Consider the following 72089-nt stretch of genomic DNA (forward strand, 5'->3'; position numbering starts at 1 on the left):
TGGTCACATATAAATATTACCATGAGACTGGCTTCCTTCATCAGGAGAAAGAATTGGTGATAACAATTCACATAGTAGCATATGAGTCAAACAGAATTCATTGAGACAGATTTTCTGTGGCCAGAAAATATAAACATGTACACATACTCCTACTTTACCCTTATTTCATTACAGCTATTACCAACACTTGCAAAATGTGTGGATGTGTGTGAATATATGTCAGTTTATTGTCATCATTGTAATCTTCAATGTCCACTTTCTTCTGCTTACATTTGTCAAACAAAACCTGTTGAGACATATTGGAGGCTCTCCCATCACTTATTTGTGCCTGCTTTTCATAGAAAGGATTTTCATCCTATAGATCTTTGAAAGTGCATAGTGACTGATTGCACTGTCAGGAGGCATTCTTTTCCATTTTCACAAAGACATTCAAGCGAGATCGTTGCCAGTGCCGCTGGACTGGCTCCTGTGCAGGTGGCATATAAAATACACCATTTTGAGCGTGGCCATTGCCAGTACTGCCTGACTGGCCTTCGTGTCGGTGGCATGTAAAAGCACCCACTACACTCTCGGAGTGATTGGCGTTAGGAAGGGCATCCAGCTGTAGAAACTCTACCAAATCAGATTGGAGCCTGGTGTAGCCATCTGGTTCACCAGTCCTCAGTAAAATCGTCCAACCCATGCTAGCATGGAAAGCGGGCATTGATGATGATGATGATGATATCAGTTGTACATGCTAGCTTGCTTTAGTGGAATATATTACTGAGGTATTCTTCTACAGCCATATGCACTTTTTGTCGCTAATCTTTAGTTTTTCAAGTAAGGGGTATCTTAGTACACATCTTCAATGGTGCGAAGCTAGCAGATGACCTGTTGATGGGAAATAACGGCAACATCACTGCTTGTAGCTGATGTATTTAGGAAGTGTGAATCTAAATAAATGTACACTTACATATACATATGTAAATGCATGCACACACACACACACACACACACACACACACACACACACACACACACACACACACACACACACACACACACACACACACACACACACACACACACACACACACACACACACACACACACACACACACACACACACACACACACACACAGGTTTCTGTCTTCCAAATACACTCGAAGCTTTGATTGATCCTTGGGTTAAAGTAGAAGACTATATCTATACTCAAGGTACCAAACAGTGAGACTGAACCCAAAACCTGATAAGAAAATTTCTTAACTCCACAGATTAATGAAATTGTGGAATATCAACATTCATGCACATATTAACATTTGCACATATTAATCTAATTATGTGCATGTGTGTATCTGTATGTACTTATGCACTGTAGTTTCCATCATCCAGATCCACTTACAAGTTATTGGACACTTGACTAAGATGCCACACAATGGGACTGAACCCAAAACCATGTAGTTGCTGAGAGAACTTCTTAACCACAGTCATGACTTAGTGTTTGTATGCACATAGAACTGTATACATCCACTCATATCTTTTTATGTCTGTTATTCAATTCTAGTGTGAGTGTCCCTTGTTTTCTGATGCAAGGATACAGTCTGACTATTCTAAGACTGTGGTGCTTGTTAAAATATTTAAATCATATCTGCAGGTAATTTTTTTTTTTATTGTCAACAATATCTTTAGACTGATTTGATTTCATTGATAGCAATTGTAAAAAATATTTGCAGGATGTTTACCATTCAGAAGATCAGAGGTGGCCTTTACCATTTGAAAATGATGAAGAATATCGAGAATTAATGATAAGGTATGTGATAGTGAACTTTGCAATATGTTTTATTTTAATCATAATTTATAACTTTCAAAGGTCATAACATAGAGGTTGTAATATTTTTAATTGTCTTTATTATTATTCAAGTGAAATTTGCAAATAAAGTTTTAAAAATGAAAATAAATTAAAATTTCAGTTCCCTCTGTATATATTTTTAAAAGATTGCCTTTTAAAGTTCATAGTTGTAACTTCATATTAGCTTTACACGAGTTTCACAAGTTTGTTTTGTTTGCTTTATTAACCAGTATATTAAAAGCATAAAACAAATATCAGGTTTGATGAAATTATTCTTGAATAAATTTTTTGAATTTCATATCCCTCATTAGTTTATATGTATTTTCTTCATAATACTTAGGGCTAAATGCATGTTTCTTTTTCTGGTGTAAGCTTACATTTTCAAAATACTTGTGGAACATATACTCCTTCCTGGTAAAAGTCAGAAAATATTATTCCACCATAACTGGAAATCATAATGAAAAGGTTTTTTAAAAATATATATCTATTAAAATCTTTATATTGTCATTATTATTTAAGTGGATTGGCTGAAATATTTGAGGTATTTAGTTTCATCTCTTTACATTGAATTCCCTAGGGTTGGTTTTTACTTTTCATCCATCTGAGATCTAAAACAAGTCCTAGTAGTATTTTTTGTTTGATTTTTAACTATTACAAATATTTAACCTTTACAAATATTTAACCATTTGTCACTGTTAGAACTCCTCATTTAGGATACTTGGAGCTATTCCTAACTCTTTTTAAAAATCATTAGCTTTTACTTCATTTTTACTCTTATTCAATTGCCATTGTACCGGTATTGAGAAAAATCTAGAAATTTCATGACTCCTAAAATTATTAAAGTATCAAAACGAAACAAACTTGTGAAACTCATAGGAGTATGAGAAATATGCTTTATTTTTATGAACTCTGCTTTTTTTTGGTTTCTCAGTATTGGTTTATTTCTGTTTCTTAATCCTTGTTCTGTCCATTGAATTTGTCTTGACAATGTGAATAAACATGTGGTTAGTCCTAAATAAATACTTTTTAAGTTGAGAAAGTTTGAAGTCCCTGGTATTTGTACTATTTCACCCATGTTTTCTGTAATATGCTCAATAAATTAAGAGTAGGTTGAATTTCATACTGTTTTTTTTTTCCATATGTATATTGCAAACCCTGAAATATTCAGTTTCAAATATATTGATATTAATTACTTTCATAGGAAAAAGTTGTTTAATTCCATTAATGCAAAATGTGAACTGAAATTTTAAAATCTCACAATGCCAAATCTAAAAGAGCTATGAAGAATTCTTATCAGACAAGAAGCTGTCTGAAGATGGTAATATTTAGGGCAAAAAATTACTAAGATCGGATATAAGGAAATGTCTTTTTTCAGATGTGGGAAAATGAAATAATGATGAAAATGTTTGTTTTAAAATTTTGAAAACTAAATAAAAATCATTACTTGATTCTTTAATATGCAATATTTTTTTTATATATTAGACTAGCTTTCTTTTGAAAAATTTATTTTTCACGTGTATCATTAATATTTCTTGACTGACTGACTGCAGATTTCTGTTGCAATACAGATAACTGTGTAAAAGAAAATAATTGTTTAATTGTTTGCATAAATGATTAATTATAGAATATTTTTATAATTTCAGGCAAAAAACAGAATTAGCTGAAATGCAATTAAGGCATAAAAATGAGATTGAACTTTTCCTACGTAAACATGGAATCCATGTTGAAGATTTTATTAAACATGTGAATAATGGACCAATGTTGAGCCCAATTCCAGTTACTTTGCAATCTGTCCCAGGCTCTTTAGTATCACCTTTACCAGTTGGAAGTAGTAGTATTCCTCAAATGGCTGTGAATGTACCAAAGAATGAGGAGCTGTTTTCAGCTAGTATCTTGAAATGTATGGAAAACTTTACAAAACAATCTAGAAATCTTTCACCTGATGTGCAAGGACCTTATAGGTCCATCTCACCATATTCTACTTTCAGGTCCCCTGTTCAATCACATTCTGATATGGATCCCACCCCTTCTCAGTGGGAAGCATCCTCAAAGGGACAGCAGTCTTTACATCATAAAGGTGATGTAAGTTCTAAATCTTCACAAGGAGACTATTTTTCTGAATTGCCATCAGAACATATGGGATCTGGTACTCCAGTCCATCATTCAACTTCTGGGCACAGGGTTTCTGACTATCAGCAACAGAGAGATCAGAGTCACTCTTATCAAATAACTGATGAACAAAACCAGGCACAGTATGGCCAGCCAGTATTAAATAGGGTTCCATTTCTCCGCCAGCCATCATTGTTACAGGGTTGGCAGTATCCAACAACAAATCTTGTCTCACAAGGAGCCACAGCTCCTACTAAAACTAGTTATTCAGAACCAATGTCAAAGAAAGACATGTTGCAATCTTCTAAAGAGCACCACCCCAAAACTCACCCTTCTCAGACAGAGGCTTTTGAAACAGTAATTAGTAAGTCAACAGACCCAAAGACTGACAATCCAAGTAATATGTGATGCTACCACCACGTCTTTCCATTTTCTTCTTGAATAATTGTAAATAAAATTTACTAAGATTACCATGTGATATTTACAGCGAGAACTATAAAAAAAAATTCTGAATTCCATTTTCACATAGCTCTGTTTAACAATTTTCTGAATTCTTTCAGAAGAAAAAAATGTTTGCTTTGTGCAGTATTTTCTTTTGCATTTCTCAAACTACTTAAAAATGAAAAGGTAAAATTGTCTATTTTCCTTTTATTGATCTTTAGAATTTTGCATGTGGTGCTGATAGGTGTCTTATGATCTGGCTGCCTTCTTCAATCAATTAAAATTCTGGTTAGACTTTCATAAAACTAGTTTTACCTAAGAAACTTAGGTTCTTCTTTGACATAGCTCTCTATTTCAGCTTAGCTCATACTTCTTACTGTATTCCATTTTAGTCTTTCCTGTACATCTTCTTTTTAACTATAAGTGGTTAGCTTTAAATTTTAGAAACATCTTCTCCTATCTGTATATGTGAAAGTATGAGTATGTGTGTGTGTGTGTGTGTGTGTGTGTGTGTGAGAGAGAGAGAGATGCAATTTTTTTCTGCTTAATTAAAAAACAAAATCTGTTTTCTTCCTCGACACTAAAACCATTATGTTTGAAGAAATGTATTTAATTCTCATCAGTTTCAATTTTACTTCTCAGCTTTGTAGTTTGTCAGTGCATAGGTTTGAGTTTGAAGAATTTTTTTCCAACACATAGTGATTCTTAGAAGAAAAATATGTTGACTTCATTTGGGTTTGAACATATATTTATATACATGTATGTACCTATGTTTACATGCATACTAATGTGTGTGTGTATGTATAGATTTGTAAAAACTCATATGTGCATATATGTATACACATGCACACATACATGCTTATGTATGTTTTTTAAAATACATGTGCATATATACATGCATACATAGTGTATGTGTGTGTGTGTGTGAGAGAGAGTGTGTGTGTGTGTGTGTGTGTGTGTGCCTTTATTCTTTTGAGTTGCTTGCTTAGAATGATAAACTGAGCATACTTTACCTGTATAAGATTTGCTTTTTCCTCATTCAATGTCTTTCAAAGCCAAGTGTATATATATATATATATATATATATATATGTATGTATGTATATGTATGTATGTATGTATGTATGTATGTATATATATATATGTATGTATATAGATATGTATGTATATATATGTATGTATATAGATATGTATGTATATAGATATGTATGTATGTATATATATATGTATATATATGTATATATATATATGTATATATAAGGTTTGTTGCACACAATCAAAATTCTGATTATTTTTAAGTGTGTTTTGTTTCTCTTTCTTCTCCTATGTTTGGCTTTTTTGCCAGAAAGATTGCTATAAAAATTGCAGTTTTTGGTTGTAGTGTTGGAGGTGTGAAGTTATTGAGCACAAGACTACTCTTCATAAATCATATTTAGTATCATAACTGCTGGCATTTAGTTTAGGGTTTTTTTTTAATATATATATAATTCATCTCTTCTTTTGATATTTAGTCATAGTAAATTTGTTAGACATCATCATCCTCCTGAATCCTAAGAAGTTTGTTAGCTTTAAATCCATCTATCTTGATACAATCTGGAAGTATTTTCAATTTGTATAGTAAATTACATTATTTAAATTTAGAACTCCTTTAGTAATTAAAGTTTGAGTTATTACAAATGAAGTTAATATTACCAGAAGATTTCTTCATTGATATGTAACAGAAGGGAAAGAAAATTTTATCTCTACTGTAAAATATTATTTTTAAGAATAAGGTACATTCTCTTCATATTATCATCATCATCATTGTTATTGTTTTGGTTAGTTTGCAATTTTATGTTACACTTGATTACAATTTTGTTAGATTTTACTGTCTCTGTAATTTTAGAGTCAAATTTTGCTTGCTTTTCTGAAATATTTCAGGATGATTATTTTTCTTTTAGTAATAATGCTAAGATTTTGAAAAGCAAAGCTTTATATATATTTAAAATTTATTAATTTAATGATTTTTGGGAGAATAATAATCAAATAGCCTTAAGTTCTAAATCCAAGTTATTATTCCTATTGAAAGATTATTTTCGTGTGTATTTAATGTTTTTCATTTGAACTCAATAGTTTTCAAGTATTTCTGTCAGTAAATGTTTGATGGAATACATTCTGAAAGCTGCCCTTACCTAAAACCACACCAGATTTGGTCTGAAAGTTACTCCAATTAATTTATGAAATTTTCATTTGGGTGCTAACTTTTTATTGATTTTTCTCTGATTAAATGATAAAATAATATGACTGCTGTGCTGTCAATTTTTTAAGTAGATATTGACAATATTTTTTCCTATGTAATTTTTAAGATAAATATATTTTTCAATTTTCTTTTTTGATGACTATAGCACATTCCTTGAAGTAGACTTTGTCTTATGACTGATATCATTTGTATTATCTGTCTGGGTCATTCAAAGAAAAAAATACCAATTGAAAGAAAGATTTGAAATAATTTATTTATAAGAAATAAATTGCAACACGAATAATAAATATAAAGTACACATCCATAGGGAAAGCAGTGCAGCATCTATTTCGAAATTAAAAGTTAGCAACATATTGGTTAACTTTGTTCTGGTCTGTCTGGCAAACTTCATCCTAAACATCAATAAATGGATCTCCTACTCCACCTTCACTAGAGGATGCAAGATTCTTTGTTAGTTGGTCCTTGATAAGATGTGGAATAATACTATTTCAATCAGGAAAGATTTTAATTTCTTATAATTAATTAGTTTATAATTTCAGCCTTTAACACCTTATGTTATTTACAATTTATTAATGGTTATTATTTGAATGGAGTTTTAACGTTCAACTTGGTTTTTATTAAGCTAAAGCTTTGCTGTTCTCTTATAGTTTTAATTTTTTATTAAATTTTTGAAGACTAGGCTTTTTTTTTCCACAGATTTAATATATTTGTTTTATTGTTATGGATAACTTTAATTATTTTGAACATTGCTTTTATCAATTAGAAATGCAAGGTTATTGCCTTATTGTTAAAGTTGTTTACATCTCGCTAATTCTATAGTTTGATAGGAGGAACTCTATAAAAAAATTTGATTATTTCAATAATGCTATTTGGATTATCTTCCTGATATTTACTGACTTCACGAGGCTTCAAATTATCCAAGTCACTTTACTCATTCCAACTGCAATATAAACTACAGTTGAATGTACTCTGCTCAACATATTGCTGTGTAATATGCTTTGCCTTGGCAGCATTGAAAATAGATGTTTTGTTTTATGAAAAGCAAAAGCCCTTTAATGCTAATATTTCACTAAAATATTTGTCTACATAAATGTTACCAACAAAACAACCTTTATCATCAGCAATCTTGTTAAAATAGGAAAGTATACTAATGAAATTTCAAAGAATTATTTTTGGGCCTATAACTTTTTGTTTTTAAAAACTTAGGAAAAAAAATATTTACAAACTAGTTATCTTAAATTTTTTGTCTAAAACATTTAGTATCTGGAAATAAACTTAGAAAAATATTTTTGTAATTAAATATTACAATTTTTCAGTCACATATTTATTTATTTTTTTATTCCAAAACAATTATTTGCAAAATCAAAATATTGCTGATAGTTTTTCTTTTTAATAATGTTACTTACTGTAAAGAATTACTAAGATGGAGAAGGTAAAATTTATCAGAGACTTGTTTCTGTGACACAGTCTTCAGGTTTTGTCAATATCTAGTTATTACTTTTTTACTTTTTATATTAGACAGTTACGTTATGGGCTAAGAAACATAATTTACAGTAAGCTTTAATTCTCACTCTCTTTTCTCATCATTTTCCTGTTTCACACCTTTTGATTATTTTTTTTTTTTAACTTATTTTGTTTTCTGTTTCAATCCATTCTTATCACCCCTCTCAACTGTTTCAGTTTTCTAATTCTGAAAATTAATTTAATGCAAATTAAAATAGCAAAAATGTTGTTTTTAATACAAGCACCACTTTCACTTTATTCTCTCTCTCTCATTTTCTTTGAATTTTTTTTTTTTTATTTATTTAATTTTTTTCTGTTCTTGTCATCTCCTTGAATGTGTACTCTTCAAATTGGATGCTACTTTGAACTTAAAGCTGATGTGATGATTGCCTCTCTTGTTTGCAAAGTTATTTGCAAATCCTAAATCCTTCCCTTTTTCTTCTCGTCCATGTAAATAAAAGCAGTTACTCACGACCAATATATCTAGATGGAAAAGCCAAACAATGCACCTGTACGTGATCAGTATTCCACCTATGGTTGGTGCTGCATTATCTCTTTTGTTTATCTTTATTATTTGAGGTGAGTCTTGTGAAATTTTAGGTCAAGAATTGAGTATCTGTGATACTGACTGAGAATTTTAAAACTGATAAGTGAATGCTAATAAGACAGTTGCTTGATCCCTGTGCTGAATATATATTATCTTGATCCATAATAAACAATCAAGATGGTAATACTATTAATCACTTGCTGATAAATGTGTTTCTTTTTTTTTGTTTTCATTAGCAAATCAAATTTGCTGAAGGATGAGTGTATTATTGAATTGGATGACATGAGGTTGTATTCTTTGATAACGCTTCTAGTTTTGCAATGATATTCTGCATCACCTACTTTATCAATGCTATTGTTTAAAGAGTATTTACCAAACTTTTAACAAAGTGCTCTTGTAGTATTGCTCAAAAAGTGAAAACAAAATATGGGAGGTTTTTAAAAGTTGACTGTTTGAAAACTGAAAGAAAATTGTAGAAATATGTCCTGTAAAAAGAATAAAACTTGAATGAATATAACAAAACTTCAATCTATAGTAAATCTATCAGAAAGATAATTATTAGAGGTTGTTCTTGTTTCTATGTTATTTTTTTACTTCAGACACACAGACGATACCACAGTGAACCATCTACTACAGCAGGAGCTATTTCAAAAACTTTAAGTTTTATGATTTGACATCATCATTGACAGCAGTTTAAATTTTTCAGTAATTTAAGGTGGATTTAAAAAAGTAAATATAGATATGTTTTGGTAAGGTTGATTATTATTATTTTATTTATCTCAACATGCACACATTTACACTATAACCATTCTAGAATGTGTTTAACAAGGAAAGAAAATTCAGATTGAACCTGTGAAATATAGATCTACTTAATATTTGACATCAATTTAACTGGTTCTCTGTTACCTGGTTTATGTATGATAATCAGAGTACCACTGGTCGGTTTCAGCTAATAGAAATTAGTGAAGAGATGAGGTTTAATCCTTTGGCATTTAAATCGACCATATTTGGCCTAAATATTCTACCAGATTTGAAATCTCACTTTCCCTACAATGTCATTCTAAAAATAATCAGTCACACCATCAAAATCTTGAAGCTGTGAGATAATGCATGTGTAATTCAAAACAGTGTGAGGAAATAAGCATTGCATTTGATGGTAATCTAAATGCTAAAGGGTTAATGTTTTTGTATTTGAAATAGCAAGTAGCTGATAGATCATTCTATATATTACACAATAGAGAAGATTTGTCAATGAAGAAAAGTAATTTTGTCATATACTGTGAACTAGCTGGTGTTGATGTACAAGTATCAGACTTTAAAAAGAATAAGTACTGGGGTTGATGCATTTAACTAAAATTGACTGGAACAAATAGAAAATAGAATGATAGATCATCATTCTGCAGTTCAAGCAGTTATTTTGTCTTGTAAAGTTCCCAATAATTATTCAGTGAAATCTGTTTTATTCAATGGTATCTTCAGTTTTGCATTATGTAAATTTGGTATGAGGCCAATTTAGTAGCACAAAATTAGCCTTAAAATTTCTAAATGTTGAATGGTTGAAATTTCCAAGAACTAAATGTGGTTGAAATTTTCCATGTATTACAAATTTTGATGTCTTGTTCCTACAAATATATATTTCCCTAAACTGGGTTTGAACTAAAAGTGAAACCTTGTGCAAAGACAAGGTTTCACTTCTCTTAACCAGTTTACCAGCATTCTCTAGGATAATTATCGTGTATACCGGTGTGCTGGACAAAATTTGAACTTCAAAAAATTCACCCCAAAATTCGGGGTCGTCTTAGATACCTCGTATAAAATCTGGACCTTAACTGCCTGTGGTTTAGAGTAGCACTAATGTCAATGTAAAATAACCTATGCCTAAGTGACATCACTACAGTAGTGTTTACGCCAGCCTGGTACATTTTATGTGTATTATAGTAGGTCATTTACAATATTTGGCCACTTTTTGAAAAGAACTGTATAAATTTTAAACAACCAAGAATTGTTGCATACAAAGTTTACTGGTTGAAACATAGTTAAAATTCTGTTGAAACACAAGAAAAGCAGGGCAGCTATAGCTCACCTGATCCCTTTATCTATGAAGCTCACACCGTTAGTGCTGGAGCTATTTTACCATGAAAACTTGGGGTAGTCTTATACAACAGGTATAGCTCAACACCCCCTTTTTAAATGGAAATTTGGGGTTGTGTCTTGTACACGGTTGTTTAATATGCCGGCATATACAGCAGTCAGTTTTTTGATACATTAAGTCATTACATTAATGCCAACCATACTGTAAAGTTGGGTTATCGTCTAGATTGTTAATCAGTATATGTATTGCTTAAATTTCTTTACACGTACTTAATGTTTATGCATTATAAATGAAACTGGATTTGGTAAATGGAAACTGAGAGAAGCCCATTGTGTTTATATATAAAGGGTAAAGACTCTCTTCGGTCACAAATGACTATTGGATTGCACCTAGAAAACTTCCCTCTGAGGCACAAGTCTGGACAAATTTGTTTGTGGAAAACCTGCAGTCACCCATGTGTACCAACCTGTCTCCACACCACATGTTATCCAAGGGAAAGGCAAAGGCCAATACAGCTCAGCACTAGTGACATTGCAACTCATTTCTACAGCTGTGTGAACTGGAGCAACATAAACTCAAGTGTCTTGCTCAAGAACATGACACAGTCCGGTTCAGGAATCAAACTCACTACTTCATGATTGTAAGCCCAACATTCTAACCACTGAGCCATGTGCTTTCACATTATATATATAAATAAAATGTTTGTCTCCTTGTCTTGATAGTTTTAGATGAGTGTCTCTGACATTCATCTCCAGTACTACATGAAAAACATGGAGAAATATTACCTTGCTTGGAAACAGGTGAGGGTTGGCAACAAGAAGGGCATCTGTTTCAGTATACTCTGTCAAACCCATGCAAGCATGGAAAAGTGAACATTAAAATAATTGTAAAGATAATTAGTAGTTGCTTATTTCTATTAGAACAGTTTGATATATTTGCATTTCAATAATCTGCTATATTAGAAAATAATACAAAGGTATTTGTTTCAGCAGACTTTTAAATGTAGTATATCTGGGATAACAGTAGACTTAATTTGTTGAATCCATGAGGAGGCAGATATACTAAGCACCTTTTTTTTTCCAGATGGGTGCATGTGTTTCTACATACACATAATACAGTAAAAGTTTGTTGCAGTCGTGTAACTTCTGCATAACATGAAAACTTAAGTGTTGTGCTAATTGTTTACTATCGATCAGTTTGGAATGAAAATCAGACAGGAATGTATAATCATCCCAACACATTTCACCGTTTTGTTTTCAGTTACAGTTTCTAGAACTACTGTACAGTTGGCAAATTTATTCAACCCTTGCAGATGATGTCAGAGCTAATGCAACATCAGTAGAAGATCTACAGACAGCTACCAACATTTTTGCTGATGCATCAACAAGCAGATACTAGGTTCACCCATTCAGGCACACGGACAGATTGTAGACAGTATAAAGGAATTCCAATATCATAAAACAAAGATATTGGTAAGGGTAAAATGTGCCTGTGTAACCTTTTTGTATAAGGAGTTGTGCCCACTCTCCTACACTTTTGATAACTGGGATAAGATATAGGTGACGTTTCCATAAGCTGGAAATTTACGATCAGTTTTCTGAGGAATCACACATCAGGCAGGGAAAATTGTGTAATGTTGGTGTGCTCAAGTAAGCCTATATTTCTAGATTATCCAACATTAGCTTCAATGGCCTTATTGTGTATAAATGGTAGGCTATTTTATTCTCAGGTGAATAAAGGAAACCATATGCAAAGTGAACAAGAGAAGTAATTCAAAGATGTACTTGAAGGAGATTTGAACAGGTGTGACATCAGTATGTACAAGTAGGAATTATAGATGAATAACCAATGAAACTGCTAGATCATCTATAAAGAAGCCCAACACTTTGACATGGTATGAACTGAATGCCTCAGTAATAAACATGATTAGGAAACAACTGTCTGGTCTGTAAATGGACATGGGGGGGGGGGTCCTGCAATGACCTTCATAGTCACATATAGGTCCATAGAAATTAATCTTCTGGACAATCATCCTCGGGCTCTTCAGAATGTGTGTGTGTGTATATATATATGCGTAAGTATATGTGTATGTATATATATATGTATATATCTGTGTATATATATATACGTGTGTGTGTATGTATATGTGCATATACCTGTTCATATGTATATATATGTCTATACCTATATATTTTTCTATATGTATATGTGTATGCGTATATATGTGTGTGTGTATATATATGTATATATAGTGAGAATTTACAAAAAAACAAAAAACGATGGGTGTATAAACAACAAACGTATTCGTTTAACGCTCAGGAAGTGAGAAAATCTTTTATGTATGTATGGAGTGGCTGTGTGGTAAGTAGCTTGCTTACTAACCACATGGTTCCGGGTTCATTCCCACTGCGTGGCACCTTGGGCAAGTGTCTTCTACTATAGCCTCGGGCCGACCAAAGCCTTGTGAGTGGATTTGGTAGACGGAAACTGAAAGAAGCCCGTCGTATATATATATATATATATGTATGTGTGTGTGTGTGTATATGTTTGTGTGTCTGTTTGTCCCCCCCAACATCGCTTGACAACCGGTGCTGGTGTGTTTACGTCCCTATAACTTAGCGGTTCGGCAAAAGAGACCGATAGAATAAGTACTAGGCTTACAAAGAATAAAAAGCCAGGTGCCAGTCAAACAGCACTGGCATCAACCATGACTATGAATTCACTTGGTTTGACAGGTCTTCACAAGCACAGCATTTTGCCCAACAAATTCAAGCATTGGGCCTCATGGCAGTAATGTTAAGCCTAATGAGATCGTATTTGTGACCGATGCCAGTTTTGCATAACTGGCCCATTGAAAGCACCCTTCAATCGTTGGGCGATATGCTATGCTTGTGAAGACCTGTCAAGCCAAGTGAAATCATAGTTGTGGCCGGTGCCAGTGACATAAAAAGCACTGTTCAAGCATTGGGCCTCATAGAGACAGTGACAGGTGACCAAGACTGTTGGCAATACACCATGCTTGTGTAGACTTGTCAAGCCAAGTGAGACCATAGTCGTCACCTCTACCAGTGTCAGGCTATTGGCACCTGTGCTGGTGGTACATAAAAAACACCCACTACACTCTTGGAGTGGTTGGTGTTAGGAAGGACATCCATCCATAGAAACCTTGCCAAATCATATCGGAACCTGGTGCAGCTCCCAGCTTACCAGTTTTCAATCAAACTGTCCAACCCATGCTAGCATGGAAAGTGGACGTTAAATGATGATGATTATAAGTGATGTATAGACTTCACTGTTTCTGCTTAAGTGTAGTTAATAATAGAATCATTTAGAAATAAATGCATAAGCATGAAAAATTAGTATATTTTAAAAAATAAATTTGTTTTTGCATCTTCAGTTCTATAGCATTGTACATTTAGTTACTGATTCTCACAACATTACTTCATCCAGTATGATGATGTCTGTACTTTGCTAAAGAGGTCTTTTGAAATTCAAACACACCTTGAGTTGTCTTCTGTACTTGCTGAAATCATTAAAATATTAGCCATTGAAGAGTAAGCATGGCTGGTGTGGTTAAGAAGTTCACTTCCCAAATATATGGTTTCAGGTTCAGTCCCACTGAAAGGCATCTTGGGTAAGTGTCTTCAGTTATAGCCCTGGGTGGAGGACCAAACCCAAGTTAGTGGATTTGGTAGACAGAAACTGAAAAATGCCCATCATATATATGTATGTATATATACAAATATAAAAATATTTGTCTATATGAGTGCTTCCCAACCATGTGGGTCCAGATTCAATCCCACTATGTAGAACCTTGGGCAAGTGTTTTTTACTATAGCCTCAGGTTGACCAAAGCCTTCTTGTGAGTGAATTCGGTAAATGGAAACTGAAAGAAGCCTATCATATACATATCATCATCATTATCATTTAGCATCCATTCTCCATGCTGGCATGGGTTGGACAGTTTGACTAGGGCTGGTAAGCTAAGGGGATGCACCAGACTCCAGTCTGATTTGGCATGGTTTCTACAATTGGATGCCCTTTCTAACACCAATCACCCCAAGAATGTAATGGGTGCTTTTATGTGACACCAGTATCTGTCACAACTATGATTTCAGTTAGCTTGATGGGTCTTCTCAAATATGTACGTATTGGGTTGGCAAGACAGTAATTTCATTTTTCGCAAATTTGTTTGAATGACTTTTGTCAATGTTATGATTTTTTCCTTTTGACATTTGATAGCTGTTACCTTTAGTTTACTTTAAAAGCAAATTGCACGTAATTTTGTTTGCAGCTGTTAGAGATATGTGAAGTTTATGGTGTTGATTGCTTAACAGAACACACATGTCAGAAATGGTTTTAAAAATTCCATTCTGGAGATTTTTCACTCAAAGATGATCAACGTTTTGGTCAACCCACTGAAGTTGATGATGACAGAATCAAAGCCATAATCGAATCTGATTATTATATAACTGTGTGAGAGATTACAGAGAGGTTAAATGTAGCACACAGAAGAATTGAAAATCACTTAGGATGTCTTAGACTCATAAAAAAACTTGATATTTAGGTTCCACATAAATTAGAAGAGATTCACTTAACACGACAAATCAATATTTGCGACATGCATCTCAAATACAATGAAATCGATCTTTTTCTGAAACAAATCATCACTAGTGATGCAAAATTGATTGTCTACGATAACATCAATTAAAAACAATCATGGTCCAAATCACATCCAAAGCTGAATTGCATCAAAAAAGCTCATGTTGTCAATTTGGTGGGATTACAAAGGTGTTGTGTATTTTGAGCTGCTTCCAACAAACCAAACGATCAATTCAGATGTTTACTGTCAACAACTAATGCAACTGGAGAAAGTAATCAAAGAAAAATGTCCAGAATTGGAAAATCGTAAAGGAATCATGTTTCACCATGGCAACACTAGACCATGCACATCTTTGCTAACTCATGAAAAATTATTGGAGTTTGGTTGGGAAGTGATGTTACATCCACCATATAGCCCTGACCTTGCACCATCAGATTACCATTTATTTCGAAGTTTGCAAAATTCTTTGACTAGTAAAACTTTCAATAATGATGACCTGAAATCACACTTGCTTCAGTTTTTGACTGATAAGGACCAGAAGTTCTATGAGCATGGAATCATGAAGTTGTCAGAAAGATAGCAAAAGGTCATTGAACAAAATGGAAAATATATAACTGATTAAAGTTCATTCTTTGTATGAAGAAAAAATGACTTTTATTTCACACTAAAAAACCGAAATTACTTTCTTGCCAACCCAATATATATTTGTGTTTGTGTTTGTCCCCCACCACTCCATGACAACTGGTGTTGGTGTATTTATATCCCTAAAATCTAGCAGTTCAGCAAATGAGGCCGATAGAATAAATACTAGGCTTTAAAAAAATAAGTCCTAGGGTCTATTTCTTTGACTAAAAAAAGCCCCTTCAAATGGCTGAAACAAGTAAAAGATAGAAAATATATGCATGAGTGAGTTTGTATTAACCTCTCCCACACACTTTGTTGATTTGTAAGCATCCTGAAAGTGTCATTTGCTTGCAAACAGCCACAAAATCAGATTCAGAATTTTTCACTTTTTGCATGAACTTTGTAACAAAAAGATCATTCATACAATATTGTTTATTTCCAGCTCTCTACATAAAACATATCCCAGCTGTTTGTTGTTCAACAGACAGTGAGATTTAAAATAAGTAGGGGTAAGCAACAGAAATAGCACCAAGCTGTAGAAAACCCTGCTCCAGCCTTCTTTCATCTGACTCAAGTAGAATTAGAAAAACAGACATTGAAACATGGATAATAATGAGCTAATGTTTCCCTCTTAGATTTTTGCTGTTCACTATATCTAAATATGTTGAACTAAACTAAGTTATAGATGTTTTTCATACAGCAGATGTTTCTAAGTTATTAACATCAGTGAATGAGGTTTTTTCACATGACTGTGGTATCTCACTATTACTCACCAAGGCTTGAACTCTATATATCATGATTACTAGTACATTAGAATTGAGGCATTTTATTTATAAACAGTATACGTAATTTCGATTATAATTCATAGTGTAATCTAAATTTGCTGCTAATCTTCGAACGTATTAAGATAAAACCTGTTTAAAACTAATATAGCAACTTGTACAGATAACAGAAATTACACACATGCACATGTATACTTTATGTACATTATATAATATAGAGGTATATTATGATGTTAATGTTCTAGACAACTGACACATGATACTAAATTTTACAACACACTTGGGTAAAAATCTAGTTAGTCTGTGCTATTCACTGACAAGAGGCTAGTCATAAGGCTAAACCTAATCGGCTTCTCTGTCTTAATGATATGGTAATGTGTATTTATATATATGCGTGAATAATATCTTAGTCATCTTAGGCAGTTGAAACTGGAGACCAGAGTGTAAAACAATACTTTAAAGTATGGATTTCTAACTTGGTATGAGGCCACAAATTTGTAAAGATGAAACTAAAATCAAATGAATTGATCTCATTATATGTTACTGGTTCTTATTAGCTTTGTTGAAGGAGGCTCTATGTGGTCACTTGATTGATAGAAACAGCAACCAAGTCTCCTTTAAACTATATCTTACCTTCTTAAAAATGATTATGATGAATCATGTAGTTTTAGATATAGTATACCTAATTAAAAGATAGGGCAATCCTTGTTGGATTGTTTGCTTTGGAGGGATGAAAATTCAAAGGTCATAAAATGGCAAAATTAACCACTGTAAGGTATTTAATTTAGCCCCCTACCAGTTCTATACTTAATACTTTTGCAAATAAAATAAACTCATAACAAACCAAATGGAACATTTGGAAATGGTCGAGATTATCACGAGGATTGGCTATGAATTGTTGGAACTTTTGATAAGACATTAATCTAAACAAAAATGAGGCTTTGAAAGCATATTGTTTGTGTCTATGCCCCTACACACATTCTGTTCTTAATGAATCAACTTCTCCCTCATTAATTATCTTCCTAACACCCAACCCTCTCCACCCATGTTCACCACTTGCTGTATTCTCCTCTATCTCCATCTGTAGCCATATGCCATTCTCTTTACACATTCTTGTGGACTTACTTATGTACCAGCTCACCCTATCCAATCCTTGTTGCCCTTTCTCTTATATTCACATTCCTGTAATAACTGGTACTTAATTTATCCTGTGTAACTGGTACTTAATTTATTATTCCTGCGTAACTGGTACTTAATTTATCAACCCCGAAAGGATGAAAGGCAAAGTCGACCTCGGTGGAATTTGAACTCAGAATGTAAAGACAGACGAAATACCGTTAAGCATTTTGCCCAGCGTGCTATTGATTCTGCCAGCTCACCACCTTGCAAAACACATGTTTCTGTCTCTCTGTCACACTCTGACTTTTCATCATTTGATAAAAGATCACTTCCTCCAATACCCCCTCCCATCTCAATGACTCCTTCTCTTGTAAGTTACTTGGTGACCCTACCAGTGCTGGTGCCACATAAAAAGCATCCAGTTGGCATTTGGAAGAGCATCTAGCTGTAAAAACCATATGAAAACTGACCTTGCCTATGTTTGTGCCACATAAAAAGCATTCAGTCCACTCTGCAGGGTGGTTGGTGTTAAGAAGGGCATCTCGCCGTAAAACCCATGCCAAAACAGACACAGAAGTCTGGCGCAGTTTTCTGTCTGGTCAGCTCCTGTCAAACTGTCTAACCCATGCCAATGTGGAAGGCAGACATTAAACTATGATGATGATGATATATATAGATTTAAATAAAGATAGTTATGGCTAGTTTATAGAGTTACCCAAGGTTTTGTATCCATAAAGTCCTTGGCTTTACATACATCTCATCAGACCCTAATGGCCAGTGGATGTGAAACCCAATGAACTGTCCATAACTATCTTTAAATACTCTCGTGCTCTATAACTTAGAATGTGCTTCTGTTTTGGATTTATGATTTACTGACTATATATATATATAAAGAAAACAGAAAATGGAGAAATATTGATGAACAACAATTGACTTACATCAATTATTATTTATTAATTCAATACAAATAGACTGCATTCTATTGAATTAATAAATAATTGTATTGAATTGATAAATAATAATTGATGTAAGTCAATTATTGTTCATCAATATTTCTCCATTTTCTGTTTTCTTTAAGTTTTGATTCTTGATAAACTCATGTTTATCCTTGTCTTTACCTATAATTTATGAGCTTAATATGCTTGCATATGTTAAACATAGGTAATATACCGGTAGTATAATGGATACTTCTATCACTTAGACGGTTATTTTAGCCTCTAACTCACCTAACCCTATTTATATATGTATATATATATACCTTTACAAACGGGTCAAACATCGATTACCAAAAATCTTAACATATTGAAGAACATTAAATGTTTTTTTTTTCCATAGGAAATATTTTGAGACATGTAAAGGAACAATTTATTCCTCTTTTGAAATAAATAAATTTAAATTACAATAATAGTTCAACTAATAACTTTTCAGATGATGTAAAACTTGCCACCATTATATATTAAGAAGATAATTTAACTATTTTTTTTATGTGTACAGGGTAGTCTCATTTTCATTAGTAAAGATATAGTTTCTTCGCTTCTTTTCAAATGAAGTAACTAGCATCATTTTTCCTTATTCGTGTCATTTCATTTGGTAAATTTTGATAAGTGCAACCTATTTGGTAAATTTGTAGAGGTCGTATTAAACTGTAATTTTCCTTTGATAACACTGGTTCGTGTAGAAGATCCCAATTAGTTTCTAGTGGTGACATGCTTTCTCCTAACACCGAATACGGAAGGGACATAAATCTGCAATGTTTATATTCGTTAGTTTCCATCTAGTGCCAGGTCAATTGACACGAGCACTGGGCTTCACAAACGTTAATTACTCACGTCTAGTTATACACTTCATTGGATCGAAGATAATTCGTTGTGGACATTTCTTCAATTGTTTTAATTATTACATATCTACCTGAGGTAATGTATGCTGTCTACGTTTTAAACCCTATTCTATCTCTCTTTTCGTCTTGCTAAATATTACAATAGTTAAGCCCGTTGACACCTCTCCCTTGCTTTATTTATGGTACTTGTTACACACAAGTCTTTACTATGGGGAGTGTTTATTGTTATTAGTAAAAATAAATCCAATGACCCAGTCTTCGGTGGTGTGACAGTTCTTACAATATAAAGTGTTAAAAATAATTTTGTTTAATAATAAAGCTGTTCTTATATTTATAACTAGCAATGTAGGAATTCCAATAAAGGAACCGCTTTATGAAACATATTGTCACTTCTGACAAAAGAACGTTAAGTTGTATTAAATTTATGAATGGCCAATTATGGTTCCTCTTTGATCACCACAACATGGGTTTTGAACAACAAGAAATGACCCTGTAAATTTTCTTTAAACTGCATCTTACCGTCTTAAAAGGCGGGAAAGACATTGGATAATGTAGTATTTGGTACATTGCCAGAAAGAAAGAAAAAAGAAACGGATTGGTTATGACTGGAACACTTTTGGGTAAATTTTCAGATCAACACCCGCACGATTTTCACTAAGGTGTTAGGGTGGGAATTCCGTCCCTAACCCTAAAACACTAATCCTAATCCTAAAGCCCTAACACCGTAGTGAAAATCGTGCGGGTGTTAATCTGAAAATTTACCCACTTTTGATCATGGAGCCCGTCTATCAGGACTGACCTGGGGCTAAACAACACGTTATGTAACACATGTTTTGATACGATAAATGTAAATCTTACTGCATGAAATTTTTACTTATGTTTAATGTGACAAAGTGGGAGGGCGGTGACAATGTAGACAATGTACTACATTTGTTTTCTAACAAAAGACCTCGTCCGAAACATTAGTTTATGCTTATCACGGGACTCTGACACACATCGTGTCTGTTTGTAACTATACTATACTATACTATCGTATCTATTTTAGCTTTTCATATCTTAAGTTGAATTTTTAGTGGTGGGAGTGGTTCGTTTAATTTTACTTTCCATGTAACCCATATGTACAAAACGAGTACCAGTCATGGACTAAAGTCGATTCACTTGACAATATGCCATCATCTTACAAATGCGTGTCTTGGTTCTGATATCGGCCGAAGTGTTTTTATGTGCAGACGAAAGATCATTTGGTCTTGTATTTAGACAAGTAAATTTATCTTTCGTATGGACAGCAACACTTTAATTCATTCTTTTGTTTTTACGATAGAATATTTATTGCCTTTTTTATCTATTGAAAGGACTGTGAATGGTAGTGTCGGATTAAATCTCTTATTTTCAGAGTTCAAATCCCGTGGACATCCTTCAGATGTTAACATAAATACCACTGAAGCTCTGGGATTGATTTTATGTTTTCCCAAAATTATGCAGAAATTATTGTATCAATATTAGAAATAGATATTTATCCCTTGAATAAACAGGGTTTGTTTTGATTTGCTTCACTAACTTTTTTTTTTTTTACTTTCGTTCCAGATGTTGCTAGTGAGATAGAAGTGCTTTTTTTTTTTCACAAGATAAACAAAACTCGAATTATTCCTAACAACTGATATACCAAATAATAATAAAGATAACGAGCTGTGGTGTTGTTTGGACAGTTTTGTCAATGGACTTTGAAATATTGTAACTACGTTTTCTCCAACGAAGCTGACAGTCGTCTGCAACTGAGCCTCGTAATTATGGCAACTGAACCTCAGAAGTTGATGTTTGTACCCTTCAGTAGCGCCTTAGATGCTGGTTTGTGGTATAAACTTTCAGAGAACAAACTCAATGTCTACGGATTAGACGATTCGCCGAAACCAATTTTTGGATTTTATTACAATGGTTAGAATATTGTTTGTTTAATTTTTTAATATCTTGTTTCTATGTCAAACAGTTTTCTCATACATACATTGGGTTGGCCAAAAAGTCCATTCATTTTTGTCAGTACTAAACTTGATGCACTCTAAGAACAGAAGTTATCCTATTCATTTATCAAATGCAGTGTTGAGCATTCATTCTCGTTTGATACTATTGTATGTGTGTGTGTCTGTATGTGTATATATATATATATATATATATATATAGGTGCAGATATGGCTGTGTTGTAAGAAGCTTACTTCCCATCCGCATGATTCTGAGTTCACTGCATGGCTGAGCACTGTTACATGCACCCCTAATGTTGTTCTCAAGGAGATTCAGTGTGATACAGAATGTGACAATGCTGGTCTTTTGAAATGCAGGTACTACTCATTTTTGTCGTTTTTGTCAGCTGAGTGACTGGAGCAACATAAAATAAAGTATCTTGCTCAAGGACACAATGTGTTACTGGGAATTGAAGTCATGACCTTATGTTCTTGAGCCAAGTACTCTAACCACTATTCCACATGCCTTCACTCACACACATAAACGCACATGCACACATACTCATTCAAGATCCATGTATAAATTCTTTTAATTCAATATAATTGATTCATACCATGCCCATGCATTGTGTTCTCATGTACACATTTACTTCTAATTTTTTTCTGTTTTATTGACCAGGATATCCCAGTGGGCCATGTCGGCTGAGCCTTGATTTCACTGCCTTTGATAGGTATGTTAATTATAAATACTTCTATATTTTAGTTTCATCCTTGTTGAATAAGATTTCACGCTAGCACCTAAAAGGACAATCCTGTATGTGCGGAAGAAGACATAGGATTGTGTCCCTCTGCAGACGTATGTCTCCTTCCACACATACAGGCTTCTTGTCTTTTCAGGTACTGGTGCCACTTAAAAAGCAGAAAAGCACCTGTGCCACTGCTGCGTTACTGCACCTGTGCTGGTGCTGCATTAATGCATCTGTGCCGGTGCTGCATAAACGTACCTGTGACAGTGACACATAAAAAGCACCCAGAACACTCTTAAGTGGTTGGCATTAAGAAGGACATCCAGCTATAGAAACTATGCTACAACAGACAGTTGGATTCTGGGCAGCTCCCTGCTAATCAGCTCCATGTCAAATTGTCCAACCCATGCCAGCATGGAGACCAAGTGTTAAGCAATGATGATGATCACCATCATGTGATTGCCATATGGTTATTCATGTGTGATTTGTGAGTGTATCATAATGCAGATGTTTATTTTCAAAAGTGTGACTCTCTCTCTCTAATGTCACAATCACATATCTTATGCTCACAATTAACACAACTCAGATATGTTTCTCATATCATATCAATGACTTCATGTTCAATTCCTTGTGCTGTTTATTTTTAAGGTGTCTGATAGTCAACATTATTATGGTTTCGGTAAGGGGGTAAGCTCGCAGAATCGTTAGCGTGCTGGACGAAATGCTTAGCAGCATTTTGTCTGTCTTTATGTTCTGATTCAAACTCCACCATGGTTGACTTTACCTTTCATGCTTTCAGGAGTTGATAAAATAAGTACCAGTTGAGAACTGGGGTTGATATAATTGACTAAACTCTTCCTACCAAAATTTGCTGGCTTTGTGCCAAATTTAAAACTATTATTATGACGCATGGCTTAGTGGTTAGGGTATTTTGCTCACAGTCATATAGTTGTGAGTTCAATACCTGGTGGCGTGTTGTGTTCTTGAGCAAGGCACTTTATTTCTTGTTGCTCCAGTCCACCCAGCTGGCAAAAATGAGTAGTACCTGTATTTCAAAGGGCCAGTCTTGTCATATTCTGAGAACTATGTTAAGGATATGCATATCTGTGGAGTGCTCAGTTACTTGCATGTTAATTTCATGAGCAAGCCGTCCCATTGATCAGATCAACTGGAACTCTCATCGTCATAACTGACAGAGTGCCAGTTATTATGGCTATCTGACTTCAGAGTCAAAGCTTGCTTTACCACCATGTGGTTTCAAGTTCAGTTCCACTTTGTGGCATCTTGGGTGAGTGTCTTCTACCATAACCCCTGGCTGTGTGAGTGAATTTGGTTGATGGAAACAATGTGGAAATCCATCATATGTTTATATGTGTTATTGTCTCCTTGCCTTGATATCTCATAGAAGTTGTAAATGAGTGTCCCTTCATGCATGCAGTGTCCTTCATTTCCAATCTTCGGTGAAAACATGTCTGGGAAAACACGTTATGGGGAAATATCACCTTATCTGGGAACAGACAGGGGTTGGTGACAAAAGGTCATCTGGTCATAGGAAATCCACCTCAAAGAAATTTTGTCAAACTCATGCAAGCATGTAAAAGTGAATGTTGAAACAACAATAATGATGATAATGATGTTGAAGATGACCTTTTTTTATTTCAGCAAAGCTGAGGCACCACCACGCCATTGTAAAGCAGAAGGCTTGTTATATCTGGTGAACACCATTGAAGCATTCAAGAACTTCAAGCAAAAAGAGATTTTGCAAACAGCAGCAGAGCAGGTGAGTGACCACCATGTTAAACATTTTAAATGTAAAGTTGATTTTGTCATAAAAATTCAGAAATTTCAAGTTAATGTGAAATAATTTTTAACTATAGGTGCAAGTGTGGCTGTGTGATATGAAACTTGCTTCCCAACCTCATGGTTCTGGGTTCAGTCCCACTGCATAACACCTTAGGCAAGTGTCTTCTATTGTAGCTTTGAGCTAACCAAAGCCTTGTGAGTGGATTTGGTAGACAGAAACTGAAAGAAGCCTGTCATATATATATGTGTATGTGTGTATTCATGTGTGTGTGTTTATGTCTGTATTTGTCCCCACCACCATCACTTGACAACTGATATTGGTGTGTTTACATCCCCATAACTTCAACATTCAGCCAAAGAGACTGTTCTGCTATAGGCTATAGATTAAGTGCACCACCTATAACAGGATTTGAACTCAGAACAAAAAGAACCAGAACACATGCTTCAAGGCATCTGGTCATATATTCTTACTGTTATGTTATGTTATGGTACTTTTTTTTAATCAACTCTGAAAGGATGAATGATAATATTGACCCTGGTGGGATTTGAATTCAGAACAAATACTACAGGGTATTCCTTCCAATATTCTAATGACTACCAATTCACCAACTTCAACCCTTTAGCATTTAAACCAGCCATACCTGGCTCAAATTTTCTACCTGTTTTATATTCTGGCCTCTCACTTCTACACTACAATGTCATTTTAAAAATAAATTATCACATCATTGAAGTCTCAAAACTATAAGATAATACATGACTAATTTAAAACAATGATGATAAATAAGCATTAAATTTGATAGAGAAATCTGAATGCTGAAAGATTAAGTATCTTTCTTCTACATGAGTTATTTCATAACTGTTGAATCAGCCATACTAACATACATGTTTTCAGCTTTGAACCAGCCATGTTAAGTTTCATTCACATCTGTTGAAACAGCCATGTCGAGACATCTGTATTGAAACGTCTCATAATTGTTACACTAATCATGTTGAGGTATCTATCAACTGTTGAACCAGCCATGTTGTGACACCTAACAACTGTGAAATAAGTCGTGTTAAGAGCTGTCTCACTTGTTAATTCAGCCATGTTGAGATACCTCATGACTGAACTAGCCATGTTGAGATGTCTTGCAATTGTTTTGACTCAACAGTTGTTCTTATATCTTTTATGACAAAGAATTTGCAATAAAGTTTACAATGAGTTTATATTATTTATATATTGAGAAGTAAGATATATAAAAGTAGTTTGGTTACTTTTAATAATAATGATAATAATGATGATAATAATAATTATTATTATTATTATTAGTAGTAGTAATCATATAATGTGGTCAAATGATTATTTAACCCTTTAGCCGTCATATTCTGTCAAATGTAATGCTTATTTATTCACATTGTTTTGATTTAATCATGCATTATCTCATAGCTTTGAAATTTCAACGATGTGATTCTTTATTTTGAAAGTAATATTGTCATATCAGTGTGAGAGATTGCAAATGGCTGGTTTGAGCATAAAAGATTTTGAATATTTTGGGCCAAATATGGCTGGTTTAAATGCTAAAGGGTTAAGACTTGCTGAATGAAAACCCATTATTGTTAATAAAGTGTTCTTAATGCTATCATTTATTTTCAGATATTCAATGATATTAAATCAGGGAAAGCAATGGAGAACCCCAATCTACTGACTCAGTTTATCATGCTGTCCTTTGCTGTAAGTAGATGCAATGATCATATTTTATTTCTTTGTTTAATCAGTGTTTTGTTGACTAAATCATTATGGTTGCGGACAACTGGTCAAGGGGCTAGTGGTTCATAACCTCTCACTGAGGGTCTACAGTGTCCAGAGCCAAAACATTTGACTATTAACAGCTTTGTTTACTCAGCTGTAAATGGGTACCACAGGCTGATGATTATTGTTGCTTTTGTCGTTTAACTCTTCGCGAGTCTTGATCAAGAAGATCAGTAATGAAAGGCATATCTAGCCAACCTATTTATTTCGTTTTAGTTTATCCAAGACTACAACATACAATGGGTCTTCCTTATTTTAAGATGAGATATGGCTCTGTGTGATTAAGAAGTTTGCTTTGCAACTGTGTGGTTTTCAGTTCAGTCTCACTGTGCAGCCCATTCTTTGGGCAAGTATTTTCTACTGTAATGTGGGTCAACCAAAGCCTTGTGAGTGGATTTGGTAGACAGGAACTGAAAGAGGTCAATCATTGTGTGTGTGTATATATATATACCCCCCCCCCCCCCACACATAATATCTGTACATATGTGTGTATGTGTATGCTTATGTTTTCTTGTCTTTCCATCATGTGTTATAGATAACTGTCACCATCAAACGATGGAGTCATTTGTTTGCAATCTTCCATGAAAATATGTTTGGCCTTGTACTGTTCATCTTCAAAGTACTTGAGATATGTTGATTTGAAACAGATTAGGGTTGGTGACAGGAAGAGCGTCTGGCTGTCGAAAGTCTGCCTCAAAAAATTTTATTTCATGCATGCAGACATGGAAAAGTGGATGGAGAAATGATGACAAGGAAGCTAATGGTAATTGTGATGATGCTTGATGTGATTTAAAAGAAATTTGGCTGTTATTTCTAGCTGACTAAACGACCATGTAGAGGGTGTGGTATAGTTTAATGCTGAAAAGGGGGGTAACGCTATAAATTTGCCAAGTGTGTACCAGCTCACAAAGCTGAGCTCAAGTCCTTTTAAAAGCCACGAGAGAAACAGTAACAGTATAACTCTACTTCTAACTATATTACTATCACTCTAGAGTAAATGAAGTGTGTGTGTTTAAGAATATGTCTGAAAGTATGTAAGAGATAATGTATGTGAGTGTGACATAGTTGATCTCATTACCTGGTGTTGTACTGTTTAAATCCACTTATTCCCGTTATTTGTAATTTCCTGCTTTAGTGTACAGTCTGATTTCCTCAATGGTCCTTGACATACTTGCTGAAGATAAAGCCACCTTTGGTGACCCAGTCATTCTTTAAGAAATTAACTAGCATTTGTGTGTGTGTATGTGTGTGTATGTACTGCAATACAAATTCCAAAATATTAATTTGTTGCAAGGCTCAAAGCCAAATATTTCTGAAGACGTTATAGTCAATTGGATTGGTTCCAGTACATAACTAGTACCATTTTATGCACACACATAATTATATATGGCAAATGTACAGGCATAGTTGGCAATTAGTGAAGTAGTAAAATAAATTCCTTTCAATGCTTAAATGGTTATGATGAAATAGTTAATAGGCGCCAGCATGACTGTCTGGTAAGAAGCATGGTCCCAACCACATGGTTTGGGTTCAGTCCCACTGCATGGCACTTTGGTCAAGTGTTTTCTACTATAGCCTCAAGCTGACCAAAGCCTTGCAAGTGGATTTGGTAGACGGAAACTAAAAGAAGCCCATTTTGTTGTAGTTGGATGCTCTTCCTGTTGCTAACCCTCACTTGTTTCTGAGTAAGATAATATTTGTCCATGGCTGGATATGTTCTCACAGAAGATTAGGAACAAAGGATGCTGCTTGTATGATGACAGTCACTTAAAATTATCTTGTAATGTCAAGATAAGGAGACACACATAAACGTGCGTGTGTGTTTGATAAACTTCCACTTATCAAATCCACTCACCACTCACTTGGGTTAGAGTCTATGCTGTATGACTAAACTCGAAACTGTGTAACTGGGTATCAAATTTCTTAATCACATAGCTATGTCTGTATTAGCCATGGCTAATGTACCCCACCCCCAAACAATATAATTTAAAAGAAATTTTGGTATTGTTGTTTCTAGCATGTTTAGTGTCTCTATATAGAGGCTCTCTTGTTAGCTCTGGCTTGTTTTTTTACATGTATCAAATGTAACAGTAAACAACACTGAAAATGCAGTTTTCACATCATGTAGTCTGTCGAACATTGTGGAAGCTGGAAGCCCATCTCTTACACTGGCTTGTTAAACACAGCTGGGAACCGTAAACTGACACAACTTCAAATCAAAGTGACATTGAGAGGCAGACTCAGCTTGTCAGGAATCTACCATTATTTCCATTTCCTTTTCAGTAATTTTTGTTAAATAACATGTGTTGTTTTTTGTATATTTTATACAGGATCTAAAGAAGTACCACTATTACTACTGGTATGCCTTCCCTTGCATCTCTTTACCAGACAACGTCCTTGTCAACAAACAGAGACTACTGAAGGATTGTTTCACAAATGACATGGTAATTACATCTCAACTGCTTCTTTTGTCTGTTATATCTTTGTTGTTTTTGGTTTTTCCTTGTCTTCTATCGACTTTTCCTTTCTCCTTCACTTCCTTCTTTCTTATTGTGTGCTCTTCATCATCATCATGATTACTTAACATCTACTTTTCCATTCTTGCATGGGTCAGACAGAATTTCTGACCTCAGGAAGCTGAACTTTTCAGGCGAGATAACAAAGAACTGAGACACCTGGCATCCACAGGAGAAGTGTTAAGACCAATCCAGCTGGTGGTGTAAAGTGTTTGTGGTGGTGCCACGTAAAAACGCCCATAAGTACTACATAAAAGTGCTTGTGCAGCGTCATGTAAAAGTGCCTGTGCAGTGCTACGTAAAAGTACCCATGCAGTGCCATGTAAAAACATCCAGCACATGCTGTAAAGTGGTTGGTGTTAGGAAGGGCATCCAGCCATAGAAACCATGCCATATCAGACTGGAGCCTGGTGCAGCTCTCCAGCTCACCGGCTCTGGTCAAACTGTCCAACCCATGCCAGCATGGACAATGGATGTTAAATGATGATGAATGTCCTCCATGTCACCATCCCTTACCTGCTTCAAAGCAAGGTAATATTTTAATATTTTCCCATGACTGGAAGACTGGAATAGCAACAACTCCTCAAGAAATAATTTCTATATAGACCCCCTCCACCACATACAGAACTGACATGCACGTACCCCTCAGATTTAGCATATAAACAGCTTTCCAAGCGCAACGAAAAACGTTCATATGGTAACAGTGACTGTTGACTATTTTGGTATGCATGTACAGCCATCTGTGTATGTGCATCTGAGTACACATATATGTACTCATGTGGTTATGTTTTTGTATCCATGTATATCTGTATATGGTAATGTATACATGCATATGCATGTATATATGAGTTTTTATGACTATATACTTTTTGTAGGTTTTTTTATGTGCCTTATATTTTTATTTTATATTTGTATTTAAATTTTGCAAAATTCATGAATTGAGTTTTGTAAATCTCTGAAGAGGCCTAGTGAATCATGCATGTACCCCCATTACATAATTTTCATCTACTAATTACTCCAGCGTACTGGAGCTATAGCGATAGAATGGGGCATGCCAACGCTAGACTGAAACAGCTGTAAGATTTTGTCCCTTCTCCAATTGCTAAATGTCCTTTAAATTTGAAATCTTAATTGTTGATATAACATGGTATGTCATAAGTGTCTGTATATTGTCTTTTTTGTCATTTTGGTTATAAAATAAACAGATTAATCAACAAAATACAGTGTCTGCAAGTTGATGAGTACTTCATATTCCCCTCCATTTTCTTGTTGCTATATATATATATATATATATATATATATATATGCACACACACACACACACACGCACATACTGGAGCACATATATATCTTCAGTGTAAGCACACATATAGTGAAAAACGTAGGGTAATGAGAAAGTGAATTATGACATTTGTATGAATAAATGAACTCTATTATTAACTGGTCATATATGTTCGTTTTAAACTGAAATTTATTGTAGCTGGTTTGTGAACAAGGTACATAACTCTGTTTGTTCCAGCTGACTTGACTGAGAATAAAACAGGCTCCATACTTTACTTCACAGTTAGTTATTAGCAGTGGGAATAGGCAGCCATCCAGCTGGAAAACTAGTACCCCCCCCCCCCCCCCCCCCGAAATAAACCATGCAAGCACAGGAGAAAAAAATGAACATGAAAACAAAGAATATAAAACTCGAATAATACTGCTTAATCATAATAATGTTTTAACTTGCAGATTATTGTTTATAATCCTTGAAATGTTGATATATAAATGTACATAATCCTTGGAATTTTTATATATTCACAGCTTGAAAACCTCATGAAAGCCTATGATGAATTCCAGTCATTAAACAAAAGACTGCAAGCCTTTTTTTTATTTCAACAAACAAATGATGGTAAAATTATTGTACATCCTGTCAGCATGTTGACCAAGTTGATGTCTGAGAACCAAAAGGTTAGTATTACTGGCTAGTTCTGTTTATGACCAGATTTCACACTAGTAATGTGTTAATGAACAATCACTGGTCAGCTGTGTTGAGTTCTCTGGTTAAATTTTAGCCTTGTTTGGTTTCTGTAGTCTTGATGTCTATATTTGTGAGTATGTGCATATGGACTGTGTTTCAGAGGTGATAGTGTTACACTGTGTATTTGTTTTTATATGTGTAAATGCACTCGTGCCAGTGCTGCATAATCATATCCGTACCAGTGCTGTGTAAATTCACCCGTGCTGGTGGCATGTAAAAAGCATCCAGCACACTCTGTTAAGTGGTTGGCGTTAGGAAGGGCATCTGGCCGTAGAAACCATGCCACAACAGACAATTGGAATCTGGACAGCTTCCAGCTCCATGTCAACCGTCCAACCCATATCAGCATGGAAAGTGGACATCACTTGACAACTAGTGTTGGTTTGTTTGTGACCTTGTAAGTTAGCAGCTTGGCAAAATGAAACTGATAGAATGAGTACTTAAGGATTAAGACCCCCATCAGTCATGAATGACCATAGGATTGCACTTAGAAAGTTACCCTCCAAGGTACATGTCTGGGCAAGGTCGTTTGTGGAAGACCAGCAGTTTCTCATGCATACCAGCCTCCCTTTTCCACGCCATTGATGTTATCCAAGAGAAAGGCAAAGGCCAATACAGTTGGCACCAGTGACATAGCAACTCATTTCTATAGTTGAGCAAACAAGGAGCAACGTAAAATAAAGTATCTTGCTCAAGAACACAACACACAGCCTGGCTTGAGAATCAAACTCACTACCTCATGATTGTGAGCCCGATGGTCTAACCACTGAGCCATGCAACTTCACAGAATGAGTACTACAGTTTAAAAAAAGTAAGTCCTGGAGGTCGATTTGTTCAACTAAACCCTTCAAAGCAGTGCCCCAGTATAGCCACAGTCCATTGACTGAAACAAGTAAAAGTTAAAAGATAATGCCTCGTTTCTTTCTTTACAGGTGATATTTGCCTTCTATGATCCTTGTCCTGCAAGTGATTTCCCTGGTTGGCCCCTACGGAATTACCTCTACTTCATTTCATATGTCATGTAAGTATGTCTTTACAATTTTCTATTTCTTTGTTCCCCAACCCAGCTTTAGTCTCATCAGTGTTTCTCCAGGAAATATTATGCTCTGCAATAATGCAGTGAGCTGGCAGAATCATTGCTGTGCTGGGCAAAATGCTTAGCAGTATTTTGTCCATCTTTATGTTCTGAGTTCAAATTCCGCCAAGGCTGACATTGCCTTTCACCCCTCTTGGGGTCAATAAAATAAGTACCAGTTGAGCACTGGGGTTGATATAATTGACTTACTTCTCTCTGAGCTTGTGCCAAAATTTGAAACCAGTATTATGCTCTACAATCATCATTTGTCACATCCAATATTTTCAACCACCAAAAAATTAGGTGCCTGTGTTTTGCCATTTTTCTTTGTTTGATTAAGTGTTCTCTGTTAGCTCAAAGGCTACTGAAACTAAGAAGTTCATTTTTTTATCACTAATTACTAAGCAAAATTTAGTATTTTACTTCTTTTAACAAGTTGTTTAGATATTTGGTAGGTGACATAGCTCTCTTCAATATATATTATGGGCATAGTATGGGTTTCCTATTTTTATCTTTTACTTGTTTCAGTCAGTGGACTGCCATGCTGGGGAACTGCTTTGGAGAGCTTTAGTTGAACACAATTCAATTCAAGTAATTTGTTTTTTTCCAAGTCTGATACTTATTTTGTTTTACGGTTTTGCCGAACTGCTAAGTTACAGGGGCATAAACAAACCAACACCAGTTGTCAAGTGGTAGTAGGGGTGGCAAACACAGGCACAAAGATGCACACACAGAGACACATATACATATGTATATGTTATAAATGTATACAATGGGCTTCCACATAGTTTTTATTAGATTCACTCACAAGGCATTGGTCAGCTCAGAGCTATAGTACAATACACTTGTCCAAGGTGCAATGCAGTGGGACTGAACCCAAAACTGCATGGCTGTCCTCCAAAGTTGTCTTGCAGTATAAGTTGACCTGCTTATTTTTTGGTCACACATTTTTGTCTGAATCATTAAATAATGATGATGATGATGATGATGTAACTTGTTTGTAAACTTGCAGAGGTGACAAGGTGAGTGAAATTGAAGTCGTCTGCTTCAAAGACAAAATGCAGAATGGTGTACGCAGCATATCTCACAGTCTTGCCCTCAGCCTGAAGATTCCACCAGTTTCCCATATTACAGGTGAGTACCATGATCATTGCTGTTGTTACTCTGATGATTATGTTCAGTTTTCTGAGTGAATTTTGGGAGATGGAAAACTACAGGAAAACTTGTTTATATGTATGTGTGCATGTGAGTGTATGTGTGTGCTTGCATGTGTGTGTGTGTGTGCTTGCATGTGTGTGTATGTGTGCTTGCATGTATGTGTGTGTGTTCTCGCATGCATGTGTGTGTGATTGCATAGGCGTGCACGCGCATGTGTGTGTGTTTCTCTATATGCTTGTTTATATTTGCGATTGTTTCTAAAAAGTTGCAATCTGTAAGTTGTGTTATTATTGTCAGTTCCTCTGTCAACAAATCCTCCAGTCCACGTCAAGTAAGAGATCCCTTACTTGAAAAACAAGTAAGGGTTAGTGACAGGAAGAGCATCCAGTGTAAGACATATTCACCTAACCCATGCTAGCCTGGAAAAACATGTAAAATGAACGAATGATTATAAAGATCCTGACAGTAATAGCATGTATGGGTCCAATTGCATTAAAGCTGAGATCCATCAAAATTAAATAATGATACTTTGGTTGTTAAGCCCATATATATTTGGTTTAGGGGTTGTAAAAATTATCTTTGATGAAGATTACTTATAAATTCTTAGATTGAAATATTTCCTTTGTTTTATATGATTATTACATTGGTATTTTTTTCCTTCACCAGAATGCTCATCAACAGTAGGCTGGGAGAAGAATGAACGGGGCAAGATGGGACCTCGTATGGTCAACCTCAGTCATTCCATGGACCCTAATATGTAAGATGTCTATGATTTTGTTGCTCTTTCATTTGATTATTTTGTGTGTGTGTGATAGCAACTGTATTATCGGGTTTCAAATATACAGTTTCTGCCATGTCTTTCATAAAACTGCTATGGTCAGCAAAGTGTTTCATATCCTTTTACTAGTAACAACAGTGGTCAGCTGCCTGTCTGAAAAAAAAGCAAAAAAAAAAAAAAAAATGATGACAACTACAACTTTGGTCTTGCTACAAGTCTTTCTTACAGAATGAATGCTTCAGAGCAGCATGCTCTATTCACTTTTGCCCAGACATCACACCAATACTTGACAAAATATACTTTATAGTTGTTCTAACTATGTAAGTGGTATGTTATAATTTTTGTAGGAGTTATAACTTCAGGGTATATTTGTCGGCATGATTATGTAGGGGATATGAATAGGAGGGAAGTAGAGTACCTGAATAATTTGGGTCCTACATGCTATGAGCCTGAGAAAAAGATGGGGTGGTAGCATCTGAAATGCTTTTGATGATAGATTTAGTCAATCATGGTTGACCGAAAGCTAAACAACAGCATTAGCAATAATAATGGCGACAGTACTATTCTATAATGGCAGTGTCTTATCTCAGAATTTTTGTTAATCTCTCTATTAACAGTCAAATGAACCTATTATAGTGTGCAGTGGTATCATCATCATTATTGTTAAAGATTTTTAAATGCTATCATGAATTGAAGAGATCAATAATTCTGAAGAGGTTTTGATATACTCAATCTTATATTTCTCCATTTTACTAAAATTTCGCGTAATCTACATGTGATAATCCACATCTTCTATCTTTCAGATTAGCGGAATCTGCTGTTGGCCTAAATTTGAAGTTGATGCGCTGGCGCCTAATCCCAGACTTGGATTTAGAGTTAATTTCTCAGACCAAATGTCTTTTACTTGGAGCTGGAACTCTTGGTTGTAATGTTGCCAGATGTCTTATTGTAAGTCATTAATCTTAACATGTCTTTTGCTGTAAGTTTTAATCTTTGGCTTTTTAGTCTTTCACATTTTCTGTAGATTTTTTACAAGCTTAGTCATTCATTTTCAGTGCTTTTCTTTTATTGCAAGTTTTTAATCTTTGCTCTTTGATGTCTCCCTCATTTTAATTATTGTGTCTTGTTTGATTTTTAATCTTGCTGTATCTGTTATTCTGAGTTCTTTTGTTACACTTAAACAGAATTGACCTGAGGAACTAAGTCTGCACTCACGCGCACGCACACACACACACACACACACACACACACACACACACACACACACACACACACACACACACACACACACATAGAGTTTCCATTTACCAATTTACCAGATTCACTCACAAGGATTTGTTTGGTTCAGGGCTATAGTAGAAGACACTTGCACAGTGGGACTGAAACTGAAACCACATGGCTGCAAAGCAAGCTTCTTAACAACACAGCCATGCCTGTGCCTATGAATAGTCTGTACTCCTAATATTTAGGTTTAAAAGTCTGGTAAAAGAAAGAAGTAATATATGTAAATAAACATGATATATTACATTTAAGAAAAATGTGTATATGTACATATAAAAATAACAATGAACAATAGTATGATAGTATGTCAAAATATATTGACCATCAGACTTTCAGTATATTCAAAGATAAAAAGGTTTTTTCTGAGCCATAGGCTCTAAAGGCCCTAATCTTGGATTCCGTGGCATATATATTCAACCCTGGGTAGGACTTTGGTCTGTCACGGTTCGGTATATATATTAACATGTTTTAATGTATTAACCAACAGATTGTATCATAAGGCCTTAATCTATTGTATTGGTCATTAGATTACCCTATGGTAGCATGTCCTAATATATTGGCCATGGTTAATAGTATAGCTGCATGTTTTAATATATTGACTACAGGACTTACAACGATAGCATATTCTAATATATTGGACATCAGGTAACATGGTCTTAATATATTGGTTTCAAATTTTGGCACAAGGCCAGTAATTTCAGGGAAGTGAGTTAGTCAGTTGCATTGACTCCAGTACTCAACTGGCAATTATTTCATTGACCCCAACAGGGATTAAAAGCAAAGTTGACCTCAGTGGAATTTGAACTCAGAATGTAAAGACGGACGAAATGCTGCTAAGCACTTTTCCTGGTGTGCTAACAACTCTGCCAGCTTGCTGCTTTATATATGGTCCTAATGTATTGACCACAAGACTGCAACACAATAACATATTCTAATATACTGCTGTCTGGTGTGTCATCTGAGAGTGGTGAGATAGCATGGTCTTAATATAAGATCCTAACAATAGCATATTCTAATATATTAACTACAAGGCTACAATGTGGTGGCATGTCCTGATATAATTTCTGTTTTATTGTAGGGATGGGGTATTAGGAATTTGACATTGGTAGACAATGGGAAAATTTCATATTCCAACCCTGTACGGCAGTCATTATTTGTCTTTGAAGATAGCCTGAATGGCAAAAAACCAAAAGCTGAAACTGCAGCAGAATCACTCAAGAAAATAATTCCAGGTTTGGTAAGTAAATAATCTTTAGTTGTACATCACAACCATCATTCCTTCTCAATTTATTATATCTAATCACAAGAAAATTAGGCACCAGAGATATTTCAGAAACTGTTTCTTGTAAAAATGGATTTGTCTTCAGAAGTGTAACAACATCAGTGGACTTTGATTTGAAAGGTTTAAGAGGTTTTTATTAATCAAAATGTAGACATCATTTAAGCAATCTGGACATAATTGCTAAGGGATTTTTTTAACCTGACTCAACATATACATCAATGAATCTGTACTTTTAGTTTCTCTTTAGTCTTCTTCAAAGGGATCTCTGTAACCCCTGAAATTATTTGTCCTTGGTATCCTTGTGCTCTACACTCCTTATAGTGGATGCCACCATCTCCAGCTGTTTGGCAGTGGTGCCCTGTTCCTGCCTATACAAACTTGGTTATTCCTACAACATCTGGTTGGGCAATGATTTTCATTTGTCAGTAAACATCTGGCAATGTATCTGTTCATTCTTTCAGACATTTAATAAGAGGCCATTGAATTCTATTAGAACTTATACTGTAAATTGTTTTGGCATTAAGAAGAGCATCCAGCCATAAAAACCACGTCAAAACGGACCTCACTGGTGCTGGTACCACATAAAAAAGCACTTGGTCTTCTCTGTAAGGTGGTTGGCATTAGGAAGCGCATTCAGCTGTAAGAAAAACCATGCTGAAGCAGACAATGGAATCCGGTGTGGCTCTTGGCTTTATCAGCTCCTATCAAAACTATTCAACCCATGCAAGCATAGCTAACAGACAAAATGATGATGGTGATGGAAAAAGACCCCCTTAAACTTATGGCGATGTACCTTCTGTATCATCTGTTTATTGAAAATATATGTTGATTATGAAGATTCTCTTTGAATTTTCTTCAGAATGCAGTTGGTTTGACACTGAGTATTCCAATGCCAGGTCACCATGTTACAGGTTGGTACAGTTTTATATTTTTTCTGATGTCTTAATTCTCCCTGCTTCACACATCATTACCTCACTGGCATCACTGCCATCTCTCATTCTTCCATTGATGTCATACTAATAGATAATATGTCTAGAACTTTCCATCTTAATCGTCTATGTTCATGTTGCTTTCTCTCTACAACATTATTTCTATACCTCTTTCCACCACACTCTGTCTCACATGACTCTCAGTCATTCTGAACACCCTTTTTTTCTTTTTCTGTATACCTTACATTCTCTCCTACACCCATTACTCCTACTTTCTGTCCTTTGTCACATATTTTGTCCTTCATTTTCTTTCTTCTCTCTCTCCCTTTTTTCTTTATCCTCTTGTCATTTGTTCTTCCTTTCTCATAATTTCCTCTTCCTCTCCCTGTATCACACATTCAGCCCTTCATCTCTCTCTACAGATGGAGTCCTGGAGCAAACAAAAAAAGACATAACATTTTTGGAACAATTGATCTCAGAGCATGATGTGATATTCTTGTTGATGGACACCCGTGAGAGTCGATGGCTGCCTTCCCTCATTGCTGCATCACAGCAAAAGGTATATAAACATACAAGTAGCTATACTTTTTAAAAAATTTGTTTTTTTAGGTTGTTGAATCTGAAAGAAAAGACACTGTCCATAAATTTTGCAGGCCCCAGTGAGCTTGATGCTGTTGAGAGAGGTTTCCAGAGGATTGATATTCTGAGGAGAAAGGACTGGGTATAATGGTTAATGTGAGGCCAAAAGGGATGAATGAGTTAGGAGTGCCTGAGAGAAGGAGGTGCAAGACCAACCAGCTCTGTTCCAATTCAGTTCTGCTGGTTTAGCACTGACTTGAGACTAAGTAACCCCTATATTGTTACTTAGTTAAATTAAACTGTAATACAGCTACTTATGATGGCATGATGTCTTCTTATTAACCCTGCCAAGGATTTCAGTTGATTTAATTTATTAAGTAAGTCTAGAAAGTTAAAGAAGTGATTTTAAATTCTCAATCGCAGGATAATGCTAATAATATAGACCGAACAGGATAAACTACCCCTGTGGACTCAAACTCACATCTCCGTGATTACGCGTCACGATGCTCTGACTGATTGAGCTAAACTCCCCCACTACAGATTCCTCTGCAAATTTACGATGTATAGAAATCTCGTTTTATGAGACACTATCATATGTTAAATTCAAATTACGACAAACGAAAATAAACAAACGAAGTTTGCTTTTAGAGGCGTTGAGTTCGAGTCCACAGTTAACCACCTACACTTTTTTCTGCAAAAATAGGGGTAGTTTATCCTGTTCAGGCTATATTATTAGCATTATCCTGCGATTGAGAATTTAAAATCACTTCTTTAACTTTCTAAGACATCTCAACACTTCTAAAAGCAAACTTTGTTTGTTTGTTTACATTTGTCGTAATTTGAATTGAAGTAAGTCTAGTTATTCAACAATTTATTTTATTTGAAGCCCAACCTAACATATTTTCCTAACCATCCAGATTGTCATCAATGCTGCCTTAGGGTTTGATACATTCCTCGTTCTACGGCATGGTTTGAGAAACCTAGATGATGTTGACAATGCCACAGAAACTGATGCAGAAATTCTCAAGGGTAACCTTGCTGGGAACAAACTTGGCTGTTACTTCTGCAATGATGTAGTTGCTCCTGGTGATGTGAGTATTATTTTAATAACTCTTTCAGTTTTTCAAATTCTACACATTTAGCTATGTCATGGTAGAGTCATTCAGTTGAGACAGTTCTTACATCTCACTTATAATGTTTTCATATTCTAGTATATTTCTTTTTTTAAAAAGGATAAAAATAGTTTATGTCATTCTACTTGGAAAATGAAGAAATTGCTTCTTGTAGTTAGAAATGGTAAAGAAAGTGCTTATAACTTATTAGTTTTCGAAATCAAAAACTGACCCTAATTGATTGATTAATCAAAACTAATTTCACCTGTCCAGTATAGTAGACTGCAACCAAATCACAGTGTAACTCCAGTTGGTAATAAAATGAAATATGTAGTATGATCATGCAATTTATGGGACATACCAACACATGTTAATACTGTGTACAGACACCTCAAAAGTAAATAGACATCATCATTTTTAAAAGATTTATTTTTCCTTCCTTCCTTTGGATATTTGCTGGTTGAAGATGAAGCATTTTTTTTAATAGCTGCTCTACTACAGTAGCCAAGTTGATGGAGATATCTCACAGAAGTACCCTGATTCATTTGAAGTTGCTCTGCAGCATCAGCAGCTTTGCAGTGAAGATTATTTTCAATAATCCACTTGACAGCTTAAAGACGCCTGTCAGAGATTCCTGTTTGACTTATGTGGGAAGCTGTTGATTCCTTCCCTTTGCTAGTGAATTGTACAATCACTCTGTTGACTGTGGCAAGAAGGTTCCCAAAGTTTTATGAAGTCAAACACTGGTTAAGTCCACCTTCAGATTGACCCTCAATATGCCCTCTTGAAATATCAGACAACTCTTTTGCTTTTGGTGTTTGCAGCATGGGTAGCTGTTATAAACAATCAATATACTGTAATCTGAAATGAATAAAAAAAAATACATAGATGCATGTGTGGCTGTGTGGTAAGAAGTTTGCTTCCCAACCACAAAGTTCCAGGTTCAGTCCCACTGCATAGCGCCTTGGGCAAGTCTTGTAAGTGGGTTTGCTAGACAGAAACTGAAAGAAGCTTGTTATATAGATATATGTATGTGTGTGTCTGTGTTTGTTTCACACCACTGCTTGACAACTGGTGTTGTGTTTACATCCCTATAATTTAGTGGTTTGGCAAAATGGCTCAATAGAGTAAGTACCAGGCTTTGAAAAAAAAAGTACTAGGGGTCATTTTGTTTAACTAAAAGTTCTTCAAGATGGTGCCCCAGCATGGCCGCAGTCTGATAACTGAAACAAAAGAGAAAAGATTAACAAGGTATGAAACACAAATAAAAAGGTACAATGGGAGGTGTCTATTTATATTTGAAATGTCTTTGTATGTTGTTCACAAACATTAATGTCCACTTTTACATGAGATACTTGCTACAAATATATCAAAATAGACCCTTTTTTGTTTCAGTCCACTAAGGACCGTACATTGGATCAACAATGTACAGTTTCAAGGCCTGGAATGTCCATGATTGCAGCTGGCATAGCTGTGGAGTTGATGGTCTCCATTTTACAACATCCCCTCAGGTAAGGAACTTATATTCTGATATCACAGCAGCTTTTTCTTTCGTTAATATTTAACCCTTTAGCATTTAAACTGGCCATATCTGGCCAAAATATTCTGCCTGTTTTGTGTTCAAATTGGTCAGATCTGGTCCCTCACACCAATTCTACAATATCATTCTAAAAATTAATAGTTACCTCATCAAAATCTCATAGCTACAAGATAATGCATGATTAATTCAAACCAATGTGAATAAATAATCGTTACTTTTGATAGAATAATGTGAATGCTAAAGCATTAATTCATTGTTCTTTTTCATAGTTATTGTAAATACCTACACCTCTACATCTCTGTATATACACATCTACATCTTTACATATTTTCTTGTTTGCACATTCACCTCCATACTTTTTCCCTACCTTAACCTACAAACTAAGTTTTACTCCACTATAATCCTACTCATCTACACAATGTTTTCTCTGTTGAGTGTCCATATGAGTGGATCCCACAAAACAGTGTATGTGGGTAGTCATTTTGCAATCATTGATGCCATTAGAGAGAGATACATGTTATTTGCACAACAATAGGAAGGGTATCCAGCCATAGAAACCATGACACAACAGACAGTTGGAGTCTGGACAACTCCCTGCAAGCCAGCTCCACCAGCTCCCCCACCACTTGCTTTTCTGGTACTCATATTATTGATCCTGGAACAATGAAAGACAAAGTAGACCTCAGTGAGATTTGAATGATTGAGAAATTCTCAAATCAACAAGCATCTAAGGTAAAGGTTTATTGAAACTATAACCTGACTCCACCAACATAGTGTAAAATTAACAAAACAGGATGGATAACTACTGGCTGAAACTTCCTTAATTCCTTAAATGATTAAAATATGTACCAGATCATATAGAAATGTCAATTATGCACCAGTGTTATATCCAAGGAGAAATGTTTTGTATTAGAGAGTCTCTGGAGTGAATCATCTGGAAATGTTACCTTGCTTCGCCTAAATTGACTGGCTTCTTCTAAACTGAATTAGATTTATCTCATCAAAATGCCTCTGGGGCTATACACTTTATTATATAGAAGTTAACTCCTTAATACAAAGTAGGTACCATTATCATCTGGGCATTTGTTTGTACCTCTTAGTCAAGGAGGTAAGGACAACCCTGTGATGCTTGTATTTTTTGTAGGGCCTCTAAAAGTGATGAAGTTATCTTAAAAACCAGTAAGCTGGTCTCACCTATCATGAGGTAATTTTACCTTGCACTTAGATAATCTTGAACTAAAGCAGGAGCTTCTATGTGGTCATATACCTTGTTAAAATTAGCAGCCAAATTCCTCTTAAATCATAGTATAGCATCTTAAAGGTGGAAGGACACATTAGACAATGTAGTCCTGGATACATTAATACATCTGAAAATAAGATGGGCTGGTCATAGGTGGAACACTTTGATCCTAATAATACTTGAAGACGCCTGCCCTGGGGCTAAACAACAACAACAAACTTAGACACTTTGTTGTCATTTTCTCTCTCTTACACACACACACACACACACACACACACACTTACACACACAACTACGTATGTTTTTGTAGCATTACATTTGATGTCTTGGTCTTATTGAGTGTTACACTCAACTATTATATATCTATATTTTATATTTTGAATATTTCTCCATATATATTATATATCAACAGACAAAAGGCACCAGCTTGTACCAGTACTGATTCTGATTTCCAAAGTGAATCTGAATCCTGCCTTGGAATAGTTCCTCATCAGGTGAGCTTTTAGGTTTCTTATTTTTGCTTATAGAAAGCACATTCTTTATTTATGTTTTTCTCTTTTTCTCTCCCTCCCACCGCATATGAATACAAGGTCCAATGAAAGAGATACTTCATGGTTGCTCACACTTTTCCATTGTAAAAAAAAAAAAAAAAGGTGAACACATCAGATGATGTAATCTTTGATGCACTGGATGGTCTTGGCTAAAAAACCTTTGATCAAAGATCTGTTGTAGCAGGGATTTTCATGCTGTACTTGGTGTAAAGCAAAGTTACATATCTATGCGTATTCACACACACACACACACACACACACACACACACACCAGGTCGGTTGAGTCATATGGCACTATGTTCTATTTTGTGAGAAGTTCTAATTGTTAATTCTTATCTGTATTCACCTGATTGATGAAAATGTTTCCTTTTTGCATGATGTAATACTTTTGTTCATAAAGAAAGAACACATATGAAACAGCTGTTGTAAACTGCAACCCATCTGTGTTATATATATATATATATATATATATATATATATATAGTATAGGACAATCAGTAAGTTGTTATAATAGAACTCAGTTTCAAATGCCGGAGCTAAAATCTTCAGGGCATTTTCATCGGCTATTTTTGACGATAGATGCTATGTCTGAGTTCTATTATGACAAATTACTGATTGTCCTATACTATATATATATATATATATATATATATATATATATATATATATGTATATATATATGTATATATTCCTCTATTTTCATAATATCAAGCTCTTGTTCTTTTGTTGCCATTTTATTACTATTAATTAATGTGTGTGTATATATATATATATATATGTATGTATGTACGTATGTATGCACATTGCAACAGTCTATTTGAACACAGTCAATACATGTGAGCAAATCTCTCTCTCTCTCTTTTACACACACTCACATATACCCTCTTCACAATGTCCATATGTGATTGATTAATTATTAAAACTATCCATTTGGGTTGCTTGATTCACAGATTCGAGGGTTTCTCTCTCATTATCATATTGTACTCCCAGCTGCCAGGGCATTCAAAAGGTGTACAGCTTGCTCAGACACAGTAAGTTCTTTTCACCATTTTTCAATACTTCAATTATTTTGTTGTTTTGTAATTTTAAAATCCTACCAGCACTAACTATTATATTTTACTTTTCATTCCTGGAGTGAGGTTACGGGTGATTAGATACTGGTAATATACTGGTACTTGGTTCAATTCATGGTATCATTTCCCAATGTCTCATTCATCATCATTGTCGTTATTAACCCTTTAGTATTCAGATTTTTCTGTCAGATGTAAGACTTATCATTGCTGTCCTTATCATTATGAATATCATTGTCTTCGTTATCAACTTCATCATTGTTGTTGCCATCATCATCATTGTCATAATCAATCAACATCATCTTCATAATTATCAACATCATCTTTATCATTGTCCTCATCATCACTGTCATCATCATCCTCATCATCACTGTCATCATCATCATTGTTATATTTGTTGTCGCAAACGTCATTATCAACATTAGTTTGCTTTCACCTGACATTTGTAGATGTAAGCCACAGCTTAGAGGACATGATAAAGTCTGTGGTAATGACAATGGTACCATTTTTTATAACAATGTTGTTGTTGGTGGTGGTGGGTGGAAAGGTGATGAAAATGATTTCAGTTTTCTTTGGCTGTTGGACTGAACTATTTACCATGATACCAGGGAGTCTGGTTTCTTCTTTGCATTGCACTCCACATCTGTTTATCCCTTTTGATATCAACCCACCTGAGACTGCCCTGGTTCTATGATGCAAATTTCTTATTTTAAAGTTGTGTAAATCAAAACCTTCATTCAAAATATCATGTTAAATTATGTTCAAAACACCAGGTTAATAATGACAAAGTTGTTGTACTAAATTCTTTGTAACTTTCAAAATTATTTGAAACAAAGACAGCGTATTTCAGTTGAATTTTTACTCAGTCTTATCACATTATTTGTAATTGTCAAGATTAATTGTAGCAAAAGCAGTATATTTCAGAATTTTTACTAAATGTTACTGGGTTTTTTGAAATTTTTGAGATTAATTGAAACAAGTCCATGTATTTCAGTAGAACGTTTTACTAAATTTGCCTAAATTCTTTGTAATTGTCAAGATTAATTGAAATAAAGGCAGTATATTTCAGAATTTTGACTAAATGCTACTAGATTCTTTGTAATTTTCAAAATTAACTGAAACAGAGGCAGTATATTTTAGTAGAATTATGGTAACAAAAGAGTTAATGAATGAGGCATAAGAGCATCAAATGTTAAGAGAAATACTGTCCATATTATACACTCTCTCTTATTCTGTCTCTTTCTCATTCACTCATCAGGTGATCAAAAGTTACCAAAAAGATGGATTTGACTTTTTATTCATGGCCTTCAATATCCCTTCCTTCCTTGAGGATCTGACTGGACTGACTCAGATGCAAATGGAATCCATTGATGCTGATGTAAGTATATTCCTTATTTAAGCCTCATATTTCATCTGTTGAAATATAGATAATGTTTCCTTGAAATGATGAGCTTGTGAAGTGAACTTAACTGCACAGCCATGCTTTCACTCATTAATAGACAGACAGACAGATAAACAGACACACATGCACATTTTAGCAGGTAAAGACATGTTTAAGAAATTTATTTCACAACCACATGGTTTCAGGTTCAGTCTCACTGAGCGGCACCTTGGGCAAGTGTCTCCTATAGCCCTTGGCCAACCAGTGCCTTGGGATTCTGCTTATTCATCACACTTATAATAATAATAATAATAATAATAATAATAATTTCTACTATAGGCACAAGGCATGAAAATTGTGGGAGAGAGATAGTCGATTACATTGACCCCAATGTTTCACTGGTACTTAATTTATTGACCCCCGAAAGGACGAAAGGCAAAGTCAACCTCAATAATAATGATAATAATGATGATGATGGATTCTCCCATTGACTGAAGGGAAAGGTGTCTTTCCTCAATGCTTTCAGGCTTGTCTACTGTACAACCTCAATTACATCAACCCCAATATTCAACTGGTACTTATTTTATCAACCTCAAAAGAATGAAAGGCAAAGTTGACCGTAGTGGAATTTGAACACAGAACATAAAGACAGATGGAATACCACTAAGCATTTTGCCTGGCATGCTAACAATTCTACCAGATCACTACCTTTATATTAGTAGCAATAATAATCCTTTCTACAATAAGCACAAGGCCTAAAATTATGGAGGAGGGTTGACCAAATTGTGTCATTGGTACTTATTTCATTGACCTCGAAAGGATGAAAAGCAGTCAACCTTGGCAGAATTTGAACTCGGGACATAAAGCTGGAAGAAATGCTTCCAAACATTTTGTCTGGTGTGCTAACAATAATAGCAATAACAATACCGACAATCATGATAATTTTGAGTGTTGCATTTTTAAAACTAAAATTTATATCCCTTCTTTTCAGATCTTGTCACTGAGTGATGATGATGATGATACTGGTTCTTCTATGTAATGGTTCACCAAGGGATTTTCCCTGTCAGAAGAAAGTAAAATGCCATCTATGACAATTCTGTTTTGGCGATCAGAGAAGATGGCAGCCACAAAAAAAGAAAGGAAATTGTGTTTGTGTGTTTTGTGTGTGTGTGTGTGTGTGTGTGTGTGTGTGTGTGTATGCATGCATATAAAGAAAAAAAAAACAAATATCAACTTTGATCTCCTTTCAGATTCTTCTGTTTTCTTATATTCTTTTGTCCCCGATCCCCTGTTATCCAGTACATTATGTTAATATTTGACCAACTTCTCTCATGACTCTCTATTTTGCCATTTGATCAATTTCCCTATTTGTGGACCAATATAATACTTTCCACCCACTGCCATGGTCCCCCTTTTTTTTTTCTGATATTTAAAAAAATTTTCTTTTATAACCCCTGTATTTAATTTTTGGTTTGTCAGATAAATTTGTTCATTTTTTTCCCCAATTTGTCACTCTTTTGTCATATGCTTGAAAAGGGGTAAAAATTTCAAAAATGAAATAAAAATTTGTTTGAGGAAGAATAAAAAGTAAGTACTGTCTTGAGTCTTAAGACTCATAATACCAGTTACTCAGTTTCCTTGGTGTATAAATGGACCACGATTACAACTTTCCTCCTGTATGGGATGTCTGTCCATCATAGGGTTACTCATTTAGAAGTGAGTAGACTCTGAAGCTATGTGAAATGAAGTGTTTTGCTCAGAAACACAATGCACTGCTCAGTCCAGCTGTTGAAACTGTGATCTTGTGACCATGAGTGGTAACACATGAACACTACAATAAAAACTTTTCATGTTAATTCATATAACATTGGAAACAACTAAAATAAATGAAGAAAAAAAAAAAAAAGCAAATTTATCTGACAATCTAATATGTTGCATGATTTCTCACCCTACTTGTTTGTGTCTTATTTTCTACTCTTCCACCAACCATCATTGGTATGTTGTATTCATTTTCTACACCCCTATATTCTGTTATATTAATATCTACACCCCGGTATTCTGTTATGTTGTTAATTGCTCCTCTCTTGTGGTCTGTTATAATTTTTTTAAACACACCTTGAGGTTCAGTTTTATTACCTTCCTACATGCTGCAGAAAATTATATTAATTTTCTATACCTCTGTGATCCATTATAAATTTTCTACACCCTTGAGGTACCTTATATTTTTTTCTATACCCTTATAGTCAATAATATTCTTTTTGATATGCCCCTATGTTATATTACTTTATATACCCTCAAGATCGATTGTAATTATTTCTTACATCCCTGGAGTCCATCATCTTAATTATGTGCAATAACTAATTCCCAATACACACATACATGCACATACATATATATATATATATATATATATATATACACACACACACACACACACCTATCATGTATATAAACATGTTGGTTATCACAATATATACATATTACATATCTGCACCAGCTGACTCACTCTTCACGCTGCAGTCACTGTAGTTCCTTTACCACCCACACACTTTATATACTGTGGTCCAGCTGTTCCAAGTTAAATCTACCTATACTCTTATAAGTGTGTGTCTGTGTGTCTGTGTGGAGTGGTAGGAGTGGAGGGAAAGCATTTTGTAAGAAGAAAATCTATTAATTTATGGGATGCAAGGTGTTTTTTGTTTTGTGTAATCTGTACATAGCTTACAGAGGAAAGGCTCAGCCTCTAGCATTCGGTGGTTATTTTGGAACTGAGACAAGAAAAATTCAGAATCACATACACAGAGAATAAGGGAATAACTTCAATATACACATCTAAAACATGCAGACACTTCTATATCATCATCATCATCATCATCGTTTAACGTCCGCTTTCCATGCTAGCATGGGTTGGACGATTTGACTGAGGACTGGTGAAACCGGATGGCAACACCAGGCTCCAGTCTGATTTGGCAGAGTTTCTACAGCTGGATGCCCTTCCTAACGCCAACCACTCAGAGAGTGTAGTGGGTGCTTTTACGTGTCACCCGCACGAAAACGGCCACGCTCGAAATGGTGTCTTTTATGTGCCACCCGCACAAGCCAGTCCAGGGGCACTGGCAACGATCTCGCTCGAAAATCCTACAGGAGCCAGTCAGGCGGTACTGGCAACGGCCACGCTCAAAATGGTGCATCTCATGTGCCACCCGCACAAGAACCAGTCCAGGGGCACTGGCAACGATCTTACTTGGCTTGCCGGGTCTTCTCACGCACAGCCCATTTCCAAAGGTCTCGGTCCGTAGTCATCGCCTCGGTGAGGCCCAATGTACGAAGGTCTTGCCTCACCACCTCAGCCCAGGTCTTCCTGGGCCTACCTCTTCCACGGGTTCCCTCAACTGTTAGGGTGTGGCACTTTTTCACGCAGCTATCCTCCTCCATTCTCACCACATGTCCATACCAGCGCAATCGTCTCTCTTGCACGCCACAACTGATGCTTCTAATGTTCAGCTTTTCTCTCAAGATACTTACACTCTGACGGGTATTCACATTGACATTACACATCCAACGGAGCATACTGGCTTCATTCCTTGCGAGCTTACGTATGTCCTCAGCAGTTACAGCCCATGTTTCACTGCCATGTAGCATGGTTGTTCGTACGCATGCGTCATACAGTCTGCCTTTTACTCTGAGTGAGAGTCCCTTTGTCGCCAGCAGGGGTAAGAGCTCTCTAAACTTTGCCCAGGCTATTCTTATTCTAGCAGCTACACTTTCAGCGCACCCACCCCCACTACTAACTTGGTCGCCCAGATAGCGGAAGCTATCGACTACCTCTAGTTTTTCACCCTGGAATGAGATAGAAGTTGTTTCCTGTTTGTTTGCAGTCTTTATTGCACCTGAACATCTGCCACAAACAAAAACTAACTTGCTAGTTAACCTGCCTTTGATGTTGCTGCACCTCTTATGTGTCCATAGCTTGCACCGGGTACATCTTATAGAGTTACTACCTACTCCTTTTCTACATACTGAGCAGGGCCATCTACCTGAAGGGGTTTGTGTTTTATCTACCTTCCTACTTATTAGGATTTTGGTTTTAGCTAGGTTGACTCTAAGGCCCTTCAATTCTAGACCTTGCTTCCACACCTGAAACTTCTCCTCTAGTTCTGATAGTGACTCCGCAATTAGGGCAAGGTCATCAGCATAGAGGAGCTCCCAGGGGCAACCTGTCTTGAACTCCTCTGTGATTGCCTGGAGGACTATGGTAAATAATAGGGGGCTGAGGACGGAACCTTGGTGGACCCCTACCTCTACCCGGAATTCATTGCTGTACTCATTTCCAACCCTCACCTTACTGGCCGCATCTCTGTACATGGCTCGCACAGCTCTCACTAGCCATTCTTCTATCCCAAGTTTCCTCATTGACCACCAGATAAGGGATCGGGGGACCCTGTCAAAGGCTTTCTCCATGTCAACGAAAGCCAGGTACAGAGGTTTATCCTTGGCTAGGTATTTCTCTTGCAACTGTCTCACTAGAAATAAGGCATCAGTAGTGCTTTTACCTGGCACGAACCCAAACTGCATCTCATCTAAATTGATTCGCTCCCTAATTAGTTGGGCTATGACCCTCTCTGTAACTTTCATAACCTGATCTAACAGCTTGATGCCTCTGTAATTATTTGTATCTAAAGCGTCCCCTTTACCTTTGTAGCAGTTGACTATGATGCTGCTACACCAGTCATAGGGTATGACTCCTTCGTGTATCACCTGGTTCGTAATACGGGTGACTAGGCTATAGCCAACACTGCCAGATATTTTGAGCATCTCTGCAGTGATTCCTGATGGGCCGGGGGCTTTCCCGGTCTTCATACTCTTAATTGCTTTATCTACCCTGGTACTATCAACTCGGATAGCTGGTCCCTCTATTGGGTCGACATAAGGCAGGCTCTCTTTCTCCCATTCATTCTCTTTATTAAGCAATCTATCGTAGTGGCATCTCCAGACCTCTTTCTTTGCATCCTCATTTAATGCAAGCGTACCATCATCCATGCGAACACATTTCTCTCCTACAACATCACTATTCTCTCTCCTACACTGTCTTGCAACCCGAAATACCTCGAGTCTTTGGTCCTCACGGCGCAGAACATTGGCAAATCTTTCCTTATCTGCTTCCCCTCTGGCTAAATAAACCTGTCGCCTAGCCTCCCTTCTGGCACATTGGTACAATTCCCTGCTACCACCGTTCTTCCAGTCCTTCCAAGCTTGTTTCTTTTGTCTAATAGCCCTGTCTACCTCCTTGTTCCACCACCACGTTACTCTGGGTTGGGAGGGGACCTTACACCACCCACAAATCTGGTCGGTGGCTTTCAACAGGTTGTCCCGCAGAAATCTCCAATTGTCTTCCACGTTGTATGATGCTATATCCCCTTCTATTTCGTTAAATGCTTCAAGTAACTTGTCTCTAAGTCTCTGTCCGTTTGCAGGGTCTTTAAGCTTCCACACCCTTCTTCTCCAAGCCTGTCTAATTCTGGGCACCCATTTTGCCTTGATCCCAAAGTCGCTAACTACTAATCTATGTTGTGGGGTACATTCTTCGCCAGGGTAGGTTTTGGCATTTATAAGCCGCCCTCTTTCCCTATTTCTGGCGAGGATGTAGTCGATTTGGCTAGAGTGTCTGCCGGAGCGGTAGGTGACTAGGTGACTGGCAGGTTTCCTGAAGTTGGTATTGCAGACTATAAGATTGGTTGCATCACAGAACTCCAGCAGTCTGGTTCCCTCCTCGTTGCGGGAACCGAAGCCATAGCCTCCATGTATGCCATGGAAGCCCCCAGCACGACGTCCGACATGACCGTTGAAGTCTCCAGCCACAAAGAGAAGGTCCCTGTCACTCGTCGACGAGGTAGTTTGCAAGAGGGTGTCATAGAATTGGTCTTTCAGACCATCTGGTAGCCCAGGTTGAGGTGCATAGGCTGAGATGACAGTAGCTAATCTATGATGAAGCACTAGTCTGATCTTAAGTACTCTGTCACTTACTCTAACGACCTCGATTACCTTATCCACCCATTTCTCCGCTAGAAGTATTCCTACGCCCCCGACCCCGTCAGTGTTCCCTGCCCAGAAAATCTTGTACCTGTGTTCTTTGCCTGTGAGGAACCTTGCAGAACCTCCTCTCCATCTTACTTCCTGGATGCAGCACATATCTACGCATCTCCGTTCAAGCATCTCAACAATTTCACCAGATCTACCTTTCAGCGTGCCGACGTTGAGAGTGCCAATCCTAACAGTATGGGTGTTGGGGGTGTGGGCCTGTAGCCTGGGATATATATATATATATATATAAAATAATATTAGGGATAAAAATCCAAATTTACAGGTAAAAACTCAATTAAATTCAATTTATTAAAAATTAAAATTAAATTAAGTTTCACAGTATAAAATATATAAATATATAGTTTTAGAGAAAGGAACCAAAGTTCATGAACTAATCCATGAAAATCCACAGTCACATATAGAAAAATTAATAAGTAAAAGCACGATAAATAAGTATAATATAATACAAAGTAAATATCATAAGATAAAGATACATACATTATCTTTATCATTATCTTTATCTTATGATATTTACTTTGTATTATATTATACTTATTTATCGTGCTTTTATTTATTAATTATTCTATATGTGACTGGATTTTCATGGATTAGTTCATGAACTTTGGTTCTTTTCTCTAAAACTATATATATATATATATATATATATATCTTTCATCTTTTACTTGTTTCAGTCATTAGACTGCAGCCATGCTGGAGCACCGCCTTGAAGAACTTTCAGTCAAATGAATCGATCCTAGTACATTTTTTTTTAACCTGATGTTTATTCTATTGGTCTCTTTTGCCAACGGCTAAGTTACAAGGATGTAAGCACACCAACACTAGTTGTCAAGCAATGGTGGAGGACAAACACAGACACAAAGACATACACACAGGTGTGTATACATGTATGTATGCACACAAACACACACACACACGTACATATGATAGGCTTCTTTCAGTTTCCATCTATCAAATCTACTCACAAGGCTTTTGGTTGGCCTGAGGCTATGGAAGACATTTGCTCAATATGCCACACGGTAAGATTGAACCTGGAATCATGTGGTTGGGAAGCAAACTTCTTACCAGATAGCCGATCACAGGATATAGATGTAAGCTACTATAATTTAAAATTTAAATTCTGTGTTTTATCATCATCATTTAACATCTGCTTTCCATGCTGGCATGGGTTTGTTTGACTGGAACTGGTAAGCTGGAGAGCTGCACCAGATTCCAGTCTGATTTGGCATGGTTTCTATGGCTGGATGCCCTTCCTAATGCCAACCACTTGAAGAGTGTAATGGGCACCACCAACTCAGATGCGTTGATGTGTCACTGGTATGGGTGCCAGTTACATGACCCCGGCATTGGCCAGAGCCATGATTTCACTTCGCTTGATGGGTCTTCTCAAGCACAGCATATCGCCAAAGGTCTCAGTCACTTTTCATCGTTTCTATGAGGTGCAATATTTGAAGATCATGCTTCACCATATCTTCCTGGGTTTACCTCTTCTACAAGTTCCCTCCACAGTTAGAGATTAGCACTTCTTTACACAGCTGTCTTCAATGATATTTATCTCTTACTGGATGGAGAACTTTATATATATGTATATATATGGCAACATATATTCTTTTATATATTTCAGCCTTGAGGCTGTGGCCATGCTGGGGCACCATCATATATAAGTAACAATTGTAAATTTGGGTATAGACCTTGTAGCAATTTGTTTAAATCCAGCTCACCCATGAGGCACTGGTGCATGCTCATAGCGAATAATAAAGAGTCTTGTGAATTCCACTTTCTTTTTGTCATATATATATTAGTGGCATATGGTGGTTGTTGCTGCCACACCCAATGCCACCAAATTTTAAGCTGGGGTATAACAAAAGTTTTCCATAAAGATTTGTGATTAAATTAATGAGAAAGGTCAATAATTATAATGAATTTGCCATTTTCGATGGGTGTGCAGGGCACACCTAGCACACCCAAAATATACACCCTTGATATATATATATATATATATATATATATATATATATATATATATATATATATATATATATATCTATGTACACACACTCACACAGTCCACTCATATATTTAGTAAAACAACTAATACACATGCACTTCTAAAAAAGATTATGATGCATTTTGTACTTCTTTTATTACATTTTATAGGTGTATATATTAACTCTGTAGACAAAATATGGTGTTTCTGTGTGTGTGTGTGTGTGTGTGTGTGTGTGTGTATGATTGATTTTACATTTCTGATCATTAGACTAGATATGAAGGTACTTCATATGTAGTCTGAGACTGGAAATATGGCATTTCAATAAACAGGAAATAGGTGCAAGCTGTTACTGCCAGAAAAAATATTCTCTTCATCGTATTGAATGTTGTTTTACTTCTCTTGTCTGTATCTGGGTATTCTATGTACAGCCATACATATGTCAGATTAAATAGGATTTAGAAATCTGAGCAGTTTCTTCGGTTGGCGCTCCAGCAAATGATGGCTAATGAACTATGTAGCAGTGAACAGTTTTCCTCCATACAAACTGAAGTTCCATGGGATAATGTATTAGTTGTGAAGTATAATACTGTAAGCCTACATATATACACGCATACACACACATGTATATATTTGAAATTGTCAATATCATTGCGACTCAGAATAAATGTTATATACCCTTTTGGAATACATATCTCTCTCTCTCTCTCTCACTCACATACATACATACATACATACATACACACACATGATGAAAATCTAACATGGAAATGTACAAATGTTATAACATGTCTGAAGTATTACATAAGCGTAATATCACACTGCCGATATACTGTGGTTTATTGCTATATAACATCATATATAATATAAATGTTTTAATGCTCACTTTATATTGTTCAAATAATAGACTACTTACAACATACTGAGATATTGCATAAATGTTTTACAGCATATGTTTATATTGTATTAATGTCACACATAATGTTGATATATTGTATAAATGTTACAGAACATGTTGATAAAGTGTGTATGTATGTATGTGTATATATATAATTATATATATATATATATATATGTTATGCAACACAAAAATATTGTGTAAATGATATAATAAACAATAATATATTGTATAAATGTTATATTGATATATGTATATATGATATCGATGTTATACAACACACCAATATATTGTATAAATGTTATACAACAGGCTAATATATTCTATAATGTTTTTTTACCACATCTCTATGCAATGCTGTACCTGTTTTTGGTATTTGTTTTTTATTCTCATGTCAATGATCTTATCAAAATATCAATATACTATATTTGAGATCTATTAATATTTTTATGAGGATGTCAGTCTTCAGTTTGGTCCAGAAATTAGCTGAGTAGATGCTATCCCTGAGAGGTAGGGCAGTGACAGTAAACACATACAGTAGCTCCATTATTTATTACTGCTTGACCATCATGTCTTGCCACAATATTCATATGGTCAGGCTGGACTGTCTACTTTTTCAGTTCTTGTTGAAGGAGTATGTTCTTGTGGTTAGGCAGTCCATCTGCTACGAACACCCACTGTGCAGGGAGCTCAGCATGCTGTGGCTTATGATGTGCAGTCATGTACTAAGGCTGCAGTATCTGCAGAGATCCTCGGATGGTGAGTGGTGAGGTGTTGTTACTATTTGTGTCTCACATTCTCTGAAGTTAGTCTCTTTGACAGTCAAGCAAAAAATCAAGATTAGGTCCCTGGTATCAGAAATATTGTCAGATGCTCCCAATTATTTGCCAGTCAGGCAACACAGCTGATGATATACCATAAGAATATGTCTACAAAGTTATGTATATAGGTGTGTAGCCTAGTGGTTATTGTGTTGAGCTCATTATGATAAGGTTGTGGGTTTGATTCCTGAACCAGGCAGCACATTGTATCCTTGAGCAAGGCACACCATCTTACATTGCTAAAGTCTACTCCTCATTTGAAAATGACTACCAGCTAACTGTTGGTGCAGCCCTGTCTCTTTCCAGCTGTCACATGTTCTCTTTCCAGCTGTCCATGTTCTGCTTGGTCAAGGGTGCTAGGGCTGAGAGGGTGTCTGTATCTGCTTGCAACTACATTGGAACCTAAAACAATTAGCAAAAGCGTTAATATAATTAATGCAGGAAACATTAAAAAGTAACTAGAAATAAATAAATATTGATAGTTATAAGTAAAGAGACTAAAGCTTTATAAATAAAAATGTTTTTAGTTTATATTTAGTTTGATAAATTAAAGATAATATTAATGAAATTTTATAGAGGATTTATATTAAGCTAGATTTCCCCAAATATTCATATTACCCAAAACTCCTTTACTGAAGTTTATACCTCACCCTCAATGGTTATAATATATACTTATATATATATTTTTTAACATTCTCATTTTGGGAGTTCTTTTACTACTTTGGAAAACTGAAAATTTTTTAAAAAATCAGAAACAGTCTGCTGTGTCTTAGACATTCAACTGGGCTGTCTCATTCCAAATTAGAAAAGTTATGGACCATTTTTTCCTCATTTAAAAAAAAAAAGGTACAAAACTCTACTACATGTCAAAATTAATGATGCTAACATTAAATAAAATATGTCAGAAGCTTTTTTCCTTTATTTATATAATTTCCTTTTCAAATCTGTGGCAATTTCTTTAACTAAATCCAAGCATGTTTTATTTCAGGCTTGGTTTTTGTTTAATAAGAGATTCAAATGCTTGAAGCATTGTCTTATGGCAGGATTCCCTTTCAATCAGTAATTACATAGGCTTTTACCAGAGCTTGGTCCATATTATATGACATATATATGTATATATATTTTTGTTTTTCATTTAACCCTTTAATGTTTAGATTACCCTGTCAAATGTAATACTTATTTATTCATATTATTTTGAATTGATCATGCATTCTCTCATAGCTTCAAGATTTTGATATGATGGTTTATTTTTTAGAATGACTTTGTAGGGTAGCTATGAGATGCCAGATTTGAATATAAAACAGCTAGAATATTTTGGGTCAGATATGGCTGGTTTAAATGCTAAAGGGTTAAACATGCTATTAAACATAAAATTTATTAGTTGCATTTAGAGCCTTTTCTTACCAATATGGTATATCAAAATCACCCATTTCTTTGCGTGTAGGTGAAAAAACTCAGACTAGATTGTTTATTGTAATTATTTATTTTTTTGCTTGTTTACCTAATCAATATAATTAACATTAACTACAGATAATTTCATTACAATTGGGACTCAGGCCAAAATTGTTTTCTCTTTCTTGCTAATTTCAGCTATCTCTGATATTTCAAATGTCAAAAATTTATAAAATGTGTAAAATATGTTTTGTAAATAAACTATTTTCAGTTTTATCATCAAAATTTGTTTATTTGCTTTACAACATGTTTCCCATGAAATTACTAGTCTGCAAAAATAACAAAAGTTTCAGATACCTATTTTATTATACTCAGTCCCATATTAGCCCTGATCAAGCATACTTATTGTCAGATTTTTCACTGGTGGCAATTTTGTCTTTATTCAGACATAGTATATCAACATTATCCAATGTTGATATACTATCCTTTATTTTAAAATGGTAGACCCTTATTTGACTACTTTTCTACCTTATCTCTATCTCCTATTCCACCATCTCATACATACAGGGTGTGGTGAATAAATTGTTGTCTAAATTACACAAAAATGAAAAGAACACTGATATCTCATTTTAACAGATATAGTTACCAAAACTGCATAAAAATATCTTGAAATACTAAAGAGTAAATTCACTCAATAAAATCGCCATTGGCTTCAACCATGGTCTCCAGACGACTTCGAAATCTCCTGCAACTCTTCTGGACTGTCTCCTTGTTTAAGTTAGTGAATGCTGCCATAATCCTTGCCTTTAGTTCATCTTTGTTGGTTTCTTGCTTGACTGCACCCCACAAGGATGCAGTCCGGAGAGTTAGGTGACCAGATGTTAGGGGTGATGTGGTTGCAGAAATTGTCTGACAGCCATGACTGGGTTCTGCTTGTGTGGCATGGTGCAGAGTCCTGTTGCCAGACATAAGGTATTCCAGCAGCCACTCTCTTAACCCAGGGCAGCACTACCTCTTCCAAGCACTTGAAAAGGAGAGCCTCAGTCAATTGAAGTAACCTTTTTTCAAATCTGTGAAAGACAGGTCTGCAATTTCTTGTTGAGCAACCTACATATGATTTGTTTATAGTGACCAAATGATTGTGCCACATATAAGCTCACTCTCTCTATCAAATCATATAGAGGGAGTGAGTTTATATGCTTCGCAATTATATCAAAGACATTATCTGTACAGGTGCACTGTGCACTATATGTCAATTGTCAAAGTGATTACTGAGCAATGTGATATCAAGTGTTTTGCTCAAGAACATAACACACTGCCTGGTTCAGGATTCAAACTCACAATCTCTCCATCATGAGTGCAACGTCCTAATCACTTGACCATGTACTCTCACTATGCTATTGGTGTTTATGTTATATGCACAATTCTGTATGACATTTTTGTCAGGTACTTGACCACTACTATTACTGCCCTATCTCCTATCACCAGATCACTCTCCTTCTAAGCTATTTTCTTCTGCTACTCTACCATGTTCTACCATGAGATAACTCTTCTATTGCTCTTTCATTATCTTCAGCCTTCAGATTAATTTATTTTTGTCACTCCACCATCTCTCGTCTTCAAATAATTCCCTTTACATGTCACTCTATCACCCTTTGTTTTCATTGAACACTACTTATGTTACTTCACCATTTTCTATCTGCAAATAACTCTCTTCTGTTATTCTCCATTAACTCCTACCTCTGTCAAATTCTTCATCTATCACTCCACCACCTCCTGTCTTGAAATAACTGCTCATCTGTCATTCCACTATCTTCTGTCTTCAGACAATTTTTCTTTTGTTACTCCACCCTCTTCTAATTTTCCAATTAACTCCCCTCCCTTATTCCACTCCAGCTTCATCTTCTGCTCGTTACATAATATTTACAGACAAGATTAAGATAAATAAACATGATAAGTAATTCAGTCACTAATGAAAGAGGTTCCATTCACATTTGATAGTTAAGAGCACTAATGTATAACAAGCTCACAGAACAACTTGTTACTCTGTGAGGTTAGCAAGTATAAGACAATCTTGTTATCATGACAGGCTGTCAATTATAAAACAACTGCCCAATTCAAGAAAAGACTTGGGTGTTTCTATAAAACCACGCATCATCAAGAAACTTAACAGTCAAAGCTCAATGATTAATTGAAAAACAGAAAAATAATAACAAAATTTAGAATAGTTATAAGCACTTAATTTATATGCTTGAATCATTAATTAGTATTCTGAGTTCAAATTCCACAGAGGTTGACTTTGCCCTTCACCCCTTTGGGGTGTATGTAATTGACTTGCCCCCCCCCCCCTAAACTGCTAGCCTTGTGCCAAAATTTGAAACCATTGTTATTAATATTATAATTATTATTGTTATTACGGCAGCAAGCTGGCAGAGTTGTTAGAACATCAGGTTAAATGCTTAGCAGTATTTCATCCATCTGCACAATCTGAGTTCAAATTCAGCCGAGGTCGATTTTGCCATTTTTGGGGGTTGTTAAGTACCAGTGAAACACTAGGGTCGATTTTGCCATTTTTGGGGGTTGTTAAGTTAAGTACCAGTGAAACACTAGGGTCGATGTTATAGACTTGTCCCCTCCTTACAAATTTCAGGCCTTGTGCCTTTAGTAGAAAGAATTATTATTATTATTAAGGCAGTAAGCTGACAGAATAATTAACGCTTAGCGGCAGTTTGTTTGTCTTAGCATCCTGAATTCAAATTCCACCAAGTTTGACTTTGCCTTCATCCTTTCAGGGTCAATAAAATAAGGACCAATTGAGCACTGGAGTCAATGTCTGGCCTTGTGCCAAAATTTGAAATCATCATTATTATCAAAGTTGTTGTGATCGTCATCATCATCATCATCATCATCATCATCATCATTATCATTTATTAGTCATTGTCTGAAAGATCTCAGACAATAAATTATAAATAATAATTAATAATTCCTTCATTTAAATACCTAAACAAAAAGTTTCCTGACACCAAAACGAATTCAGTACATGTTGGGGAAAAAATACATTCATAAAAAACTCTGGATTAACAAATACTGTGTGAGAACATTCTAACAATATTTACATTGTAATAATAATGACAATGGTTTCAAATTTTGGCTCAAGGCCAGGAATTTCAAGGAAGTTGGTAAATCGATTAAATCAACCCCAGTGCTCAACTGGTACTTATTTTATGGACCTCAAAAGGATGAAGGGCAAAGTCAATTTTAGGAGAATTTGAGCTCAGAATGTAAAGATGGACAAAATGCTGCTAAGCATTTTGCTTGGCATGCTAACAAGTCAGCCAGCTTGGTGCCTTGATAATGATAATAATAATAATAATAATAATAAATAAGGACCTTGTGTAAAGTTACTGTATGTCTGAGGTCCTTGTTGTGACTTGGTAGACTATACAATTCCTCGGTACACAATATCTTCAATCTGCAACATCACAATATTGGATACTGTGCTACATCTATAATAATAATAATTATTATAATAATAATGATGATGATGATGGTTTCTTTTATCGGCCACAAGGACCAAAGACATGGAAGACAATATCAAAGGTAGGGTTTACATCAAAGATGGGGATACAATTTAACAATAAGGATATAACAAAAGGATATAAAAAATAGATATAAGAAAAATAAATAATTAATAAAGAGAATCCCCAATAGCAGATTAGTCCACTTATGGTAATTTGGGGAAAACTCCACACAAAAGTCCTGGATTACTCTGCTATCTCCAGTTTCTTTCTTCCTATTCAGCCTCATCAGCCTTGTCACTCTCATCCACCTTTCAATAAACACACTAGAAGGCAACACCTCCCTTTCTGTCCTAACTTTCCTCTTCAAATTATATTTGAAGAAAATGATGAGAGCTTGGCCAGATAGGAAGGTACCTGACTTCAAATCTTTTAATCAGGTCCACCACACAGCCTCTTTTGCTACAACCATTAAGCTGCAGGTGCATCCATGCATGAAGAGTATGTCTCTGCCAAAGACTTTTAGAAGTTGTTCATGATGCTCGACCTGAGTCCGCTGGAAGAAACTACTCAGACTCTTCTTGTCGATGCCCAGAGTCAATTCTTGGCCATCGTCGCTCACACTCTCAACTAATCCCCTATAGAAATCTTGAGTTTTTTCCTACTAACAGCTTTGTCCAGTTGGTACAATGCTGTGAGTGCTTAGCAACATCCCACATGCCTGCCAGACGCTCAATTTTGGTCTACGCTCGACCCATGACTGCAGCTCTGTCAAGATGAGCTGTGGAAAGACGTGTCATACGAAGAATGCCCAAAGTAGTTCGCTCTTGTTTTTGTCATCGTTGTTGACACCATCGCAGTGATTTAGATATATCTGCAGGTGCGTCAGCCTTAGTGCATAGCGATGCATCATCAAAGATTGCACACCAAGGCAACCATGGAGTAGATGTTGACAGCAGATTGATTTTCTGACCACTGGAACATGACCCTTCCACAAGAATGGAAAAAAGCACACGCTCCAATCTGGTCAGAGCTTTCTTGGACATCCAGGTTACTTCTGTCCAGCCTCTCAGCCTATTTCTGTGTGAGATTGGCCACCCTGATCATAACCTCTTCCCAGTTATTGTCTACTAGGAGATCTGGTCCGTACCAGACTCTGATCACTTTCACTGGACTTTCCGTCCATTGACAGAAATCGCCGATAGTCAACATGGACTTGCTTCTCTAAGAGCCAAGCTGCAAACTCATCGGTTTGTCCTGGTTTATGTGTGCTCCTGATATTCGTTCAGTATAGTATGGACTGTTTATATATCTTAAATGTCCGACACCATAACAGTGACGTCGCCCGCGTATGCAGACATGGCTCTCCAATGACCTAGTTTCAGCGGTAATCTTAATCTTAACTCTCCAGCCCCCGCAGCAAAGATTCTAGTGTCAAACATAAAAGTGGGGAGTGGAGTCGTTCTTGGCGGACTGAGCGTTCAATACTGAAAGGTTTCAAGGGATGACCATTTAATTTAACCACCGAGCAGATGCCACTGTACATTATGGTGATCCAGCCTGAGAAGATGGCACCGAAACCGATAGCTTGTAGGACAGCAATCTGATAGCGATGGTCCACCTTGTCATATGATGGGGGTTATCTTGGATAGGCCTACCAAGGATCGCACAGGTTTGCATGTCCCCAACTACACTACCGACAACAAGCGAGTACCTTAGCCAAAATCTTTTACTCAGTGTTGAGAAGAGTTATGGGCCAGAAATTTGTAATCACGACCCCTTGTTCGGATCCTTCCTGAGCTTCCAGTCTGGTACAATTTCTTGGAGTACACAGCAATGCCGGAGTTTTTGTAGTCTAGGATGTAAATTCATCAAACCCAGGCCAGCTGACTTCCGATTTCTCATCTTATCAACTCTTACTTTTATGTCTTCCAACGTGATGGAAATGTCCTCTTGTATTTCCATATCATTGAATTCTTCTTCCAGAGTGCCCTATTATTGTGCTGGACCAGATCTTGCTCCAAAACGAAGTTGCTTCCATGGGATCAGGTTAAGTCTGTTTCTTTCCTATCTCCTGGCTAAGGAGGTTGAGAGTTTAGAGGCTCTGTTTGAGAATGAATTCGAGTGAGCCTGGCAGCGTCGTTTGATATTAGCGTGCAGCCGAAGTAGATCCTAGCCTTCGGTATTTATAAACATCGTTATAACATAAACAAAATTCATCTAATGAACATAGTTGGGAGACCCGATAATTACAGGTTCTCCCACAAGCGGTGGGCTTAGAATCAATCCCTTTTCTATGCTGATTCATACGATCAGTTATTCTCAAGATGAGACGGGAGGTGTTAACGTTACTAGTAAGAGGTTGGGACACACACACACACACGCACACACGTATACAAATGGAACTTTTACAGTTTCGTCCCCTGGTGTGCACGTCACTTGATAAATTCAAATTTCTTATTTCTTATATTAGCATAAGCATGTAAATGCTATAGTTAATCAACTCGATATATAGTCAAAACTTATTTTTACAAATTTCAAAATGAAAGGCAAAATCAAATTTCCAGAATTTTTTTTTCTATAGCGATAACAGGGGAGATAACTGAGTATAGCAAGTTACTTTAGCTGGCTTGTTAAGGTTTCTGTCATTGATTGGCTTGAGAAGTTTTGCGAAGATAATATTTTCGACACACACATTTCCAATATTTTGAAAGAAGGTTTTAATAATAAAATTACGTTATAAATCATGAGTCTTCTAATCATTATAAATAGTCATCATCTCATGAAATCTTGGATGAGAATTGTTACAAGTTGTCTCCCTTTGACTAAATATTTATGTTGCAACCATCCGCTCGACTTGTTGGCTTTCATGTTACATGTATGGGAACGATTAATTGGTGTTCAGATAAAATACAGATCATTATTTTCACTGAGAAAGTTAATATCATAAAAATTAAAGAAAAGCCAAATGCTGCACTGTCTCACTAGCCAATACGTTTAGCTTACATGTAGGTAATAGCAGGTAGATTGTAAACATAAAATTTAATGTTGGTATTTGATAACGAATTCTCTTCTGAGTAGCATGCTTTATTTTGTAAACTTTATTAAACTGATTTTTGTAAGTTTAGATGCTTCTTGAACATTCATGTTAGTTACACCGCTCCGCAGCTATTCTTGAACCAAAACTGAGGGTGGTTACGGAATGTGCTGCACGAGGATGCGGTAGACAGACGGATGGAGAATCGGTTGGCTGGCTGGCTGGCTAGACGTATGAATTGGCAGACAGACAGACAGATAGATAGATCTTTGTAAGCTAAGTCGATCTAATACTTCCCCAGCAGCACGAAGGCAGAGGATAATGACTAATTATTTTTAATTTCAATTCCCCGACAACGAAGAACATTCGAAACACTAACCTCACGTTCATCTCATGTTGCAAACTACATGTAGTAGGAGACAACGAAGGCGGTTCCTTAACCAGTTTCAAATAGCAGTCAAATATATCCGGAATCACAGTCTAGTGTTTTTTTTTTTAAAGGACACATTGAATAATGTAGGGATCTTGTTTAAAACGGGGGCACCAGTATTTTCTTAACGAAACACTAACGAAACACTTTGAAACTTGGGACACTGGTAGAATGTGTCATATAAAACATCTTTTACTCTTAGTCTTAAAACATAAATGAAAACTGGTGCCCCCGTTTTGAACAAGATCCTAATGTAGTTCTAGATATAATAAATCTGAAAGAAAAGACGGGAGGAAAAGGACGTTCGCGGTAGGAACACCTTTGACCATACATCTGCTTGGTCGGGACTGACCTGTGGTTAAACAACAACAACGACAAACAGCAGTATCGCTGGTACTTGCTTTATCTATTTCAAATGGATGAGAGGCAAAATCGACTCGCGTGATTTGAACCCCAGAAGTAAAGGAACGTAAAATGAAAGGCATTGAGTTCAGCATACAACCGTTTCTGTCATCCATCACCCTTTAGAATATTAGTTTAGCCCTCTCATCCACTCTAAACGGAAACAGATGGTCTTCAATTCCGGGTGGTGCCTAATTTTTATTTGGTTAAATGTAGAAATGAGTACAGTTAATTACTGGTACATATTTTATCTATCCACCTCCTTTCTACTATAGGCACAAGGCCTGAAATATTGGGGGTAGGGGCTAGTCGACTGTATCAACCCCAGTGCTCAACTGATACTTATTTTATCGAGTCCGAAAAGATGAAAGCAACGTCGACCTTGGCGGAATTTGAACTCAGAATGTAAAACCGGAAGAAATACATTCTTGTCCGAAGTGCTAACGCTTCTCCAAGTTTGCCGAGAATCTCCCATCAAGAAGTGAAAAAATAAAGAAAAATTTTGGAGAACTATAGTTGATCGAACCAAGACCAGAGAAAAGGCTGAAGGTTTGCACATCATTAGCATTGGCGCAGGAGTGGCTGTGTGGTAAGTAGCTTGCTAACCAACCACATACTTCCAGGTTCAGTCCCACTGCGTGGCACCTTGGGCAAGTGTCTTCTTCTATAGTCTCGGGCCGACCAAAGCCTCGTGAGTGGATTTGGTAGACGGAAACTGAAAGAAGCCTGTCGTATATATGTATATGTATGTGTGTGTATATGTTTGTGTGTCTGTGTTTGTCCCCCAGCATCGCTTGACAACCGATGCTGGTGTGTTTACGTCCCCGTAACTTAGCGGTTCGGCAAAAGAGTCCGATAGAATAAGTACCAGGCTTACAAAGAATAAGTCCTGGGGTCGATTTGCTCGACTAAAGGCGGTGTTCCAGCATGACCGCAGTCAAAATGACTGAAACAAGTAAAAGAATAAAAGAATAAAAGAATACTTGACCACTCAAGGTAGATGCAAATTGCTGCCATAGAACAGGAGTTTCTTAACTCTTTTATAGTTCTAGAACCTCACCCGAAAGGATTATTCTGTACATTTCCATGCTCCCTCCGAAGCCATCATTACCACCAGTTCTGTTAGGTGCCAGTATGATTTCAAAAGATTTAACTAGCTTGGTCTTACTTCATATATGGAAATCTAGAACTAGACAGGAACAAAGATCATAAGGATTTTGTCATATTTAAAGAAAACTAATGCTAACAGTCAAGTTTCTCACAGATTTTGGTTCCAAGTTATTTGATGGTATTGATTCACTCGTACAAGAACATCTTCTCTAGAGAGAAATATATCTTGCTACTGGAATATATATATATATATATATATATATATAAATTACCTTGCCATGACAGTTGGACACACGTGCGTTTTAACTTCTCCAATTTTTCTTCTCAGAAGAAGAGTGAATACTTGAAATATTAAGACATTTCCTTCTTTCCCCTCATTTCTTGAACGTCAAGCGAATACCAATTCTGTGTTTAATTTTGCTTCGTCTTTGTGTTGTATTCTTTGCAACCTCTGCGATATATATATATATATATATATATATATATATACACACACACACACACATGTTATATACAAGCATACATACATACACACATATACATATATATATGTGTATATATATATACACATACATACATGCATGCATACATACACGCGCGCGCGCGCACACACACACACACACAACGATGTTATGTAATGTGATTTTTGCGCAGTAGAATGAAAGCTGATATAAATAACTAAGTAAACGTTAAAAGTTGAATCTAAATATGATCCATTTCCTAATTACCATTAATGTATCTTTCATTATGAGTGCTTGGCTGATCAAGTAGTCGCTAATGCGATGCACATAGCTAGCGAGATCCGGAGAAGAGACAGGTGCAACTATCTGACCAAGTAAGGTCGCAATATTTCCTTAAACCAGTTCACATGTTGAAAAATCAATTTCTTCGCCAACTATAGAACGAATACTAAGTATAACGAAAAGTCGATAAACTTTCTAGTTGCAAGGATTTGTGTGAATCTTTTGAGCAGATTTCATCTGCCGATGAAATCTTTCAACAATGCCTTTGGCTGCAGGAAGATAGGCTGCTGTGTGCGTCTGTCTGCAACCAAAGAGTCGGTGAAAAGATTGGATTAGAACCGACGTCACACGTCTAACGTGATCAAAGCAGATGTGACAAAACATGATATACAATATTGAAACAAAGTCTTTAGAATATCTTCCTCTGTGGAATCTGTCGACACGATGGATTCAGGCGACCTAGTGAAACAGTACTTGTAGGTAGGTATGGCTGACTAGTAAGAAGCTAGTTTCTCAACCACTTGGTTTCGGGTTCAGTCCCACTGCGTGACAACTTGAGCAAGTGTCTTCTACTATGCATAATGTTGTGAAGGAAGCAGAGGTCCTACAGTGTTGATGTGTATATATATTAGAAACGTGCACCAGGATTAGCAAAGATGCACTTTAAACTTTTGGCAAGCAATGCAGCTCTTGACTCATTCATAGACATCGTTGTTTACATCAGTCTAGAAAACCGAGCTGATCTACTTTTGTGATATATATATATATTTCAACATGTGACAGAAAGTGTGGAACGGAAAAAATAGAAAAAATGTAGAAGGTGAGACTTAAGATTCTCTCATGTTCAGTTGATATATCACACAAGATGAAGGCGGCGAGTTGGCAGAATGGTTAGCGCGCCGGGCTAAGTTCAAATTACGCGAGGTCGACTTTGCCTTTCGGGGTCGGGGTCGATAAAATAAGTACCAGCCGAACACTGAGGTCGATGTAATCGACTTAGCCCCTCCCCCAAATCTGCTGGCCATGTACTAAAATTTCAAACCGATATATCATACAAGATGGATGCAGCAGTTGTTGAAGACAGAGGAACGAGATGATTATTCAGAGAAGACGACGAACCACGAACTCCATTTTCATATATCACATGACCCAAGAAAGATTGAGAAGGGACTGAAAACTGGTTCATTATTAGGTTAACCATTTCACCAAAATAGCCTATCGAAAAGTAAGTGAAGCTGTACTTCGTCTTCCGATTCAGAAGAACTGTTCTTTCCTCAAGCCCTAGGTTTTATATGGCCGGTGACCCGGTTTCCATGGCATATAAGTGACCGAAATCACAACATTTGTGGGACGCCGGTCCATCACTGGGCTCAAGACCAGCAACTTTGTGGGGAGGGGCTAACGATTCGACCAGCTGGCCTCCTTTCAGAAGAACTGAAAATTAGCAAATCTTTGATGTTTGTTTAAACGAAGTTTAAGCCACGAAAAATTTCATCAATGAACCGTTGAAAGGAATTAGTCGTCGCATTTTTCAAATGAAATGGTATCCTTATAAATTCAAACATGTCTATTTTCGTATTTCTGATATTTATTGAGCTTTTAATGCAAGTCTATAAGAGATGTTATCCTAGGACAAACACTGCAGTAACTAACCAATTGACAATGTGTGTACATTAAATATGACGTATAGACGATTATTTTAATTAAATATTGCCTCAATTGTGTATCCCGGATGCCCAAGTATGTCACAAGTGCTGTTTTAGTTGTATCACAAGATTCAATTGGCATCTGGTTATAAGCCCTGACAATGTCGCTTTTGCCAAATATATTGGCACCGCTCAAGGAAGATCAAAAATTGTGGGTATGCGCTATATGATTCTGATCGGTAACTATACGAGTATTAAGTATCCGTTATTCGCAACAAGGGCGCCAGTCAACAGGGGTTTCCTTTGAGATTAAATAGAGAGGTGAAGACCAGTTGTTGTTTGAGGGCTGTATAAATGTGACTGAACTTTTGTTTGGTAATCTTCAATCGGTCAGGCACAAGGTTGCAAGATCTCGAAGAATCGGGTGGTCGATTGCTTAAAATGTGACGAGTCACCGAGTGAGAAAGTATCTTCTTATCAACTATAAAACTGAGGCGGCAAGTTGGCCGAATCGTTATCACGTCGGTCAAAATGCTTAACTGGATTTCTTCTGGATCTTTAAGATCTAGTTCAAATGCTACCGAGGCTGATTTTGTCTCTTAGCCTTTTGGAGTCGATAAAATATGTACCTGTCAAGTACTGGAGTTGATGCAATCGACTACTCCTCCTCCCCATAATTGCTGGCCTTGTGCCCCAAACAGAAGGAATTATTAAACAGAACTTGTGAAGGTGCGTGGACTCAGTGACGTAGCCAATACGGAAGCAAGGGCAGCGACCGCTTCCACCGAGCATATTTTTCAAATTGTCTCAATTTCCATGACCACTTGTGTGATAAAAGTCGAACATCTGTGTTTTTGTTAATCGTATTGCCTTGGAAGAACTTTCTGAAATCATTACTTTATTTGACTAACCTCCTATGTTTTTGAACTGTGTTATGTTGGTGGCTGCTGGCATCTGAAGAACCAAAACACCCTGACGTCATAACCTCTTGACACTGGACGATTCCATTGAGTTTCATCTTTTTCACGTCACTTCGATATCAGTAGTTGCAAGTTTCATACATAATTACATTGTTACTGAAACATGAAATTAATGAATGTAGAATACAATTACTTATATTAAAACTAATGAGATATTTTGCCTAATATAAGACAAATGAGTTAAAAATTGTTTAATATGTTTCACGGCGCCTGTTTTTTTTTATGTGCTCGCTCACCCAAACTTTAGAACCTGGCTACGCCTCTGCGTTGACTAGTGGTTAGGCTGTGGGACTCGCAATCGTTAAATCTTAGGTACGATTCCTGAACCGAGGTACATTGTATCCTTAAGCTAGGCTCTCGATTCTACATTGCTTCAGTCCTCAATTGAAAATGTGTGTTAGTGGTATCTAGGCGTTAATCTTGGACGAGCTAGCGTCCTTTACAGGGGTGAATATTGTATTCTCTCAGTTGCTTATACATCATGGAAATTGGGATGTTTCGGTTATAGAGCCTACAGTCTCGTGTCAGAGCTATTTATGTATTCTACATGTTCTATCTCTAGTATTAGGAAGAAGTGCTCTGAGTTCAACTCTAGATAAATTTAACTTTACCTTACATCACTTCAGGGTCAATAAAATAAAGTACTGCAGGAAAATAATGATTTCTAATTTAGGCTTTGAGCCTAAATAGAAAAAAAATTATTATTAAATGCAGGACGTGTGATAGGATACTGGCGATGAATGGCGTTGTAACACACACACACACACACACACACACACACACACACACACACACACACACACACACACACACACACACACACACACACACACACACACGTACGTGTGTAAAGTTTGCTCAAACAAGATCTAATTGGGACAAGATTCTTCACTTTTGATATCTTTGGGATTGAGAGACAGAAAGACAGAGAGATAGAAAGACAGAGAGATAGAAAGACAGAGAAACAGACAGAGACCGAGGGAGGAGAGATTGAAGGAAAGAGAGAGGGGAGAGAAAGAGTGAGAGAGAGAGAGAAGAGAGGGAGGGGGGAATAGAGGGAGGGGGAAATAGAGGGAGAGGGCAAGAGAGAGAGAAAGAGAGAGAGAGAGAGAGAAAGAGAGAGAGTAAAAGAGAGAGAATCGATCACAGGTTTACTGATTGTATTTGCATTTGTGTACTACACCCTGCAGCACTCCAAACACTCGTGTAATACACGCCCAAATATACGTAGACACACTTACACACATACACACATTAGACATTTACAGATGCAAAGATAAATATCCATCCATTTGCTGATAATAGAAAACTTAATTTGCTGAGAGAAAACAAAACTCACTGTGAAAGTCACGTAAAGCGCGGAATACTAGATAATGGATCTGATATATTCCACTCACTTTCAACCCTTGTTTTCTTGTCTATCTATCTATCTATCTATCTATCTATCTATCTATCTATCTATCTGTCTGTCTGTCTGTCTGTCTGTCTGGTTGTCTGTATGTCTGTCTGTCTGTCTGTCTGTCTGTCTGGTCTACCTACCTACCTACCTACCTATCTATCTATCTATCTATCTATCTATCTATCTATCTATCTATCTATCTGTCTGTCTGTCTGTCTGTCTGTCTGTCTGTCTGTCTGTCTGTCTGTCTGTGGTCTCTCTCTCTCTCTCTTTCTACCCCTCTCTCTATCTATCATTCTGTCTGTCTCTCACACTGTCTCTCTATCCACGTATCTATTTCCGATACTCGCGCATACACATGTAATAGATATATATATATGTAGTTTTTTTCCCCATACAGGCGTGACTCCCAACCACATGGTTCCGAGTTCAGTTCCAATGCGTGGCACCTTGGGCAAGTGTCTTCTACGATAGCCGCGGACTGGCCAAAACCTTGTGAGAGGATTTGGTAGACGGAAACTGAAAGAAGCTTGTCGTATATATATATATATATATATATATATATATATATATATATATATATATATATATATATATATATGTATGTATGTATGTATGTATCTATGTATGTATGTATGTATGTATGTATGTATGTATGTATGTATGTGTCTGTGTTTGTCCTGCTATCATTGCTTGACAACGGATGTTGATGCGTTTACGTCTCCGTAACTAAACTGTTCGGCAAAAGAGACCGATAGAATAAGTACCAGGCTTACAAAGGATTAGTCCTGGGGTCGATTTATTCGACAAAAAGGTGGTGCTCCAGTATGGCCACAGTGAAAATAACTGCAACAAGTAAAAGAATATATATACCGTTTGTTATCTCCCCCTTTTCTTAGCTCTCCTGAAAAAAGAATTTCTAACTTCCGGTCAGCCATTGTTATGATCAGCCATTATTATGATTGACCGTTGACTGGACACTATTCAATTTTTTTTCTCCGTGTTTTTCTCCTTGTCTCCGTATTCTTTCTGTTGAAGAGCGTAGCTCGAAACGTCAAAGACTTTCCGTATTCCCGAGCGTCATACTAATACATCCTTTTGTTATTTACACCACCTGTCCTCGTCTGTTGTTGTTTTTTCGTATATTCTCCCATATATATATATATTATATATATATATATATATATATATATATATATATATATATATAGGAAAGACGTGTTTTTTCTGTCTCTTCTCTCTTGCACGTCTACCTAGCGTTTATAATAATTTTTCTATCGTCTTGGCTTAACAGCCCTCACCGTTTGTTTTTACTGTCTTGTTCTCACTGTCCTGTTCTTGTTAACACTTTCACCCTCCACAAAAAATCCCAAATTTTATTTAGTTTGCTTTGTGGTTGTCAAGCAGTGGTGACACACACATTCTCCATCCATCCATCCATCCATACGTACATACGCATATATATATATATATATATATATATATATATATATATATATATATGACGGGCTTCTTTCAGTTACCGTCTACCAGGTCTACTCACAAAGTTTTGGTCAGTCCGAGGTTATATAGTATAAGGCACTTGGCCAAGATGCCACACAGTGGACTGAACCCGGAATCATGTGGTTGTGAAGCAAACTTCTTACCACACAGCGACATCTACTTTTATTATTTGTTTTCTCCCTCATACAAGTACAGCTGAACTGTACTTGTGGTTTACGATCTAATGGTGTTTCTTTTCATCTTAAACGTGATATGCTCATGAAGTGATTGTCACAGAATTGACTTGAGATATATATTTTGTGGGATATGGCCTGATTTAGCATACCCTTTGCGCTATTACCTGATGAGTCTTTACTTACCAATGCTGCTGATACAATACTAAAGCGATGTAATATATTTAATATATTATGTAATAATGTTTCCACAAGTATCCGCTGCTAAAGTGGAGTTGAAACAATTGCTCAGGCAACTTCGATTTGATGGAGTGAGCGAGCTAATGCAAAGCACATACGTTTGATCACTATAAACAAATCATTTGTGCTGGTCGTTCGGCAAAAAAGTTAAACGCTCATACGTCGTCTTCGACCGGCAAGTCCATCATACATACATACATATATATATATATATATATATATATATATATATATATATATATATATATATATATATATATATATATACATGTGTGTGTATGTGTGTGTGTATGTATGTACTTATATATGTGTTTGTATATACATATATATACACAAACACACAAACAACAAGCACACATTTACACGTATACACTCATACAATGTCTCTCTTCGTCTCTCTCCCTCTCTATATACAGGGTGCGTAAGGTATTTGAGGACATACCTTTTTGGGTCGTTGCTGCAGTTTTTGCTTCTGAAGTTCCAAGTGTTATGCATACAAAATTTCCTGCAACTGTCATGGTTTTAGGAGTTGTCAGCAATGAAGGACATGTGATGCCTCCTTACTTCTTTCCACAAAGCCTTAGAGTTAATTCTGCCGCCTGCATTGAGGTCCTGGAAATAATTGTTAAGCCCTGGATAGACAGTGAATGCAATGACAGGCCATATGTATATCAGTAAGACTCTGCACTATCACACATGGCTCTAGTAACACAGGAATGGATGGCTGAAAATTTTCATGATCACATAACTCCTAACATTTGGCCTCCTAATTCCCCAGATCTCAATCTATTGGACTATTACATGTGGAGCGTTGTTGAGAGAGAGAGAGAGAGAGAGAGAGAGAGAGAGAGAGAGAGAGAGAGAAAGAGAGAGAGAGAGAGAGAGGGAGAGAGAGAGAGAGAGGGGTTTCAATGAACACGCTTATAACACCAAAGATTCTTTGAAAGTTGCCATAGTCAGAATAATGTCCAAAATGAACCAGGATCACTTGATTCGAGCATGTAGGTGATTCAGACCTCGTATAAAAGCAGTTGTTGAAGCTGAGGGTGGCTTTGTTGAATGGCATTATAGAAAACAAGGTTTATTTTTATCCTCATAGCATTTTTTGATAAATAAAATCATTATCTGTTATTATATATCTGTTTATTATTTTTTTTTTGTAAATATAAATCTGTCCTCGAA

The 72089-nt window shown here is 36.0% G+C and overlaps 2 protein-coding genes across 10 annotated transcripts in view; both read left to right on the forward strand.

Moving 5' to 3' along the window:
* Positions 1 to 4408, forward strand: part of LOC106880299 (uncharacterized) — a 73447-nt gene extending 69039 nt beyond the window's left edge. For all 8 annotated transcript variants that reach the window (XM_089351337.1, XM_089351342.1, XM_089351338.1 and 5 more), the window contains 2 exons: positions 1714 to 1790; positions 3473 to 4408. In XM_089351337.1, coding sequence (XP_089207463.1) covers positions 1714 to 1790; positions 3473 to 4346 — 951 coding nt within the window. In that variant the 3' untranslated portion in view covers positions 4347 to 4408. The remainder of the gene's footprint in view (positions 1 to 1713; positions 1791 to 3472) is intronic.
* A 15235-nt stretch (positions 4409 to 19643) lies between these two features.
* On the forward strand, positions 19644 to 46435 carry LOC106880300 (ubiquitin-like modifier-activating enzyme ATG7). 2 transcript variants are annotated; one of them, XM_014930170.3, is made up of 20 exons: positions 19644 to 19800; positions 21309 to 21656; positions 22356 to 22407; positions 24085 to 24202; positions 25859 to 25936; positions 28345 to 28458; positions 30337 to 30483; positions 31486 to 31574; positions 32641 to 32762; positions 33453 to 33543; positions 34368 to 34512; positions 35924 to 36082; positions 36987 to 37038; positions 37479 to 37615; positions 38553 to 38726; positions 40143 to 40258; positions 41940 to 42021; positions 43029 to 43109; positions 44407 to 44526; positions 45521 to 46435. In XM_014930170.3, exons 2-20 carry the CDS (start codon positions 21512 to 21514, stop codon positions 45566 to 45568), a joined length of 2070 nt encoding a protein of 689 aa, XP_014785656.1. In that variant the 5' UTR covers positions 19644 to 19800; positions 21309 to 21511; the 3' UTR covers positions 45569 to 46435. The 2 variants fall into 2 exon arrangements, with proteins under 2 accessions (XP_014785656.1, XP_089207472.1); XM_089351346.1 differs by lacking the exon at positions 19644 to 19800 and adding an exon at positions 20723 to 20985.
* Positions 46436 to 72089: the final 25654 nt, after the last annotated feature.

This window comes from Octopus bimaculoides, chromosome 4 (assembly GCF_046866305.1).
Source record: "Octopus bimaculoides isolate indiv1 chromosome 4, ASM4686630v1, whole genome shotgun sequence".
Taxonomy (NCBI): Eukaryota; Metazoa; Mollusca; class Cephalopoda; order Octopoda; family Octopodidae; genus Octopus; species Octopus bimaculoides.

Excerpts from the sequence above, each read along its gene's own strand:
- LOC106880300 (XM_014930170.3), top strand. The coding sequence starts at position 21,512 with ATGGCAACTGAACCTCAGAAGTTGATGTTTGTACCCTTCAGTAGCGCC. Across the intron at positions 21,657-22,355 it reads TTTTGGATTTTATTACAATG|GATATCCCAGTGGGCCATGT; the intron begins GTTAGAATATTG and ends TTTATTGACCAG. Across the intron at positions 43,110-44,406 it reads GTACAGCTTGCTCAGACACA|GTGATCAAAAGTTACCAAAA; the intron begins GTAAGTTCTTTT and ends TTCACTCATCAG.